This window comes from Arachis hypogaea, chromosome 1 (genome assembly GCF_003086295.3).
Source record: "Arachis hypogaea cultivar Tifrunner chromosome 1, arahy.Tifrunner.gnm2.J5K5, whole genome shotgun sequence".
Lineage (NCBI taxonomy): Eukaryota > Viridiplantae > Streptophyta > Magnoliopsida > Fabales > Fabaceae > Arachis > Arachis hypogaea.
The window spans coordinates 105192043-105263527 of NC_092036.1; the positions used below are offsets into that span (position 1 = coordinate 105192043).

Here is a 71485-nt window from a genome sequence, read left to right on the forward strand (position 1 = left end):
CATATATATACAATATAATCACAAAAGTAAAGGCTCAGAAGATAGTTTTTTGCTTGCATGGAGGGTCTCTAGATGCTCAACGAGGTGCTTCTAAACCTGCATCTGAAAAACAACAATATATGTATAGAATGAGAACCAGGAGTTCTCAACATGGTAAAAATGCCCGCATAGATAATATATAATGTCTCGAAAAAGCAGAGGCATTCTTAGAACTTCAACATTCAGATTAATCTTAAAATTTATTTTAAACCAACAATATCGATGATCTAACTAAAAGATCCCAGTCCTAGTCTAACTCTGCAACTTTTGTCAACCTGGTTTTAATCTAACCTTAACTTAACATTTCACTTTCTGTTTCCTCTAACCTTTCGAATCACCAGTGGAACAATTCTCATTCATTTCTCCGCCACAAGAGGGTCTCTCAGAAGTATACACACACAATCAAACAAAGTAAACACAGATAGAGGTACAATTACAACAAGTAGAACAAGTACTAGATAAGCAGAGTTAAGCAGTTAAGCAAACCAAAACAATACGCACTCAAGCAAAACATACGAATGCATATGATGTATGCCTCTTCTATGGCTAATGAGTCTCATCTGTCGGTTATATAGCCAACCCGACATATCTTGATAGCTAACCGTGGACAGTCCCTCTATGCGTGCATCCCAAGCTCAATAATATCCATGAAAAAATCTCAAACTCAATTTATCCATAGGTAAGACAACCTAAGCTCAAATTATATATATATATATATATATATATATATATATATATATATATATGCCCATGGAAAAATTCGGAGAGTTAAAGTGCTCGGTCATATTTTACGACAGAAAGTCAACAATTAGTCTCAAAATATACAAGCCACATAATAATCTTTTTTATTTTTTATTTTTTTAAGATAACACTTCAAATCAAATATTCAATTTTTATAGAAATTTTGACAGCATCTCCTCTAAAACTCAAACTTCTACCATCCTTCAAGGGTCCAACCACCAAACCAAACACCTTTCGATCATTCAAGTCATTTCAAATATTAAATTATTTCAAAATCAAATCAATTCTAATATTAAATCTTTTTCCAAAACTAGCCAACTCTAATAGCAAATCGTTTACAAAATCAAACCACATATCTCTCAACCAATCCATTCAATTCAATTTCACAAACCCACCATCAACCTTCAACACATCAACAATCATCATTATTTTATACTCATCAAAGTCATAATCCAACACATACAAATTCATTTATCCTTTATACATACATCATATATCATATACACAATCCATCAATAATTCATTTAGTTCATTCCTATCTTAAGCTTTTCTAGCCTAAATTTTTACGTGACATTAAACATTAACTATAAGAAACCAAAACCTATCTTAGCCGATTCCTCCCTAAATCCGCAACACCTTAAAATTCTCCCTTCCACAAGTTACCAAATATCAACTCTGCAAGCTCAAGCACCAGAATTTCGTTCTAAACCACCAATTGGACTCCGATTCAACATGAAACTCAATCTAATTCATATAATATCACAAAAATTAACATAGGACTCACTAATCCAATAATTCACAAAGGTATAACAGTTTCTTACCGTACCCACAGGTGTATTAGACGAAACCCAGTGATTACTTACTGCTAGAGTTCACCTAAACCATCAAAATCATTCAATTTTTCAATACCAAAACCCCAAAATTTCGAAACTTAAGAGAAGAATACTGGGTGAAAAATTGAAACTTTCTTACCACTTTATTCGGATGATTTTGAAGAGCTCAATGCGGTAGTTGCGTGACCGCAAACGGTGTGACGATCTGAACTCCGAATTAAGAGATACGATGAATTAAATTTTTGGAAACGATGAAGTTAGGGTTCTTTGAGCTCCCTTCTCTTTATTCAGCGTGATTCCCAAAAGCGTGATTCCCAAATGAATACGGAAAGGAGGTTGAGTTTCATAATTTATATGTTGGGCCTTGGGTTTAGTTTAGATTTGGTTGGACCAAAATTTTTTAAATTAGTATCAAAATTCGTATTTTAAATATTTTTATTTTTCTAAATTTAAAAGGTTTAATTTATTTATTTTTTTAAATAATAATAAATTTATTAAATAATTATTTACTAATTTTTCAGAGCTTACGCTCATTAGCCAATATAACCTATGAGAACTTATCATATGTAAAGATGTTTAAATTTAAACCGATCCAAATTAAACTGCTTATCCAATTCAATCTAATCGAAAACCGATTAAAATCGTACTAGTTTAAATTTAAGTAGATTCTATTTTTGCAAACTGTATGGATCGGATTGAAATTTTGGATCTATTTCGCAAAACCGATCCAATCCAATCAAACCACACAATATACTATAATATTATTATTTTATTATTATATTTATAATTTTACTTATAATATGTTTAATTGTTATATAATTTTATATTATTATTATTATTATTTAATAAATATTTTATGTTTAAGTGAGATTTATTTATTATTTTAACTATTCTATAATTTTATTTCTATTGTTATGTTATTATTGATTTTTTAAGATATTGTTGAGACTTATTATGTATATTTAATTTTTTAATTTATAAAATCGCAAAATCAATTCAAACCAAACTGCTTGAAATTGGATCGAATTTTTCTAAAAAATTCGATCCAATTTAAATTGCACCGTAAGTAAAATTAATGTTCAAATCGAATAAATTTTTAATTCAAAATCGATCCAAATTGCACAAAAAACATCTCCTAATCATACCTTCGTAGCTTTTATTAGAATAACAGTTTTACTATTAACAACTTTTTCTTCTATTATTTTATGTATATGAAAAAGTATATAGAACCAACTCAAAATTAGCCAAAAATAAAACAATTTAATTAATTATAAATATAGTAATTAGTTTTATTTATTTATGATTTAAAATATTGGTTATCAAATAGTTCACCACATTCAAATTAGGAGGAGATATATCATTGCAACGTGAATCACGAAAATTGATTCAATTAACTTCCGTCTCTTTACCCTCATTCTCTCTTCAAATACCTAAAACATGATAAATCAGAAAACAGATTCAAAACCATCCAATTTACAAAAAAAGAAACATCCTAATACCTAATATAAACACTATCCACTTAGAAATTTTTGATTCACCGAGAGACATTTGACTAATTTTTTGCTGAAACTATCTTAATTCCCTAGCATTATTGTATATATATTTATATATACACAAAAAAATTAATAAATTAAAAATTAATCTATCATAAATTTACAAATTTATTTTTAATTAATAAATTATTATATATACAAAATTAAATTTAAATTTTTAATATTTACTCAAACGAATAAATAAATTCACTCGTTAATTAACTCATGTTAGTTCTTCCATTCTTGTATATTGAGAATAGTAATTAAGGAAAATGTATTTTTATAAGCAACTTCTCGTTAGTTTAAATTATTGATGTTAAAAATAAATTTTACTTAACATTTTTATATATATATTGTGTAAATGCAAATAGTTAAATTTTAGATTTTTTATTATTAATAAGTTGCAGATTAAAATTGAAGAATGTTATAATTAGTAATTACAGATGTGGAAGAATGATTAAATTGATAAAACTAATAAATGAAAATGACAAAAGATTTTATTCTTTATGTAGATGGAAAATGGCGAATTTAAAATCCATTGAAATAAATTACGAAGAGGAGGAGGAAGGAAAGGTGATATCATCACAGAAGCCTGACCTGACCCGGGTTTCCTTTTCTTGTCAACCCCATCTTTTTAATCTCCTCTCTCTCTCTCTTTCTCTCTCTCTCTCTCTAAGTCTAAATAAGTAATAATAAAAATTGAAAAAAAAAAGTGCACATAGATTATATAAGTCTCAGCCTCTGCAATGTTTATGCTTTTCTTCCATTTCAGTCACTATTGTTCTATCTATGCTTCCCCCTAATAATTAATTTGGATAATCACGACCTCTTTTTATTTCTAAATTTAATCTGTTTTAAGAAGATTGAAGAGGAGAGGGTAAGGGTAGCATTAGCAAAAAGGGGGGAAAACACCACACACAAAGACAAAAGAAGCACAAAACCCTAGCCTTGCCACGCACTCTCCAACCCAACCCTAAACAACAAAAACCCTATTTAATCCACAATCGTGCTCTCCTCAATTTCGGATTATCGAGGTGGAGCTCCGTATTTGTGAATTGGTACCACATAATTCAATTATAATCCCCAATTTTTGTTGAGCTGTGAAGAAAATGGAAGGGATACCGCACCCACTACCCAGAACTGTTGAGGAGGTTTTCAGCGACTTTAAGGGCAGGCGAGCTGGATTGATCAAAGCCCTAACCACTGGTGCTTCTTCTTCCTCTTCTTTCAAATAATTGAATTGTGTGTTTCACTGTATTGTTAATTTGGGGTTTTCTGTTTTGTTGTTGCAGATGTTGATAAGTTCTACCAGCAGTGCGATCCTGGTGGGTTGTTTTCATGCCTTCTTATTTTCTTTTTCTCATGTTGATAAGTTCCTACACTTTGTCTAGTTTCACCTCTCAATTTGCCAACTTTTAGTGTTCTTTGAACAGCACAAGTGAAGGCCGTCTTCTGTGGTTTCTGGCTTGTAACTACTGTATTTTGTTGTTTTAAGAACCGTTACTCGCTTTGTTTATGTTGCATTCTGTGCTTTGTTTTCGCTTTTTGATTCCCCCCTCTACCCATAATTCGTTTTCAAACCATTCAGGATTGTTGCTGGTAGAGCTGAATAGGGGTATTTTCCTGTCTTATACTGCATATGTGCTAGCCGCTTGTGCATTGCATATTTATGTGCACTGTTTATATTCCTGTTTATTATCCATGAAGAACTGCGTATTCATGTGCACTTCATGAAATAGTAGGGCTAGGTAATTTCTCTTAAGGGGCCAAAGAGGAGGGGTTAAAAAACTTGTCGGGAAAGTTAAAAGTAAAAAAAGTACTATGTTTCAAACAAATTTGAGAATTAGATTACCTTGATCATTCTGCCTGAATGCTTGTTCATCTTGTGCATGTTGTATGAACACACTGGACTATGCATGCATTGAATGGTTTATGCATGAATGTGAAGGAGAGAGGGACCTGTTCTCTTTTTTATTTTTGTGTGTCTATGCACACCTATTAATCTTCATCCTCGCAGATCAGATATATAATGGGCCATTAAATCTCATAAGTGTTGACACTCATGCATGAATGTCCAATCAATGATGAGTAAATTTTGATGCGTCCAATGGTGTTTAAGTAATCACTAATTCACTTTTCATGTCAAATGATTGGATATCTGTCCATTAAACTTGACAGGGTCCTCATTGTCAGTTTTTTATGACTCTTATATGTTGGACGTTAGTAGGGAACCAACTAAAGATTGAAAATAAGAACAGGGTACTGCAAGTTTGCGAACAAAGTCATTAATTTTAACAGATCTTTGAAACCATGTCAAAATGGCATACATACAATGCAAACTAAAATTTTCTAATGTTAAAAAGATAAATCTGTTCTATATGTTGTCCAATTTTCTCAATTAGGAAGGTAGAACCTAGAATAACGATTACATTAACATTACATATGTACCAAAAAATATTTATTATATGCAATGTGTGTTTTTCTTAACATTATGTTGCTTTGTTATAGACAAGGAGAATTTGTGTCTATATGGATTTCCGAATGAAACGTGGGAAGTGAATTTGCCTGTTGAGGAAGTGCCTCCTGAACTTCCTGAGCCAGCATTAGGTATCAACTTTGCCAGAGATGGCATGCAAGAGAAGGATTGGTTATCACTAGTTGCAGTTCACAGTGACTCATGGCTGCTTGCTGTTGCTTTCTATTTTGGTGCTCGCTTTGGATTTGGCAAGAATGAAAGGTAATCTGTTCACAGTGTGCTCACAGATGGTACAGTTGTAATTCTGCTGTTTTACTTGAAAACTGAACCATATGAGAAGTGAAGTTTCCCTGTGCCCATATTTATGTGTATTTTGATTAATTAGTCTTCAACCTCTGCAGGAAGAACATACTGCAAATGCAATATTTTAGAATATATAATATGAGCTAATCTACATTTTGTGTGTGTCTGTGTAACATATTAAATTTGTGTTCTTGTTCATGTAATTTTAGCTATTTACACTGGGTGGTTACATCATTCTGCAACTTAGACATCCTGAAGTCCTTTTACGGACCAAATTGATATGAAAAGAATCAATTAGGGATAATATCCCTTTTATTGAGTTTACTTTGAGGAATTATATGATCAAATAATATATCTATGTTGTGTGCCCTGTTTTGCTAATTTATTTTCTTTCCTCATACTATAGGGATTTTAAAAATTTTGTGGTGTATGGTTTGGTGGTGGTGGTGGTAATTCTTCGTTTATAACACGTAACAGTGACTTGTATAATTTGTAATGGATCTGAAACAATTTCTTTTATGTTTTTGTCTGAGTTGGTCTTGCTGCTCTTATGCTCTAATTTTCTCCCACTTACTGTTTTATGTTTTTCTGTGTCATGTCATGGAACTCGGAATTTTATGAGCTTCTGAACTCATTCATCATGAAGCTTGAAAGCTTTGGAGTTTGGTCTCATACAATTGGTTATTTCCTGAGAACTAACTTTCATTATTTTCTTGTTTGAATATGAATCTCTGTATATATGTTCTGACCCTTATAGAATGAGGAATCAAATGAATACTATTGTTCATTAGCCAGTGAAACTCATCTTTTATGCTTGCAATCTTATTTATATGTGTCTTGGAAAGTTAGGTTGCAGTTCATTTATCTTGGGTATATCTGAATCACACCCATTGAATCCCTTTTTAGTTTTTACTGTGTACCTGATGATGAGTCAACTGAATATCTAAAATGAGTAGAAAAACATTAGTCTGATCAAATACAATACTGAAGGATTAGGTGGTAAAGTATGCTGATAATTTCGGTTAAGAGAATGTAAAAGTGGCTATTTCCATACAGTTTTGTAGAGTTCTCTAAATGTTGTTTCGACATTTGAAAATAATATTACAGATAGGAGGATATTCTCTTATAATTGTGGTTCAAATGGATATTTTCAGGAAAAGGCTTTTCCAGATGATCAATGATCTGCCAACTATCTTTGAAATTGTTACAGGAAGTGCCAAGCAATCAAAGGATCAACCAGCTGCTCACAACAATGGTAACAAAAGCAAATCAAGTGGAAAGATGGTATGTAAATTTCAATTTAGTGTTCTAAATATTTTTTTTTCACTGCCCGCCTGAAAAAGTCACTAAGGTCTTCCTGTTGAATGATGCTTTTCTAACAGTCCCGTCAATCTGAGAATCAGGCCAAAGGAGTGAAGATGTCTGCACCACCGAAAGAAGAGGATGATAGTGGAGAAGAGGAAGAAGATGACGATGAACAAGGTGCGACATGTGGTGCCTGTGGCGATAATTATGGGAATGATGAATTCTGGATTTGTTGTGATATGTGCGAGAGATGGTTCCATGGCAAATGTGTTAAAATTACTCCCGCCAAGGCTGAGCACATCAAGCAATACAAGTGCCCAAGTTGCAGTAACAAGAGGGCTAGAGTTTGAGAATTCACAAAATTTGGACCAGTGTTTAGAAAGTGAAAATATTGTTGCCTTTTCTAGTTCATGCACTTGAATTACTAAGCAGACAGAATTTGAAGTTTTGCTAGTGTTCATTCCTACTGTCTAATCTACTTCGGAATTGTGGCTTTTAGTAGTCATTGACAACAGAAGATGTTATATTATATATGTTCTGCAGTTTCTTGTTTTTATTTTAATGAATATTTCATTTATATTTGTGGGTGCCGAAGTGGTAAAGCAACCAAAGTGGGATTGGATCCCAAGATAAGTAGTCCCCAAAATGACTGTGCTACTCGAACAGGCTCTTGGCCAAGCTATCCCTGTATATGGGATCCAAGGTGCACTCCATTTGAGTATTTATTGCTAGTCTAGCATGGTTTAGAAGGGAAAAACAAGGTAGCGTACTAACCATTTTTTTTCACCTTCGTAACACTTTTCTTCCCCAAAAGTGAGGGTTCTTTCTAGCAGGATCTTGAAGAAGTCCTTCGGGAACTGAAGCATGGAGATTCCAACTGGTGGCACCAGCACTTGCATTTGGCATGCTTTGATTCAACTAGTTATGGGGAACCATTTCTAGAGTGTTCTTTTGCGTTGGCATGATGGGGAAATTGTTCAGTTACCCTTCACCCCCGTTTTAGTACTTTAGTTTTCTAGTTTAGACAAAATATTGGTGGAAATTGTGATCAGAGTCTGTTTACTTGAGGACGTATATGCTTGTTGACTCTTTCTGTGGCAGCCTTCTTTTCCTTTCCATTAAAAAAAATATTTATATTATAATTTATTTATCTAAAGGAGAACTCCACTATGCTCTTAACAGCCTTTAGGAGATGCACTTGGGATGGAAGGAAAAAAATAGAAATGAAACAGATGGATGAATCAAAGAGCACATGAATAATGTCGTTTTATTTTCTTGTTTATTAATTTAGAGCTTATTACACAAAGGACATGGAATAGACTAATAGAGAGAGAGGTTGAGTTAGGAGGCCACTTTGTTTAATATGATAAATGGAGGTGGGTTGGTTTTTGAATCTCTGACCATTCGCCTATTAACATGGATCCATAGGCTGCGATGAACGCCAGTAAGAAACAGTTTCGCATAGAGGTGCAATCAATCTGAAACCAATGTGCTGTGAGTAGCTTTTGTTCCAAACTCCCTCTTAATACGTTATGCTGATTGAGCAACTATGCTAAAGTCAAGTCTGAGATCTCTTACTAAATTAATAAATTGTGTCATGTCTCAAAACTGCATGCATAGGATGGCAGCATCATATGACAAGCAATAATACTATAATAGCCGTATCCTAATTTATTTTGCTATATTTAGAGACGGAGTCAACAAAAGGGATAAGAAAGAAGTGAAGGGTATCCGATTTCGAGATGCTTAATAATATCAATGTTAGCATCACTATTTTTACACAAGATCCCCACTCATTGGAATCTTGATTCCTCCGCAAAAAGGGGGCAATTTATATGCGTTATGAGGCTCAATCTGAACCTCAACCCCAACCCTTGCCAATTCCAAATGGCATGCGGGCATGTCATGTTATCCCTCCCTGAACAATTTCCTTTTCTCTTATGCATGGTTCCTTTTGTCCAATAGAAAATGGAGGACAGAGGAGGAACCATTCTGATGAAAAGGTATGAGGTGGGGCGTATGCTTGGGCAAGGAAACTTTGCAAAAGTTTACCATGCAAGGAACCTCAAGACCGGGCAGAGTGTTGCCATCAAAGTCCTTAACAAGGATATGGTGATGAAGTTTGGCATGGCTGAGCAAATCAAGCGTGAAATCTCGGTGATGCGGCTCGTGAGGCACCCCAACATTGTGCATCTCTACGAGGTGATGGCAAGCAAGACCAAGATATGCTTTGTGATGGAATATGTCAAAGGTGGTGAGCTTTTTGACAAGGTGTCCCTAGGGAGGTTGAAAGAAGACCTGGCCAGAAAATATTTCCAGCAATTGATGGATGCCATTGATCTTTGCCACAGCAGAGGAGTGTATCACCGCGACCTCAAGCCGGAGAACCTTCTCTTGGACGAAAATGGGAACCTCAAGGTCACAGACTTCGGCTTGAGCGCCTTGACAGAGAGCAGAAAGAGTGACGGCCTTCTTCACACAACTTGTGGAACTCCGGCCTATGTGGCTCCAGAGGTGATTAGGAAGAAAGGCTACGACGGAGCCAAGGCAGATATTTGGTCTTGTGGCGTGATTCTTTATGTTCTGTTGGCTGGATATCTTCCTTTCCGGGATAAGAATCTCATTGAAATGTATAGAAAGATTGCCAAAGCAGATTTCAAGTGCCCTCAATGGTTCCCTGTTGATGCTAAAAGGCTTCTCTACAGGATTCTTGATCCTAATCCAATAACCAGAGTTACTATTCCCAGAATCATGGAGAGTAGATGGTTCCAAAAGGGGTATGAGCACAATGCATTATCCCATCTCCCACCTTTGTCCCCAAGATGGGGTGGTGATGACTGTAGCTCCGATGTTGAGGCTGCATTTGCATTTACCTACTCCTCCTCCTCCTCCTTCTCCTACTCAGGAGAAGACGATGAAGAAGTAGTAGTTCCCATGAAGCTGTATCGCTTCAATGCGTTTGATATCATAGCACTTTCCTCAGGGTTTGATCTCTCTGGCTTGTTTGAGAAAGATAACAGTCAGAAACAACATGCAATGTTTATAACAAGAATGCCACCGGCAGTGATTGCATCAAAGCTGGAGGAGATAGGACAGATGGATAATAGTTTCAAGGTGATGAGGAATAATGGAGTTGTTAGGTTGGAAAAAAGAAATACAAAGGGAACCAGCCAACTCAGCATAGATACAGAAATTTTTCAAGTTACAGACTCCTTTCATGTTGTTGAGATCAACAAGGTACTTGGGGACTCATTGGAATACACCACATTCTTGGAGCACCATCTTAAGCCTTTCCTTGATGAAATTGTTTTGGCTTGGCAAGGATGTCACAACCACCAATAACCAATTAATAATTATAGTAGCATATAGCACTCTACTTGGATTCAAGGTGCTTCCATGCATTCTAATCCAAATGTCAATTCACTACATAGTTGTTTCTTTTTTTTTTTTTTCCTTTCAATGTTCTGCCTTTCATAAATTACTTTTCCCTCTATAAAGTCTAATACACAAAATATAAGAAACAAAGTTTTGAGAGACGATTTAAACTTTTTTCCAGCATTATTTAAAATACTCTTATGTTAGTGGTTATTACTTATTAGTTCTATTCAGCTGATATGATTGTACCTTTGAACAAGTTTGGTGATATCATAAGACACCACTTTACCTAAGGATTTTAGCATTTGACTTGTATCAATACTAAATGTCAATGGCCTATTGGACCAAGTAATTTAGAGTTGAATCCCTGCTTCCCTGACATTCTAAGAGACTTAAGTGTAATGATCCTTGCAGGTATTGTTACAAATATAAACAACTTCAAGGCTAGCAACAAAGAAATTTAACCTTGCTCATTGATTTTATACTCACATGTATAATAAGCACGAAATTCTGGCATCTATTGTTACTGACTGTTCAAGGACTATATGGCAAATACAAACCAACCACTTCCATTTCTACCCGGTATGTGAATCTGATCTGATCTTATCTGCCATTGCAAAACAATTAATTCAGTTATATAAATGCTACATGCCAATTGCAACTCCTCCATGTTTCCAATGTCGAAATTAAACTCACTAACCATCCTCGTTATTGGTAGGATACCATACTATTAGTAATAAAGTTAGTTAGGAGGGTATCTAAATCACATGCTTAATTTACAATCTCACTAGATAGACACAGATATGAGGCCAATGAGGGTATACAAGACTTTTGTCAAGCTGTCACCATCACTGGTGCCTAATTTATTGTGTAGAGTAATAGGAACTAGGAAGCTAGTACAGTGGTATTCCCACTTAGCTAAGAATGAAATGATATATGAATATTGATATCTCCAAGTCATAATACAACAACTACACTAACAGTTAGAGAAATGTTAATTATCATCCTCTTGTAATGAAAAGCTTCTAAAACTTGGGAAATTGATTTTATTTAATCAAGCAATTTATTGGAAGATAAAAATATAAATAAACAAATAAACTTTAATCCTTTGCATTTTGGATCATGAGTCATGCCCTCATGAGTGCTTTATTAATTGGGTGACGATGAAGTTGGTATCAGATTAAAAAAGAATTTGCCTAACCAAAGCCGGTTCAACATTTCTCTTTGCTTGCAGGAGGACCAAAAGCATTCTAATTCAGCAACATACATTTGAGAATGATTTTTCCTCAGATGGCAAAAACTTTTTAAGAGGACTTTTCTGCAGAGTGTAAATTCAATATTCTCTCAGCTAATATCAAATCGTCAGGCGTTGTCACCTGTAAAACAACAGTTCCCAATTACATATTAGTTCATGCATTTTGTAGTTCATTCTTCAATGCTAACAACGTCATAAAATTATGAGACAAGTTTGACTGAATGCCTACCTTGATATTGGTATAAGATCCTTGGGTGATATAAACAGGATGTTTCAAGTGTTCTACAATGGATACATCATCTGTTACCTCAAGACCTTCCCTGTAGACAAGGTGGCGTGGTGCACAATCATACCAGTTAGAAGATTCTATTATATACAGCCATGATTCTTATCAACTACCAAACCATGTTATAGGATGACAGTATATTTTCCTTTTCCTTTCTTAATAACTGTACATTTTAGGGTGTATTTGGTGTGGGTATAGATAAGGGGTAGAATTTCATGAATCTTCTCCTATAATTTACTAATTTTACAAATGCATTTCATTAAGCAAGTTTTACCCCTAGTTGTACTCCCATACCAAACATATCCTGATGTTTGCAAGTACTAACTAACTATATAAATTATAAAGCACAAGAATGAAAAACTACCTATTTACAAGCTCAAATCCTTTCTTTAGTAACTCGGGCTTGATTATCTGTAAAAATGGATAACAATCAAACCAATTAACTACTACCCAATTCTTAACTTTTTTTCCAAATAGAAGTACAGTATATTATTGTTTACAATTTTTACCTGAGGGGTCTGCATCTCCCATAGCGTTTTTCTGTCCAGTGTTCGAACTACAAATGATTCATTGTTTGCCTGCACAAGGATTCACAGACAAACGTCAGTATTTCCAAATTCATTTTAGAGGAGGAAATATAATAGATGCACTATGTACCTAATCACATAATGAAACAAATTAATATAAATTGGAAGAAATTCAGTTATGCACACTTTCTTGTAGATAATGCTGCTTCTATTAAGTATAAATAAACAGTTAGCTGAGGCTAAAAACATGTCATAGTAGTGCAGCATTTAAAAAATACTGAGGGGAACAAATAACTGAATTCAATCTCTCACTAATAACTTAACTTCAACTTGCACCAAATTTATTTTAATGTAGCAAACTAAATATTAAGCTTGTGAATTATCCATCAGGATTTGCTTTCTAAAAAAATTAAAAAGAAAATAAAAAAAATGGACCCAAAAAGTAACATGAAACATGACTGTGGAAACTGAGTTGCTAAAAAATAACAACAAAAAATACCTCTTTGATTGTGGCCTTCACAGGGACACCAAGAACGGCAGCCCCATTCAACAATCCATCTTTAAGGACCTAAAAAACACATTACAAGTGAGTACTGAGTAGTCTATGCATTCCTTTAAGTTAAATTGTAAACAGACATAGCACCAAACTCAGCAGAGACATGTCACCATGTAACACAAGCATTTTTAGTAGAACTCTCCCATAACAAGGTCATTTAATTTTTACAGTAGAAGAGCCTTAACAGTGAAAACAGTAAAGCACACAGCTTTCTAGCTCTATTTCATGTCAACCTCTGACAGTAACAATTAATATAAAAATATGGTCGACTTTTTTCCAGACTGTATTACTGTTGTCTATTAGAGAGGGATTCTTTCATTATCTCACTCTCATAAGACTAATCTAACTATATGAATTGATACTTTTAAGAGAAATCAAAAGCAATTTACGCAGTATCTTGTGCAAGAGACACTTATTCAGCCTAAACCTTTTTCACATCTTCTGATAACACCAGAGGTCTTGCAGAATCATGAATGCAAACAAGCTGCGAGTTTGAATCAACAGCCTGCAGAAGGAAAAGGATATCTAGATATTAAGAATTTTAGTATTCCACTCCGACCTACTTATCATTCTTTGGAAAGAAAAGCTAAGAAATAAACCATGATAGGGTGAAAATTATAATCATTAATATTTAAACCCACTCTCCCCCCTTAAATAAATAAACAGAAGAATGAAAAATAAACTGCACATTCCTGCAGCCCATTGTAGACAGAATCCTGTCTTTCTTTTCCAGGAAGTGCAAATTTAAGTTCTACTTTGTCATTCACTTTCGCATCTGAGGGAAAAGAAAAGAATTATTAGTAACCAAGACACAAATATATGGTTTTACAGAACTTAAGCTAAGGAGGAAGGGAAGAAACCTTCAAAAATGTCCTTGTATGAAGGATCACAAACGACAATGATTTCTTTCACTTCAACCATGCGTGAGAAAGTGTAGAAACTACAAAGGATTGACATATATATATCAAGTCATATTGTAAATGAATAAATGAATGAATGAAACAGACTATAAAGCATAAGAGGATACAAAGGCCAAACAAAATCAATAGAGTGCCAATTATGTCTCTTGAAATCATGGTCTTAGCATCAATAATATCATACTGAACATCAATAGGTGGTCCAACATTAAGATTAGGATAAGTTTCGATACTATATTATAACTGAGATGTTACCTATAGAGTGCAATTGGTTGACCTAGAAGTGGAAGATACTGCTTGGGCATGCTAGCCTATTTGGATCCATAAGAAAGATGAATGGGTGAGTGTGAGAGGAAATTGTTTGAAATACATAACAAGAGGAAAGAAAACTGACACCCATCCTCTTCCCCTGGCCTCCAGCGAGTAGGACAACAGAGACACTTTTTTCTTTAACAATAGACGACTCCTGCACAACAACAGACAGAGAGAATTTGAAGGATTGATATGATATGATATGAAATTGTAAGGATTTGTAAGTAGCTTACTTGGGGAGTTTGGGATTGGGATTGGGTAGAGCAGAGAGTAACGGTTGATTTAGCAATGGAAGCATTTATCCTTGAAGTGGAAATTTGAAGCGCTGACAACACAAAGAAACAATGAGTTGATTGGCAAATGGCAAGGAAAGAAAATTGAAAAGGCGTTGACTTTTTACTTGCCTGCATTTGGGAAGGAGGACCTCTGGGGAAGGAAATGACGAGGTCTTGCAAAACATAGACGCCCATCAGAACAGCCAAGGGGACGATTCAGACACATAGTAGCTTGAAACTGAACCACCGCCATCTCAATTCTCAAAACAATAACTGCCTCGCCTGGTCCACAAACAATTCAATACTTAATACTTAACAGTATATGTATATGATATCATAGCAAAAGCAGAACAACCATGAGCAATTCAAGTTGAATAGCAATGAATTGAAGTTGAGAGGAGGCCTACCTGAAATGACGCAATGGCAGAACCAGAACAGCAGCGAGCCGCACCGATGAGCTCCGGCGACAGCAGAAGACAGCGGAGAGACCGAGAGACTCAGACAGGATGCAGAGTAGACGACTACTAGTAACACGGTGGATTTTTTTTGGTAATTTCATTTTTGGCCAAAGAAACTTTATTTTTCATAGGCGATGAACTGAGTTGGATGAAGCTGATTGGTGCACTCTGTGATTGTGGGACCCATATTACCTGTACAAGTCAATTATGGTAGGATCAATTTGGTCCAAGTTGGTTTCTTGTGTTGAATTAGGCGGAAAGTAATTTTTATGTTGGTAATTTGAAGAAAGGAACAAATCAGACGTCTAAATTTTTTAATTTGATCAAATCGAATACACTAATTTCTACTTTTAAAAAGTAAAAAAAATTGAAAATATAAAATCGGATTCACCATTTTTTCTAGGGTGAGCACGGTAGCGGGTACTTAATTATCCGTACGAACTAAATTGAACTGATTAAATTGGTTTTGTAATTAACGGGTAATCAAATCCAATCCGAACTAAATTGATGACTTTTGTTAGTGATTGATATAGATATCGATTTTGGGGGTGCAAAACCCGAACCAATCCAACCAATCCACGAATCCGATCATATATTAATTAAATAAAAAAAAAAATATATATGACTTTTTTCATTAGATATTGATTATTCATTATTAATATGTTTGGATTTTAATGAGTTTAATTTTTAATGTATTTGGTGTTTAACATGTTTGGATTATTTCTATTGATGTTACATGCTTATTTTACTTGTTGAATTTTTAAGATAAAAATTTAATTTTTTTATGAATTTTAAAGTCACCGGATACCCAATTATCCGAATCGAACCAATCCGTTCTTAATCGGTTTGATTTGGTTCGAATACATGTACAAAAAAAATACAAATTCAATCCAAACCGATTCAATTATATTTTGATCAGTTCGATTCTAATTTTACCATAAACCCAAACCAAACAGATCTGTGCTCACCCCTGATTTTTTTTTTAAAAAAAGTTTTCATAAATAGAAATCGGAACGAACAATTGTTTATGGCTGTATTACTTGTCTCTAATTCTATTTATCTTCCATCACAAAAAAAAAAAGTTATAAACTTAGATGTAATTTCTTCTGGTTTTTGAAATATCACTAGTTGATCTATTAACACTTGCTTTGATTTTGGCTTTATATGTAACCAGATGAGCCTTCTAAAGAACTGCCGAAGTTTTCTGTCAAACTTTTTCTTCATTCCAGCGGGCATGTTGCAGCGAAATTCCAATATGACCAGGATTCACATGCTAACTTCATCAAGAGTATTATATTTCTATTGAAAAATTTGAATTTTCCACAATTAGGGGCTATGTCTTTGGACTTGAACAAGTTCCTGCATACTCATGCTTTATAGGCTATGTTTCATGGCAGGTAATAATTTCTGCTTTTCGGAGAATCCCTAGATCTTCTTGGAATGCAAAAGAAAGGTATCTCTGTCTCTCCTCCAGCAATAAGTGCGTGTGTTCATCCTAGCACGGTTTTCTGGATTGGCTGTTTTGAGGGCTTAGTTTTTTGAAAATTTTTCAGTCTGTAGGTTATGGATGTTCCTGCTTTCTTCCTTGTCAGAAGCAGAGAAGGTTCTAGGAAAAATATCTAATTATAAAGTTTAGGTAATAATTCTTGTATTTTCATTTTCTTTTTAATTGGGAAACTGATGTTATTATTTTATATCTTAATGAGAATTGAGCTTGGCTTATATAATTTCTTTGGGGGGAAGCTGGTCAAGAGTTTGGGATTCCATCCATATAGTAGCTGTTATAGCAAAGTAAATTTTTGTTTCGCAGTACATATTTTTCCATGTTGATGGTCCTTGTGCTTTGTCACTTTGGCATTATTCCATCCATATTTTTGTTTTGCATCTATATCTCGAGACTAGTATAGCATCATGCAATTCTGGTTATTTATGTTTGAGCTAGTTATGGAACAGAATTCTTGTATGTCTTGACAACATGCTTATTTTGGGCATATAAAATTATTTTCTATTTACATTTTAAGGGCTATTGATATTCAAGAAAGTGAATTGTGGATTTCATTTATTTGAACTATGTGATTGTTGTTTAGATTATGAGTATTTTACGAAAACTTTCACTTTGAAAATGGTTCGAAAATTTGCTCACCAATTTTTATTGGTAAGATTGTGGTAAGTTTTCTTTCTAAAATTAGGTTATTTGACTTGGAAATGGTAATATGTGCTCTCCATCTTTGGTTGCATTGAGGTGATAAAATCTAATCAATATTAGTTTCTTTTTTTTATACTGCAGTTGGAAGTGGTAAAAGCCAAAAGTAAGTCTTCCAAATCAAAAGATGAGTCTGAATCTCTTAAATTTACTCAAAAGAATCTGATTAGCAAGGTTTGCATGGAAGAAGCCCTGAACATAATCTTGACTTGTACAATTTGTTTGGAAGTTTTTCTTATTACCTAGAACTATGATAGGTCTATAGTTTTTACTGCAACATTTTCTTAGGCCTTGGCCAATATTGGAGTAGTTTAAATCATTTTGACTGGTATATGATCAAAACTAAATCATGATATATTCGATTCTAGATATATACTAATTCCGCAGATGCCAAGATTCCTGCTGTTCTTGAATATCTCAGAACTGTCATTGAGGCATTGCTCCCCTCCACTGCTTCAAAGCAATAAAATGTCAATAAAGAATTAGTGACTGCAGCTGTATGTACTATAAGAAAGTCAAGTTAGGGTCTCAACTTCTCTAGTTTCTCACCCATCTCCTTTGATTGGTGTGCTTGCATGATGCATGGTTTTCTGTCATCCAATAGTTTAAAATATGTTCAATGTTGGTTAAATTGGTCTTTTCTTATTGCTTTTATTGCAGTCGGTGCCCCTTAATGTAGGACCATAAGTTGAATGAATTAAATTGGCCGAACAGTGTAGTGAAAATGTCAGCATATGACATTTTAATACGTATGCCACAATTATTATTGGTGTCAACGTTGGCTGGTCTGAGTGGTGACCAAAACAAACACGAACTGTAAACTAGACTATATTAATTCTTACATTGTGTATGCTTAATTTGAAAGTTTGATTGCTTCAATTTTTTTTGTCTCTTGCTTCCATCTTTCTATTTCATATGGGCTAGTGGTGGTTATCACGTGTAATATGTTGTGATCACTGCAGGCAGGTTGCAAGTTTCTTATATTTGCGCACTATCAGCCAATGATAGATGCGATACATGAGTGCCTTCTTGTAAGACCATTTCAATTTTACTCATTTTTTTTTATATTGGAAATTATAGACACTTAAAAAACTGTTGAAATTTTCCAGAAGAAAAAAGGGGGTTGCATCCGAATTGATGGAGGTACACCCGGTGCATGAAGGCAACAATTGGTTAGATTTTTAGGAAAAGGATTATATCAAAGCGGCTGTGGTATGGTGGTATTTTTCGTTGTGCATTTCTTCCATGTGTTTCCGTTATAAGCATCTTTTCTGTTGTATGGGTTAGTATTTGTGCTTGAGATAATGATTTCATGTGACACGTTATCATGCAGCTATCCATTAAAGCTGGGGGAGTTGGATTAACTTTAACTGCTGCAAGCTTTGCAGAACAATCCTGGACTCCAGGTGACCTGATTCAGGTCAAAGATCGTGCTCATAGAATTGGCCTGGTATTCTCACACTCATTAAGTAGAAAGGAGAGAGTTGTTACTAGTTGCATGACAACATTAAGAAAACAGATAATCTCAAATGAAAAGAACTCTCACATCTAAATTTTTGAGTAGCAAAGACAACATGTGCTCTTCTGTTTTTTTTACTAGTTAGTTCTTGTTTGCAGGTCTCATCAGTAAATATATACTAATTGTTGGCAAATGATACTGTTCACGACATCATATGGTAGGTTTTGGTATAGCATTGACTTAACATTTATTATGCATTGATGATATAAATTTTTACATCATACGGATGTGGTGCAATTCAAACTGGATAATGTGGGGCAGGTACATTTCTACATCTTCTTGAACTATCACATGTAATGCAAAATGTACATAATGCTTAGCTTCAAGGTTTCCATTCTGGTTTATATTCATATTTTGTCAAGATTTATACTCAAGTAGTATTTGAGAGTTACTTTTTGATGTTTTTGAGAAACCATTCTGAATTTTAGTTATTGAAAAATCAGATGTTAGATGGCCATGAGAACACCTTAGTTGTGCCAAATAATCAGCCATTGAGTAGCCCTGCAAAGCATACTACTATTGAGCATAGCCCTTTAAGGCAGAGAACTCTTGACCAGTTTATCAGAAGATGTGATAACGTGGATAGGTCAGAAGTCGGAACATCAGCCTGAACCGAAACGGCCCTGTCAGTCATGACTCACAAGATATGCAAAATGGATTTCCATTTTCGCAGATACGTGGCCAGGGGCAAGTGAATCGGAACTTAAATGTTTATGTCTACATGCAGAACCAGATGTGCTTACATGGGGAATTCACCTTTGACTACTCAAATGCCTTTTGAAGCTGAAATCCGTTGTACAACAAATAATAGATTTTGAATAGAACTGACTACACTAAACTATGTTGCTTGTGCTGGAGATAATGGTTTGGTTATGTGAAATATGTGTTGGAAGAAAATGTTGATAAAGTCACCCATCATATTTTAGGTTTCCACTTATTGTTCTTAACTTTTTGCTTCCCTATCGTTTGTTTTAGTTTGGGGCTCTGTACAGAGTAGTACATTATCATATATGAATGAGACTTGTAAATTTCTTTACTCCATATGTATGTATCATTATATTTTGTAGCAATGATCATCTTTGAAAGAATAGACTCATAGAACCCCTCTATAGCACTTTGTTTAAAACTGACCACTACATTAGCTTATTTTGTTTAGGAACATGACCTATTTTGATAATGTTAAAAAAATCATGTCAGGGATGACATTAAAAAAATTAAAAATAACATCATTATTTTCCTTCAATCATTTAGAAACTTGATTTGAATTTTTATAACCCGGACGGAAGATTATTTTTGCTTTATCATCATTCTTATTATTTTCTTGTTTTCTTAATAAAATCAATAATGTATTCAATCGATAATATTATAAATATGACTCAAATCAAATTTTTAAACTAAATTTTTCAAACAAGAGTCATTCTAACTTTGTGAAACTTCAATTAATTATTTAAAATGCATCATGTATTTTGAAAGTTGAAACAGAACGCAGAGGTAATTTTGTATGATGAGCAAAAGAGAATATAGACACAATTCAAGCAAGGTCATATTTCTGAAAGACATTAATATTTAATTCATTGTTCATTCATAATCTTATTGAAAACGACTAAAGATGATAACAAGCCACAAGAAACAAGAAGAAATGTTACTATGTCATAGTTGTCTTATGGTAAAATCTTCTTCCCTTAGTAGGTGGCCAAACAAACGCGTGGCGTATACGATCAGAAAGCATGGAGATCCCCATGGTGTAGGCACTCTTCTTATGGACAGTCACTTGTAAGAAATCTCGCTCCATGGGAGGAGCCCCAACCTCAAGTTGCAATGCTGCAAAGTCCACTGACAGTGTGAAAACTGAGAAGCATAGCGCCAATGTATTAGATTTGGAACCATATAGACCTCCAGAGAGTATTGCACACAGCTTCCCGTTGCCAAGGTCAACAAAATTGAACCTGGCCTCTTCTCCCACACTGGGATCAATACCCTCAAAACACTCATCAAGGTATTGATATAATGCAACACGGCCATTCTGGGGGTTAACGAGAATGGCCAAGACCTTGTGCAAAGGTGCCTCAGGAGGACATTCATTCACATACTCATTTGTGAGGCAAACGGTGTAGTTGCGGCTGCCAAGACCCGGAAGGGACACAGAAATGTACGGGAGATAAATAAAACGACCGTAGTTATCACCGGTAATGAGCCTATCCTCTATGAAGTTCGAAAGATTGTTCTCAGAGGCGGGCTCAGTCGTCCAATTCTCTTTTATGGGGTCGAAGCGGGCCAAACAGGTGTCTCTATTTCCCCTCGATGAAAGAAAGAGGTTGTTGTCGAGGACGAACATGTTATATCGGAAAGGTGGGTTGCTGACGATCGGAGGAGCGATTAAGGGTTTCCAAGTTCTAGATCCAGAACAAAGAACGTAACAGTCAGGTGAAGCTTTGCCCTGTGATTTCATACAGAAGTAAACATCGCCGGAGCCTGGCGTGTTTGCGATGAATGCTTTGACAAAAGGGAGCGGTGCATCATCCAGTGATTCCGCACGCTCAAAACTGCCCTCCCCATCCCCAAATTTGAATTCGTAGATAGGCCAGGAGTCCTTCGCAATCCCCTTTCTACCCGGGTCCTCGGACACCGCCATATAGATCTTGGAGTCGAACTCGAAAGGACACAAATCAAGCTTTGGAAGTTTGAAATGGAAATCGAACTCGAACTCTGGTGGAGGCAAACAATTCCAATCTTTGACATCAACTTCTTGTTTCTTTAAATTGCTTAGTTTGATCACGAACAACTTTTTATACGACACGAGGCAAATGCACGCTTCCTTCGCCATTTTAACCTGCTCCGTTTTTCCTTTTTTTGACACAGCAGCATCCAATTCCGCCATCACTCTCTCCGATCGAACGAGATCGGTAGTGCTGCGGCAGCAAAAAGCTAGGAAAGCACTGGAATGTTAAAGGCTGTGAGGTCCTCAGTGAAATGCCTGCACATGAGGATAGCGGCTTCTTGACCCATGCAAGAAGAATAAAAACACGGTTTTGCTAGGAGACAATATTTTTTTAAAATAATGGGCTTTTGAATGGACCAATAAAGTAAAAAGTTACTCCATCTCAAATTACATACTAAATCTTAACATCCGATAATTATTCTGCACATATACTGAATTTAATATTTTGCCATTATTAATTGGTTATGAGTAAATTGAATAAAAAAATTATCTAATTAAAAATAATAAATATAATCATCTGTATATTTATTAACTTGTTCTCTGCCTTTTCATTATGGCTCAATCTCTGTTTAGGTAACTCAAGTGTCTTTTGTTTTATGATTTTAATTTAGTTTTTCTTTTTATTTGAATATTGATTTGGTATAATATTGCCTGTTTTGGTCACTTGTTCTCTAGCTAGAAGTGCATTTTTTGTTTTGGTCACTAATTCTCTGGCTGGAAATACATTTTCTATTTTGGTCATTGATTCAAACTAGAAAAATATTAATTCTGTTTTGGTTGGAACTATTCAATGCAAATAAAATTGATTGTGGGTTGCCTGCTTACATCAATAAACATCAGGTATAGTTTTTTTTAGTTATTCAGCTATTGAGTTATAATTTGATTAAGTGAGTAATTGATTAATGATACTGCTGTGAATGGTGAATTGATGTGAGAAATATGGTAACTTTTATTCATTGTTCCTTTTTTTTCCTATTTTCTCTGTATAGTAATATCTTTTTTTCTTGATCCTTGTAAATTAATCATTATATGTTTTAGGGTGCTGCTACTCTAAATTATTGAAAGCTGGTCATCACTGTTTGAAAAGAACAATGCATCACAATTGCCCTGTTTGCTTTGAGGTATAAACTATAAAGACTATTCTTCTATTATGGTAAAATCTTTTGGGAAAAACCCCATGATTTCATTTTGTTTGGTTTATGAATTGGTTTCACTTATTATAAATTTTGTTGATTGTTGCTATGATGAAGTTGGTTTATTCTGCCATTAGTTACTTTGTTGATTGAATTTTTTTCTTTAATGAGATTTTGTTCTGAGCAATGTTAGGAGAAAATAGTTCTGCATCATCATCGGTTCCTACTTTGTCATCCACTGCTATTCCGTGCTCTCCTCTCTACTTGCATCCACTGCGCTGTCCCCCACTTGGTCCGCTGAGGTTCGGTGTGTGTTTGGATTAAACTTATTTTCTATTATAAATCAAAGAATCATTTAGCTGATTATGTTCTCTCTATGTAAAAAGTTAAGCATAGAAGTTTTGTTTGAATTCAATTTAGTTTTGAATTAAGCTTATTTTCTATTATTAATGGTTGTTTTTTAATTGCTGGTTGGTTTATCTTGTTAGCATGTAAAGTGGCTGAGAATTCCGAGTTTATTCTCTCAATGGATGTCTTAGTGTTTCACAAAATGAGTGTTTAAATTATGGTAATTTTCAGGGATTAAATTTGTTTGATGACTCAGCTGAGGACATTCTCGGTGGCAGCAGACTTGGAAACAAATTCCACAGCTTGTCTAAGATCCAAGTCCTTAGGAGTTCCTCATCCGATAAAGAGAGAGCAAACAATGTTGCTAAGATCAAAGTTGTGATATGCTTTGTGTTGCATGTTTCTCTTCTATGCTTCTTGTAGTTTGCATTATGTTAGATGCTAATCAATGTTCTTTTAGTTATTTTAGCAGTTACATGTTGATTGAAAATGCTACTTGCTACATCAGGTTCTTAGTCGATAATGGCTTGACTAGTGTCAACATGTATAGATTTTAAATTTTGAAGTTTTTTTAGTGTGCAAACAATGAATTAATTGATTCCAATTTGGATTTGAATTTTGTTTGGTGTATTTTAAGTTGTAAAATGATTCAAAGCAATGAGTACTACTTTTCTTTATTATGTATATTTTTCTTTAGTGATTTGATTTAAATAGTTAAGCTTATTGATTGACACTAAATTAAAAAAATAGTTGGAACTAATTTCAAAGCAACATGAGAAAACTATTGTAAATAAAGAATTATATCATTATAAAAACCCGTTGTTAAAAGTTACAAAAGACAACGGTGTTAAAACTGTTGTCTTAGAGGACTATAAAATGACAATGGTATTAAAACTGTTGCCAAAAAATGATACCAACAATAACGCTTTAAAATCGTTGGCTTTGTGAATAATAAAACTACAACAGTTTAAAACCGTTGCCTATTTAGTTATGGTTTTAAATTGTTGGATCATGAAAGAGAACGGTTTAAAACCATTGCTTATCGAGTAACGGTTCAAAACCGTTGTTTAAAATTTTTTTTCAAAACCGTTGTCTATACCAGTAACTATGGCAACGGTTTTTTAGTTGTCATTGCCTTAGGTAAAAAACCGTTGCCTATGAGGATTGGCAACGGCCGCATATACCACAGGTCAAAAACCGTTGTTAAAGTGTTGCCTAAAGTTTTAGGAACGGTTTTTTAATCTACGGTAACGATTTTTGACCGTTGCAAAAACTCTTATTTGTTGTAGTGATTTTTAGATGATGTTGAATTGCTAACCAATTAATTATTCACTTTGTTTCTGATCTAAATGTTGTTGTAAATCATTGTCTATAAAATCATTGTAATAATTCTCTTAAAATTGTTCATTTCATAATAATTGATTCAAAGAAGTTGTACCAACTTGATCTTGAAGAAGAAACAAATTATCTTTTGGGAAAGGGGAAAAAGAAGAAGAAGCCCTTTCCCAGTGGAGCTTCCACGGCACCTGCCAAATTTTTTTATGCTTTCACAGAATTCAATTGCAATACTGTATCTAATGCGTTTGTTTGTTGTGTTTCAGGTATTTCTAGGAATTCTTTGCACAAGAGGCGCACCACTGGTGGAAAGAAGAAGGTTTGAGGTTTGGAGGAAGAAGAGAAAGTATGCTTTCACTATCTTTTTCAATTCTCTATTTTTCTTAATTTTTTTTCGAAGTGCCTTAGTTTTTCTTAGTTTCAAAACCAAATCCTCCCAAACTTCAACCCTCGTCTGAATTTCAACCCAAATCCTCTGTCCATATTCAATACCAAGATGATGGCATAGAAATTTGTAGTTGATTTGAAAAATCCCCTTGTTGATGGATGATTCTAATATTTACTTGGATCACTGATTTCACGTTATTGCTTTTGGATCATATTTATAACTGTAGTAATTTTTGGAGACTGATTTTAAATATTTTTCTCAAATTGACGTTATTGCTTGAGATTTTATGTGTGTGGACATGCAGATGGCCTTCTATTTCGGTTGTGGTCAATGAGACTAAAGGCTATAACAAACAAATTAATAAAATTGTGTCACTGCACATATGTAAGAAATCATAAAAAAATTTCAAGTGCATATGCTCTATTTCCATGTGCTGGAGGTGGGTGGATGGTTTATCTGAATCTATGCTATTTAAGCAAATTGCTTTGATACTGCCCTAGACTGGCATCTTCAGTTGCATTTGGTATTTACTTTTCTAGCCATGTAACTTATTCTCAGTTGCTATTGTCTAGTTGTTGGTTGAATAGTGCATGTTTCATTCTCTCCCCTTGATCATCCTTTATTTCTTTTGCCTTTCTTTTTAATTTGTATGGTTGAAATTTTGGATTTTTTGAGAGCATTTGTTAAGATTTAGTTCGTGGTTACTGAATTGTACTAGCATGTGAAATTATGGCCATCTGAATTAGGATTACATAACAATAAACATATATAGAACTTTCTTTTGTCTAGGATGTCACATTAAATAGGGTAAAGATTTAGGGAAAAAAATGAGTGAATCATCTCTAAACAATTTTGCAAACTTCAGTAGAATTAAATGACATTCTCTCATTTGACATGATGGATATAAGATTGTAGAATGATTAGCATTTAGCATCACTGAGTGGGTTTGTTTTGCAAACACTACAAAAAAAAGGTCTATGGTCACGGTAAAAAACCTTGACCATAGCTAGTAAAAAGGGTGACCATAGATCTATGGTCACGGTTTTGGACCTATGGTCACGGTTTTTTACCGTGGTTTATTCTCTCGTGGCCATAGGTCTATGGTCACGGTTTTTTTATCTATGGTCACGGTTTCTATGGTCACGGTTTCAATTTTCAAATTCTGACACTTTAGGCCACGTTTTTTCACCGTGACCATAGGTTAATCTATGGTCACGCGTAAAAACCGTGACCATAGCCTTATCTATGGTCACCCTACCTCAAAACCGTGACCATAGCCTTATCTATGGTCACGGTTTTTTCCGTGACCATAGCTCTATGGTCACCCCACCTCAAAACCGTGACCAGAGCCCTATCTATGGTCACGGTTTTCACTGTGACCATAGCCTCTATGGTCACCCTTCCTTAAAACCGTGACCATAGCCCTATCTATGGTCACGGTTTTTCGCCGTGACCATAGCCTCTATGGTCACCCCATCTTAAAACAGTGACTATAGCCTTATCTATGGTCACGGTTTTTCACCGTGACCATAGCTTATCTATGGTCACCCCACAAAACCGTGACCATAGCCTTATCTATGGTCACGATTTTTACCGTGACCAAAGCCTATTTTGTTTTATGAGATTTTTTTTAAAGCATAATGACATCCCAAAATGATGATGATCACAAAATAAATCTAAAAATAAAAAATGATAATCAAAAATTAAGATAAGTTGTGATTAAAGTAACCAGCTAACATATCAATATAGTTGAGTGAATACACTTGTCTCAATCTTAGTTTCATACAGTGATATATACACTAACACTAAGTAGACACTATTAACAAAATTGTTCCACAGGCGTGAAAGCAATACAATTTAGACTCTGCCAGGATAGATTGTTTCTGGTATTGCTATTCTTTCTTCTCAACGCTCGAGAACTTTTATTTCAGCCACTTAAACATTTGAAAGCTCAACACCTGCTTCATTAACATGCAAAGTAAAGTCACATTAGACATAAACACCTACATTTATTCTTCTTCAACTTAGGGAAAAAAAAAACATATCATCAAAACATATATACATCACACATATAATAGCTAGTACACACTATACAGCACACATCCACATCATAGTATATGACACATCATAAAACAATATAAAGTACTTGAAGAGATAGTTGTATATATTACCAAAGTACTTGAAGAGATAGTTGTATAAACCCTAATTTTCAAGTTTCTTCTTCTCCTCAAATTTACAAATTTACTTTGTTCAAGCTGCAAAGAAATTATTAAAGCATGTTTTGTTCAAGCTGCAAGGAAATAGTGTAACTTGTGTGTCACTTGATATTTTATATATAAAATGCAACTACTTTCAACTATTTATAAGCCAACTGAACTAACATGGTGTCATGTGCATTTTAGTCAATATCTTACTAAAAACCCTAAGAGCATCACCATTCAATCATTCCCTTAAATACCTCTTTTTTCCAAATAAAAGAAAAGTGACATGTCATGTGGATGTAACTTTGGTAGACTGTCACTCAATAGTTTAATTATTATAATCCCTCATGGTTTAAGCATGGTAGTTATTGTTGAAATAACAGTAGCACCAAGCAACCAAAAAGAAAAAAAAGGATTCATGCGCATCAGTATATCTATAATAACAATGATATCCAAACTTTTCTCAATATGAAAGTTGCTTAAGAATTGATAATTTTAACACAAATTTAAAATTTACAACATATTTGACATAAATAACATTTTTAGGCATGTAGCTATTATATTTGGCTTCTTAATAACCATGTACTTCCAAATTGTAGGAAACTTACCACATTATCTAGTTCAAACATCTCTACATATCTCTTTTTCGATACATCGTTACTTGAAGTGGCCCTTTCAATAGAAGCAGGATCCTGAGACATATAATCCATGATTAGCTTAATGAATAAACCTCATACTTATTTAAAAGTGTCAGCCATAAATCTTGATGATATATTACAGAAGGAAAAAGTTAACACAACATACAACTTCCCACTACCTAATCCTTCTATGAGTATATAAGAATACATGATAAAATGGGGATTTCTAATCTCATCAAAAAGTAACAGAGCCTATCAATGAAAAAGAAAGAATTTTAAGCCATACAGGAAAATATTATCTTGCAAGAGTATAGAAGCATACAGGCCATACAGGAAATACTCCCATGTCCCACAAGAGTCATCTATACCCTTCTAATATGAATGTAATAGATATTTTACACAACCTTGGAGCAAATTCGACTATCAACTCAAATTACTCTGAATCAAAACTTGGCCAAGACCTTCAATTCAAAATTAATGTTAAGGATGCGATATAAGCTTGGGTGGGATCAAAGATGATAAATAATATGGACAAGAGAAAAAATAGTATCGGTAGAACTTAGAAGTAGTTATAAATTTTAATAAATGGAATACCTTCAACTAACAGCTATACTAACTTTCTTCGCATGCTATGTTGGTCAGGCTCAGTAACAGATTTGACAAAATGAAAATAATATTGAACACAATGGAAAAGTTACATACTTTGAAAGGGCAAGGAACAAGCATGCCAATAAATCCTCTGTCAAATCAGCAGCTCTAATTGTGTACAAGGCATTCTTGAGTCCACGTGAAACAAGATAATTCTGAGTGTCCTTCGATAAAGAATATCCCTTGTACACACTAACAGGAGGATCACATACCTGAAAGGCAAGACAATTACACAATGGGAAAAGTCAATACCTCATTCTCAATAGCCTTTGAATATTCCTTCTACATTTCACTATTGTCATGGGAGACAAGAACCACAAACAAAACAACCACATAAATAGCCACTAGTGTCCTGTCCAATAAAACAGATAAAGTAACCACACCACCCATTGTAATCATGCAGAGAAGAGAATAATTATCTAAAAAGGGGAAACAACAAAAAGTAATTCGAATAGCAGCAACAATAGAAACTAATTGTTAGAAACATGAATAAGAGAGCATTATAGAGAAACTAGTTGTTAGAAACATGAATAAGAGAGCATTATAGATAATATAGGGTTCCAAAAGAGAATAATTACAGAGGATCCAACTTGAGGCTGGCAATCAACGAGTGTATCATATACTCCAACGATGTCCCCTTTTCGGACCACAAAGAAGGTGACCTTCTCCTCGTGCTCCATAACAGACGCCACAGGTTCAGGCTCCACCACCTTCTTCTTGCGGCCTTTCTTGGCAGAGGAGGAGGAGTAGCAGCAGCAGCGAGAGGGAAACCTAGCGAGCACGAATTGAGAGCGGGGAGAGAGAGTAGGAGGAAGAGTTAGCTTAATGGGGAAGTTGCAGAGGGAACGACGGCTGGATAGGAAGCGAGCGAGGATGGCGGCAGTGTAGGATGAGAGGTTGGAGAAGCAGTTCATGACACAGCTGCAGGGTTAGTTGCAACCGATTCCCTGCTTCTTCTCAGCTCGATCGCCCTCACTCTCCCTCTCTTCCTTGTGAGCATCGACTGCGACGGCGGCTGCCAGCTCCGTCGGCGCCGTCTCCTTCCTCCTCCCTCTCTTCCCTTCTCCGTTTTCCCTCTCTCTCTGCGTTTCCGTGGGTGTGTGCGTGTGTTACCGTGAGGAGGGGGCGTTGAGGGTTTGTATTTTGGGAAATTAGGAATTTGGGGGTTTAGGGTTAGGGATGTGATTTTTAATTTGGGAATTAGAGTTTAAAATTAAGAATTTTATAAAAAAATTTGGATTGAATAGATATTTTGATAAAATTGATGGATAGAATAATAATTTTAAATTAAATATATTCTATTAAAAGGGTAAAATATAATTTTTGTCTTTGAAGTTTGACAAAAATTTTAAAAATACTCCTAAGTTTTATTTTGTTTCAATTTTGTCCCAAAAGTTTTCGATTTGCATCAAATATATCTCTACCGGCTAAATTTTCAAAAAAAATTAAGATCAATTTAACAATAATATATGAAAATTATGTTTGATTTGCTTGTGTTGAGGGTTCTTCTTATGAAATTGTTGTTGAATTGGTCTTAAATTTTTTGAAAAATTAGCTATTAAGGGTATATTTGATGCAAATCGAAAATTTTTGGGACAAAATTGAAACAAAATAAAATTTAAGAATATTTTTGAAATTTTTGTCAAACTTCAGGAACAAAAAATATACTTAACCCCTATTAAAAATATTTTAAAATAAATCATATAAACTATTATTAGTTTTTAATTATTAAAATTTTAAATTTTAAATATATGAAAAACTCAAAAATTAATTATTTTTATTTATATTTAACAATTAATTTTTTTAATTTAAAAAATTAATTTTTAGTCAATATTTAAAATTTAATTATTAATAAAAATTATATACTAATTTTATAAAAAAATATAAAATAATATATATTATTTTTAAAAATTAATCATTTTGTGACAAACCGTGACCATAGACTCTTTTAAGTCACTCTCAAAGTCGTGACCATAGACCCTTTTAGGTCACCCTTCCGAAAAACCGTGACCATAGACCCTTTTTGGTCACTGTAAAAAACCGTGACCATAGACTCCTTTAGGCTACCCCCAAAACCGTGACCATAACCCTTTTAGGCCACCCCCAAAACCGTGACCATAGATCCCTTTAGGTCACTTCCCAAAATCGTGACTATAGACCCTTTTAGGCCACCCCCAAAACCGTGACCATAGACCCCTTTAGGTCACCCCCCAAAACCGTGACCATAGACCCTTTTAGGTCACCCTTTTTTGAAAAACCGTGACCATAGCCCCCTTTTGGTCACTGTAAAAAATCATGACCATAGATCCCATTAGGTCACCCCCAAAACCGTGACCATAGACCTTTTTAGGCCACCCTCCAAAACCGTGACCATAGACCCCTTTAGGCCACCCCCCAAAACCGTGACCATAGACCCTTTTAGGTCACCATTTTTTGAAAAACCATGACCATAGACCTTTTTTGGTCACTGTAAAAAACCGTGACCATAGACCCCTTTAGGTCACCCCTCAAAACCGTGACCATAGACCCTTTTAGGCCACCCTTTTTTAAAAAACCGTGACCATAGGTACTCTATGGTCACCCTTTCTAAAAAAACCGTGACTATAGCTTTTTTTTTTTGGTCACCCTAAAAAACCGTGACCATAGAGGGTCTATGGTCACGGTTTTTTACCGTGACCAAAAAAACCGTGGCTATAGACCCAAAATGTTGTAGTGAAATGAGGTTTCCCAGACTTATTTCTTGTTGGATTTTTCATCATAGTTGGAATTTAAGCTGCCAAGGGGTTCAAGTGGCTTCTAAACAAGTTGAATATGTGTTTAGAAAGAGGTAATAACTCTGAAAACTGTAGAATAGATAGCCCCGAATGCCAGGAAGGGCAGGATTGTTTAAATGGATAGAGTAGATAGCCCCCAACGCCAGGAAAGGCAGGGTTGCTTAAATGGATGCCATTTGGAACTCTCATTGCCAATGTATGAGCTACTTGTGTGATGGTTGCCCTTTCCACCGTAAAGGAAGTAGTAAGTTTCAATTTTGCTACTCTGTCTCCCAGTGCTCCAATATTTGCTGCATTTGCTAATCTCTAACCTAATAATAATAATAGGATTACAATTAAATTAGATACCAATGAGAAATTGTTACAATTGTGTCTAGATACATTAGATACCAATAAAAAACATTATGCAGATATTACTGAAGACCAATTTGATTTTCACTTATACTGTTTGAGGAAAATGACTTTGCATACTTATGTGAAAATGCTTAAATTTCAAGACCGGTTGCACTCACGTGTTTATTTTGAGAAAGCAGCAGCTAGAGCTATCAGGTGAATGTCATGTTTTCTTTTGTTTGTTTATTACAATTATTGTTATATTTATTAATGTTGTTCATGCTTTGGCTAACTGGGTTAGCACATGTGGAAAGCCCTACACTACACTTCCTATTTTTTACTAGTGATATCAAAACTATAATCAAATTGCGGAACCAGATATATCTCAATCATCTCAATGATCTTCTTTAAGTAACCCTTCAGAAACTACTTATACTGCCATATCTGTTACCCATAATTCGAACAGCGATAATAGTCATACTACAGAATTAGGGTAATTATAAATTATTGATTTAATTTATTTGGTTTGGTGTGCAGAAAAAATAAATCAAACATCTTGACCCAAGGAACAAATAATTAAGTCCACACATTGTGGTCCATCATAACTAAACCAAAGTCTATCACAAGTCCATGAACCAAATATGTGGAAATAAAGAAATGAGGCCAAAATCCTTCAAGCCTCATACGGTTACCTACTCCCACTTTCAGATACTTGAACCCCAAATTTATTTCAATTAATTTCCTTGAAGCTTCCACTGAAAGCCAAAAGTCTTCTCTTCTCTCTCTTCTCTCTTTTCACTTCGGTCACGTCATTTAGCAAGAAAGAAAGAAAGAAAGAAAAGAAACTAGGAGAAAATATGGTGAGGTTTGTAAGAAAAAGCCAATGAGAGATAAAAGGCAGTGAGTTAAATTAGGAGAAAAAATCATAAGATATTTCAGAGTTTCTTTGTACATCTTTCTATTTTGTTTCATGATCCTATGGTGATTCCTTTGCAAGTTGGGTTAGCATTTGGCTGTTGAAAGTTAGGTTGAGTCTTAGTCAAATTCAGATTAAGTTAGAATCTAGATTTGTCCCAGATAGGATTGGGTAGATCCTAGGAAAGACATTGATGTATGTAATGTGTTGAAAAGGCTAGTGAAATTCCATCATAATTGTGATGGAGACTGGATGTAGGCTACATTGCACTAAGTAGTTGAACCAGGATATATCTGGGTGTTACTTCTTCTTCTCTACTTCACTTCTGTTTCTGTTACTCAAGAGACAAAATAAAAATGTCTCTCAACTCGATATGAGACAAAAGTAAAAACATCTCCTAAGTTTCCTTGAAAAAGTAAAAAGTAATATTCAGCAGAAAATAAGGCTAAGATTCAACCCCTTATTCTCTCAGCTGCTAATAACCATCAATTGGTATCAGAGCTTGGTCTCAAAGAGATCAAGCTTTGTAGTTTTGAGGAAAGATCCTGATGGTGAACAACAACGGTTCCAATGTGGTGACATACACTCTGATAGAAGGACAATCCAACAACAGACATCCGTTCTTCAATGGAAAGAATTACAGCTATTGGAAGGAGAGAATGAAAATATTTGTTTAGTTAGTATATTACAACATTTAGAAGATAATCTTGAATTGTCCCCAAGTCCCAACCAAAACAGGAGCAGATAGTATAGTCATTTCTAAGACTGAGGCCGAATGAAATTATGAAGATAAAAAGAAGATAGAATTCAACGCCAAAGTTGTCAACATGCTCAACTGTGCTATTAGTTTCGAGGAATACGAAAGGTATCAACCCTGCCCTTCCTGGCGTTAGGGTCTATCTACTCTACAATTCTCAGAGTTATTACCATTTCCTGAACACATATTCAGCTTGTTTAGAAGCCACTTGAACCACTTGGCAGCTTCAATTCCAACTATGATGGAAAATCCAACAAGAAATAAGCTTGGGAAATCACATTTGCAAAATAAATCCACTCAGTAATGCTAAATGCTAATCATCCAGCAATCTTATTTCCATCATGTCAAATGAGAGAATGTCATTTAATTCTGCTGAAGTTTGCAAAATTGTTTAGAGATGATTCACTCCTTTTTTTCCTAAATCTTTTACCCTATTTTATGTGACATCCTAGACAAAAGAAAGTTCTATATATGTTTATTGTTAGGTAATCCTAGTTTAGATGGCCATAAATCTTGAAATTTCACACGCTAGTACAATTCAGCAACCACGAACCAAATCTTAACAACTGCTCTAAAAAAATCCAAAATTCCAATTATACAAAAAGAAAGCGAAAGAAATAAAGGATGATCAAGGAGAGAGAATGAAACATGCACTATTCAACCAACAACCAGACAATAGCAACTGAGAATAAGTTAAGATGCCGGTCTAGGGCAGCATCAAAGTAATTTGCTTAAATGGCATAGATTTAGATACACCGTCCACCCACCTCCGACACATGGAAATAGAGCATATGCACTTGGAAATTTTCAATGATTTCTTATATACGTGCAGTGACACAATTTTATTAATTTGTTTGTTATTGTTTTTAGTTTCATTGACCACAACAAAAATCGAAGGCCATCTGCATGTCTACACATATAAGATCTCAAGCAATAACGTTAATTTGGGAAAAATATTCAAAATCAGTCTCCAAAAATTACTACAGCTGTAAATATGATACAAAAGCAATAACGTAAAATCAGTGATCCAAGTAAATATTAGAATCATCGATCAATAAGGGGCTTATTTAAATCAACTACAAAGTTCTGTGCCATCATCTTACTATTGAATATGGAAAAAGGATTTTGGTTGAAATTTGGGAGAATTTGGTTTTGAAACTAAGGCACTTCGAAAAAAAATAAGAAAAACAGAGAATTGAAAAAGAGAGTGAAAGCATACTTTCTCTTCTTCCTCCAAACCTCAAACCTTCTTCTTTCTACCAATGGTGCGCCTCTTGTGCAAAGAATTTCTAGAAATATCTAAAACACAACAAACAAATGCATTAGGTATGATATTACAATTGAATTATGTGAAAGCATAAAAAAATTTGGCAGGTGCCGTGGAAGCTACACTGGGAAAGGGCTTCTTCTTCTTCTTCCTCTTTTCCAAAAGATAATTTGTTTCTTCTTCAAGATCAAGTTGGTACAACTTCTTTAAATCAATTATTATAAAATGAACAATTTTAAGAGAATTATTACAATGATTTATAGCAATATTTAGATCAAAAACAAAATAAATGAATTAGTTAACAATTCAGAATCATCTCAAAATACAAGGAGAAGGAAATATGGAAAAGACAAAACAGGAGAACTGACGATGCAGAGACTCACCAACGGACTACGGTCTACGGACTACGGTCTACGGCGACGTCTCGAAACCAGAAGACTACGAACAATGACGTTTCCAGAGAAGGCCGCGACACATGGAGATGCCGGCGAGTGTGACTGAGACGAGATTCGAGTGAGACTGAAAGAGACTATAGTGGGCTTGTGTGAGAGAGAAGAGAGAGTTTCGGTCTGAGAATTGAGAGAGACGTTCTTTGAGAGAGATGTAAGAAAACCCAAGAAAGATGAAGAACACTAGAACAATTCTTTTGAATTTTTTTTTTGTTTTTTAGATGTGTTCTTTTTTTTTGTACGAATGAACATAAAAAATTAGGATTTATGGAGGAGTATAAATATGATTGACTATACATGAATAATCAATCCGATGTTGTTTTATTTTTAAATTATTTAAATTTATAAATATAAGTTATCTCAATTTTAAAATTTAATTAATTTAAAGAGATAGATTTTGTCCAACATAAAAAAAGATATTTAGATTTTTTATAAAATTAAAAAAATATTTTTTTTTATTTAATTAAAAAAATATTTTAATAAAAATGATGAAATAATATATATTTTAAACAAAAAAATTAAATACTTATGTAAAAAAATTTTACATAGCTAATTATTATTTGTCTATATTTTAAAAATATTCATATATTTAAATTTATCATCATAACAAAGCATGCACCTTTCATAAATAGAAATCGGAACAAACAATTTCTGGATTTGTTAATTTCTTGATTTGTTAAATAGTTTCTAATGTAAGAGGTGTCTCCTTAGATTTTGGAAGAATCCAGTATCGAAAACGCTGAGACGGAAGTTGTAAGTGAGCTGAAGTGTCTACTAGAACTTTGAGAATGATTAAAAAATTTGCTCACCAATTTTTATTGGTAAGATTGTGGTAAGTTTTCTTTCTAAAATTAAGTTATTTGACTTGGAAATGGTAATATGTGCTCTCCATATTTGGTTTGCATCTTAGGTGGTAAAATCTAATCAATATTGGTTTCTAAGCCAATATTAAGTCTCCCAAATCAAAAGATGAGTATGAATCTCTTAAATTATTATTGGTGTCAACGTTGGCTGGTCTGAGTGGTGACCAAAACAAACACGAACTGTAAACTAGACTATATGTTAATTCTTATATTTCATCCATCTTCCTGTCGCCCCAAATCATTGTGTATGCTTAATTTGAAAGTTTGATTGCTTCAATTATTTTTCTCTTGCTTCCATCTTTCTATTTCATATGGGCTAGTGGTGGTTATCACGTGTAATATGTTGTGATCACTGCAGGCAGGTTGCAAGACCATTTCAATTTTACTCATTTTTTTTATATTGGAAATTATAGACACTTAAAAAACTGTTGAAATTTTCCAGAAGAAAAAAGGGGGTTGCATCTGAATTGATGGAGGTACACCCGGTGCATGAAGGCAACAATTGGTTAGATTTTTAGGAAAAGGATTATATCAAAGCGGCTGTGGTATGGTGGTATTTTTTGTTGTGCATTTCTTCCATGTGTTTCCGTTATAAGCATCTTTTCTGTTGTATGGGTTAGTATTTGTGCTTGAGATAATGATTTCATGTGACACGTTATCATGCAGCTATCCATTAAAGCTGGGGGAGTTGGATTAACTTTAACTGCTGCAAGCTTTGCAGAACAATCCTGGACTCCAGGTGACCTGATTCAGGTCAAAGATCGTGCTCATAGAATTGGCCTGGTATTCTCACACTCATTAAGTAGAAAGGAGAGAGTTGTTACTAGTTGCATGACAACATTAAGAAAACAGATAATCTCAAATGAAAAGAACTCTCACATCTAAATTTTTGAGTAGCAAAGACAACATGTGCTCTTCTGTTTTTTTTACTAGTTAGTTCTTGTTTGCAGGTCTCATCAGTAAATATATACTAATTGTTGGCAAATGATACTGTTCACGACATCATATGGTAGGTTTTGGTATAGCATTGACTTAACATTTATTATGCATTGATGATATAAATTTTTACATCATACGGATGTGGTGCAATTCAAACTGACTTAACATTTATCATGTCAGGGATGACATTAAAAAAATTAAAAATAACATTATTATTTTCCTTCAATCATTTAGAAATTTGATTTGAATTTTTATAACCCGGACTAAAGATTATTTTTCCTTTATCATCATTCTTATTATTTTCTTGTTTTTTTAGTCAAATCAATAATGTAATCAATCGATAATATTATAAATATGACTCAAATCAAATTTTTAAACTAAATTTTTCAAACAGGAGTCATTCTAACTTTGTGAAACTTCAATTAATTATTTAAAATGCATCATGTATTTTGAAAGTTGAAACAGAAAGCAGAGGTAATTTTGTATGATGAGCTAAAGAGAATATAGACACAATTAAAGCAAGGTCATATTTCTGAAAGACATTAATATTTAATTCATTGTTCATTCATAATCTTATTGAAAACGACTAAAGATGATAACAAGCCACAAGAAACAACAAGAAATGTTACTATGACAAAGTTGTCCTGTGCTGAAATCTTCCTCCCTTAGTAGGTGGCCAAACAAACGCGTGGCGTATACGATCAGAAAGCTTGGAGCTCTTCATGGTGTAGGCACTCTTCTTATGGACAGTCACTTGTAAGAAATCTCGCTCCATGGGAGGAGCCCCACCCTCAAGTTGCAATGCTGCAAAGTCCACTGACAGTGTGAAAACTGAGAAGCATAGCGCCGATAAATTAGATATGGAACCATGTAGACCTCCAAAGAGTATTGCACACAGCTTCCCGTTGCCAAGGTCAACAAAATTGAACCTGAAATCTTCTCCCACACCGGGATGAATACCCTCAAAACACTCATCAAGGTATTGATATAATGCAACACGGCCATTCTGGGGGTTAACGAGAATGGCCAAGACCTTGTGCAAAGGTGCCTCAGGAGGACATTCATCCACATACTCATTTGTGATGCAAACGGTATAGTTGCGGCTGCCAAGACCCGGAAGGGACACAGAAATGTACGGGTGACAAATAAAACGACCGTAGTTATCACCGGTAATGATCCTATCTTTTATAAAATTCGAAAGATTGTTCTCAGCCGGCTCAGTCGTCCAATTCTCTTTTATGGGGTCGAAGCAGGCCAAACAGGTGTCTCTATTTCTCCTCGATGAAAGAAAGAGGTTGTTGTCGAGGACGAACATGTTATATCGGAAAGGTGGGTCGCTGACGGTCGGAGGAGTGATTAAGGGTTTCCAAGTTCTAGATCCAGAACAAAGAACGTAACAGTCAGGTGAATATTTGCCCTTGACCTGTGATTTCATACAGAAGTAAACATCGCCGGAGCCTGGCGTGTTTGCGATGAATGTTTCGTCAAAAGGGAGCGGTGCATTATCCAGTGGTTCCGCACGCTCAAAACTGCCCTCCCCAAATTTGAATTCGTAGATAGGCCAGGAGTCCTTCGCAATCCCCTTTCTACCCTTTTTACCCGGGTCCCCGGACACCGCCATATAGATCTTGGAGTCGAACTCGAAAGGACACAAATCACGCTCTGGAAGTTTCAAATCCAAATCGAACTCGAACTCTGGTGGAGGCAAAAAAGTCCAATCTTTGACATCAACTTCTTGTTTCTTTAAATTGCTTAGTTTGATCACGAACAACTTTTTATACGACACGAGGCAAATGCACGCTTCCTTCGCCATTTTAACCTGCTCCGTTTTTCGTTTTTTTGACACAGCAGCATCCAATTCCGCCATCACTCTCTCCGATCGAACGAGATCGGTAGTGCTGCGGCAGCAAAAAGCTAGGAAAGCACTGGAAAGTTAAAGGCTGTGAGGTCCCTCAGTGAAATGCCTGCACAGAGGATGGCGGCTTCTTGATCCATGCAAAAAGAATAAAAAAAGGGTTTTGCTAGGAGACAATATTTTTTTAAAATAATGGGCTTTTGAATGGACCAATAAAGTAAAAAGTTACTCCATCTCAAATTCCTTCCTAAATCTAATGGATAACTATATGCACATATATTTAATTGAATATTTAGCCATTGTTAATTGTGCATGAGTAAATCGAATAAAAAAAACATTTAAATCATTTGTATATCTATTAAATTAAACATCTGATATATCCATTATTCACATTGTTTAATTTTTTCATTGTCAACCTATACTTTTTTATAAAAAAGGATAAAATATATTTGTTCAGCTAAAATTTGATAAAAAATTTAAAAATATTTTTTAATTTTATTTATTTTAATTTTATTTTTAAATTTTTTTGTATTAAATATATTCTTAAATAATTAAATTTTTAAAAAAATTTAGATTAATCCATGCACAACAATTATATTTAATTTATTTATGTTAAAAATTATTCTTATGTAATTATTATTAAATTGATTCTAAATTGTTAAAAAATTAATTATTAAAAGTATATGAAAAAGTATAAGAAAATAATAATGATGGCAAATAATGTGAATAATGAATTTAAAAAGAAAGGTAAATATAAAAATTAAATATCAGATTTTTAATTAATTATTTAATTATAAATTTTAAAATTTAAAAGATTAGAATTGATAATTATACACATTCTCATTTGTTGGATTAAAAAGTTAACTAACAAAATTTGATGATGACAAATATTGTGTTATTGGGTTAAACACCCAATTAAATTCTAATTGTTTTAATTTAAGTAATATAGGCCCAAATGATTTTCGTTCTTCTTCATCTCACCATAGAAGAAAGAAAGGGATAAATGGAGAAAGTGTTCTATAATAATTACTGTTGTGAATCAAAGGCTAAAATTGTTTCTTGAGGACAAAGCACGTGCTCAAGGGTTCAGATTTGAGATTACCATTGAAACATTTTTCTTTGCTGATCTAAGGTTTTCGGTCAAGCAAAATGACCAGTTTTAAAATCCTTAATTCGGGGGTTAATTGAAGAAAGTGAAATGACAAGCCTAAGAAGTATATAGCTCGAAGAGTTGACTCAGAAGAGATCAATACAATATCTAAGAAAGAGGTACAAAAATAAAAATCTTCATCTTTCTAAAGACAAGGAGAGTGAACCTGATTTTGAGTTTGTTTTGAAGAGTTTCTCTGTGAATAGTTCATCAACTTTGGACAGTATTTTCTAAGTTAAAAAAGTATTCTGCCAAGATAAAAACTGACCGCTACATTAGCTTATTTTGTTTAGGAACATGACCTATTTTGATAATGTTAAAAAAATCATGTCAGGAATGACATTAAAAAAATTAAAAATAACATCATTATTTTCCTTCAATCACTTAAAAACTTGATTTGAATTTTTATAACCCGGACGGAAGATTATTTTTGCTTTATCATCATTCTTATTATTTTCTTGTTTTTTTAATCAAATCAATAATGTATTCAATCGATAATATTATAAATATGACTCAAATCAAATTTTTAAACTAAATTTTTCAAACAAGAGTCATTCTAACTTTGTGAAACTTCAATTAATTATTTAAAATGCATCATGTATTTTGAAAGTTGAAACAGAAAGAAGAGATAATTTTGTATGATGAGCTAAAGAGAATATAGACACAATTAAAGCAAGGTCATATTTCTGAAAGACATTAATATTTAATTCATTGTTCATTCATAATCTTATTGAAAACGACTAAGGATGATAACAAGCCGCAAGAAACAACAAGAAACGTTACTATCTTCTTCCCTTACTAGGTGGCCAAACAAACGCGTGGTGCATATGATGACCAAACTTGGAGATCTCCATGGTGTAGGCACTCTTCTTATGGACAGTCACTTGTAAGAAATCTCGCTCCATGGGAGGAGCCCCACCCTCAAGTTGCAATGCTGCAAAGTCCACTGACAGTGTGAAAACTGAGAAGCATAGCGCCAATGAATTAGATTCGAAATCATATAGACTTCCAGAGAGTATTGCACACAGCTTGCCGTTGCCAAGGTCAACAAAATTTAACCTGGAATCTTCTCCCACACTGGGTTGAATACCCTCAAAACACTCATCAAGGTATTGATATAATGCAACACGGCTATTCCGGTGGTTAACGAGAATGGCAAGGACCTTGTTCAAAGGTGTCTTAGGAGGAGGTTCCACCACATATTCATTTGTGAGGCAAACGGTGTAATTGCTGCTGCCAAGACCCGGAAGGGACACAGAAATGTACGGGTGATAAATAAAACTACTGTAGTTACCACCCGCAAAGGTGTCTATGAAGTTCGAAAGATTGTTCTCAGAGGCGGGCTCAGTCGTCCAATTCTCTTTTATGGGGTCGAAGCGGGCCAAACAGGTGTCTCTATTTCTCCTCGATGAAAGAAAGATGTTGTTGTCGAGGAGGAACATGTTAAATCGGAAAGGTGGGTCGCTGACGGTCGGAGGAGCGATTAAGGGTTTCCAAGTTCTAGATCCAGAACAAAGAACGTAACAGTCAGGTGAACCTTTGACCGGTGATCCCATATAGAAGTAATAAACATCGCCTGAGCCTGGCGTGTTTGCCATGAATGCTTTGTCAAAAGGGAGCGGTGCATCATCCAGTGATTCCGCACGCTCAAAACTGCCCTCCCCATCCCCAAATTTGAATTCGTAGATAGGCCAGGAGACACTCGCACTCCCGATTCTACCCGGCGTCCTGGACACCATATAGATCTTGGAGTCGAACTCGAAAAGATACGACAAAGGATTTGGAAGTTTCAAATCTAAATCGAACTCTGGTGGAGGCAAACAATTCCAATCTTTGACATCAACTTCTTGTTTCTTTAGATTGCTTAGTTTGATCACGAACAACTTTTCATACGACACAAGGCAAAGGCACGCTTCCTTCGCCATTTCAACCTGCTCCATTTGTCGTTTTTTTGACTCAGCAACATCCAATTCCGCCATCACTCTCTCCGATATAACGAGATCGGTGGTGCTGCGGCAGCAAAATGCTAGGAAAGCACTGGAAAGTTAAGGGCTGTGAAATGCCTGCACATGAGGATAGGAGCTTCTTGCTCCATGCAAAAAGGAATTAAAAAAAATGATAAAATATATTTGTTGCGAAAGTCACTCAAATACGTTTAAAACGAATATTTTTAAATAATTAAAATTTAATATTATAATTAATAAAATTATGTTATTTTTATCAAAATTAGATTAAATAAATTGATTTGGCCAAAAAATTGATAAATTATATTTTAAATTGGTCTAAATTAAATTTTTTTAAAAAAATAACTACAATATTCTTATTATAAAAAAAGACTAAAATACTATTATTATTATTATATATATATATATATATAAAATTTGAAAACCCCTAAATTTTAACCTCTGTTTTTTTCTCTATGTCGTTATAGAGTTAAGATTTAGAATTTCAAAAATTAATATTTATTTATATATATAATAGAAATATTTTAGTTATTTTTTATAATAGAATTATTTTAGTCATTTTCTATAAAAAAGAATAATAATTTAGATCAGTTCAAGGTTTGGTTTATCGATTTTTTGGCCAAATTAATTTATCTGATCTAATTTTGACAAAAATAACAGTATTAAATTTTAATTAATAAAAAATATCTTAAAAAAAAGGCGTTTTAAGTATCTTTATCTAAATGGTTCCTTTGTTGCCGCTAAAATTTGACAAAACTTTTAAAAATATTTTTAAAGTTTATTTGTTTTAATTTTATTTTAATAATTTTGTTTAATTTTTTTTATAATAAATATATTCTCAGATAGTTAAATTTTTTTAAAATTTTATATTAATCCATGCACAACAATTATATTTAATTTATTTACGTTAAAAGTTAAAAGTTGTTCTTATATAATTATTATTAAATAAATTTTATATATTTTAAAAAATAATTATTAAAAGTATATGTGAAAGTATAAGAAAATAATAATGATAGTAAATAATGTGAACAATAAATTTAAAATAATAAATTAAAAATCAAAATTTAGATTTTTAATTAATTATTTAATTATAAATTTTAAAATTTAAAAAATTAGAATTAATAATTATACACATTTGCACTACATACGATTACTTTCAATTTTACCATAATCTTTCAATTTCTTGTTCATGCTCAAAATTTGTTGTCGTCAATCTCCGGTCCACTCCGATGCATCAAATACTGTCATTTTTCCTAATGATGTTCAGCCGCTACCATGTGCACGCCGCCGCAATAATCTCATCCTGCGCCACTGTAACCCCTATAGCCTGTCGAGCTGATGCACCCCACCCCAATACCACTGCAACTTGACCGCGCACCGCTGTTTCTCCGCAGCCCATGCAGACGCAGCCGTGAAGAGAATCAATCTCGTCTAATTGGATAAGAGTAACTATAAGTTATCATATTTTCCTTTTTTACATTTCTTCCTACAATAACTAGATAATGGAATTAACAGAGATTTTTTTTTATCAAACTTATACAACATATTACTACTCATAGCCAATTTAAAGAAAGTAATTTTTTATGAAGCTGATTTAATCTATCTCTATAACTCCCTTTTCTATTGAAAATTTTATATTTATTACAATTCAAATAATTTCAAAAACCATTATACTTTACAAATCTATCTCTATAACTCCCTAATTCCTCGCATGCAGATGTTCATTTTACATACAAAAAAGACTGGTTATTCTCATTGCAAATTCATTATTATATTTTATTTTACATATAAAAAGAATGTTCATTTTACATATAAAAGAGATAGTTGTTCTAGTTACATATAAAAGAGATGCTTATTCTTATTGCAAATTCATTATTATATTTTATTTTACATATAAAAGAAATGAATGTTCATTTTACTTACAAAAGAAATGATTGTTCTAGTTGCAAATTTAGTGGGAGGCTGGTGGGACAACAATAATACTAGAGTTTTGAGAATGATTAAAATTTTGAAAAGATAAGGTAAAAGAATTCTTTTATTTTAATTGGGTGAAAAACTCATAGAAGACATTCAAAGACCATTAATGTAGTTTTGGTGGGGTCAAAAATTTGATGAACGAAAATTATAGTGGATCAGTTGGGACACATTGTGTAGACCAAAATGTTAAGGAGGTATGAGTTTTAAAGATCTCAAAGCTTTCAATCTTGCGATGTTGGGAAAACAAGGGTGGCGATTTCTTATAAAATCTTATTCACTGGTTACAAGAGTTTTTAAAAGTAAGTATTTCAGACACTGTGATTTCTTGAAAGCTAGTGTTGGGAATAATCCTTCATGGGCGTGGATAAGTCCACTGTAAGGGAGAAAAATCATTGAACAAGGAGCAATTTAGAAAGTAGGGAGACAGAGCTCAATAAACATTTGGGAAGCAAACTGGGTTAACAGCGAAAGACCTTACTAGCCAAACTACACATTCGAATTCAGCCAAACCTCATTTGGATTTCTCAATTGATGACAGACACAAGAGAATGGAATTCTCAATTAATTAATAATTGCTTCCCAACAAAAATTGCACAGTCAATTCAGAGTCAAGATATATGAAGACGGTGATAAATTGATATGGAGCAAGGAAAGAAAGGGAGCTTACTCAGTTCAGGTTATGGAATTGCTTTCTAGTTATACCATCCTCCAATTGAATTTTTTGCTGAAAGATTTAAGAACAAAGCTCTATAGAATTCTGTATGGGATTTGGAGACGCCAAAAAAAGTGAATGTTCATATGTGGAAAACGCTCCATGGAGGGCTCCCTGTCCGATTGAAACTGCACAAAAGAATAGCTACAATCTCTGAAATATGTCCTCGCTGCAACCAAACTCCAGAGTCAATTATGCACTGCTTCGTCTCTTGCCCATACTCAAAGGTTATTTGGCAGCTTGCTGACATGCATGGAGGAATTGGGAAGGAAGATGATGAGGCTTTTTGCACATGGTGGATGGAGGTTATAAGGGGCTGAACAAAAGATCTAATACTCGGATGAGGAGTAGTTTAGCAGCAATCTGCTATGGAGAATATGGGTAGCAAAAAACAAATGGATTTTTGAAGAAAGAAAAATGGCACCTTAAAAAGTATGGAAAGAAGGAGTGGAGCTTAGTGAAGTCTATCGTTTTAAAACCAAGCTAATGCAGTAGCACTAAAGTTTTCTTTTTTCTCTTAATGTTTGTTTTATTATCTGATTTTTGGGATGACCCTTTCTATTCCTTGTGTGCATCCTGTAAAGACTTCTTTGTACTCATTTTCTCAATGAATGCAATTCTATTTTAGTTAAAAAAATTGGGTGATTTTTTTTATCTTTAGTGGACTAAAAAATAGATTAATCTCTACATATAACCAATTAAGGCTTACAAGTCTTACAAGTCCTTTACCCTCAAATGCACCTCTTGTGGCATCTGTCTTTCATGCGCCTCTTTAACAGAATATTAAATCAATCCAAATTAATTAACGCGCGAATATATAACTTCCAAATTTTAAAAGATTTCGTTTTCTTGCTAAATTTCTTCGATCTCCTTACGTGCGTATATCATTGGTATCTTCTTCGTCATTTACGTGAGTTTCTCTCTCTATACTCTAGCTTCATTTTTTTCGATTTTCATGGTTTCTGAAATCAAGCTTTGAACTCGTTTTGAAGATAATGGATGATTCAACTTCAAATTGTCAGCTGAATCAAGGCGAAGTGGATTTTGAATTTGAATAGAACAAAGTTCTTGAGGTTTGATTTAGTTTCAGTTAATTATTGAATCTAAATTTGATGCAGTTAGTCGTTTATGATTGTCTAGTTGAATAATCCGTGAACATTGATTGTGAAATTAATGCATGAACATAATCTGTGAATTGAATCTAATGTACTAGTTTTGATTAATTTTCTATATTTTATACCAAATCCATTATACAACAAATAATAGATTTTGAATAGAACTGACTACACTAAACTATATTGCTTGTGCTGGAGATAATGGTTTGGTTATGTGAAATATGTATTGGAAGAAAATGTTGATAAAGTCACCCATCAGATTTTAGGTTTCCACTTATTGTTCTTAACTTTTTGCTTCCCTATCTTTTGTTTTAGTTTGGGGCTCTGTACAGAGTAGTACATTATCATATATGAATGAGACTTGTAAATTTCTTTACTCCATATGTATGTATCATTATATTTTGTAGCAATGATCATCTTTGAAAGAATAGACCCATAGAACCCTTCTATAGCACTTTGTTTAAAATTGACCACTACATTAGCTTATTTTGTTTAGGAACATGACCTATTTTGATAATGTTAAAAAAATCATGTCAGGAATGACATTAAAAAAATTAAAAATAACATCATTGTTTTCCTTCAATCATTTAGAAACTTGATTTGAATTTTTATAACCCGGACAGAAGATTATTTTTCCTTTATCGTCATTCTTATTATTTTCTTGTTTTCTTAGTCAAATCAATAATGTAATCAATCGATAATATTATAAATATGACTCAAATCAAATTTTTAAACTAAATTTTTCAAACAAGAGTCATTCTAACTTTGTGAAACTTCAATTAATTATTTAAAATGCATCATGTATTTTGAAAGTTGAAACAGAACGCAGAGGTAATTTTGTATGATGAGCTAAAGAGAATATAGACACAATTCAAGCAAGGTCATATTTCTGAAAGACATTAATATTTAATTCATTGTTCATTCATAATCTTATTGAAAATGACTAAGGATGATAACAAGCCACAAGAAACAAGAAGAAATGTTACTATGTCATAGTTGTCTTATGGTAAAATCTTCTTCCCTTAGTAGGTGGCCAAACAAACGCGTGGCGTATACGATCAGAAAGCATGGAGATCCCCATGGTGTAGGCACTCTTCTTATGGACAGTCACTTGTAAGAAATCTCGCTCCATGGGAGGAGCCCCACCCTCAAGTTGCAATGCTGCAAAGTCCACTGACAGTGTGAAAACTGAGAAGCATAGCGCCAATGAATTAGATTTGGAACCATATAGACCTCCAGAGAGTATTGCACACAGCTTCCCGTTGCCAAGGTCAACAAAATTGAACCTGGCCTCTTCTCCCACACTGGGATAAATACCCTCAAAACACTCATCAAGGTATTGATATAATGCAACACGGCCATTCTGGGGGTTAACGAGAATGGCCAAGACCTTGTGCAAAGGTGCCTCAGGAGGAGATTCATTCACAAACTCATTTGTGAGGCAAACGGTGTAGTTGCGGCTGCCAAAACCCGGAAGGGACACAGAAATGTACGGGAGACAAATAAAACGAAAGTAGTTATCACCGTTAATGAGCCTATCCTTTATGAAGTTCGAAAGATTGTTCTCAGAGGCCGGCTCAGTCGTCCAATTCTCTTTTATGGGGTCGAAGCGGGCCAAACAGGTGTCTCTATTTCTCCTCGATGAAAGAAAGAGGTTGTTGTCGAGGACGAACATGTTATATCGGAAAGGTGGGTTGCTGACGGTCGGAGGAGCGATTAAGGGTTTCCAAGTTCTAGATCCAGAACAAAGAACGTAACAGTCAGGTGAAGCTTTGCCCTTTGATTTCATACAGAAGTAAACATCGCCGGAGCCTGGCGTGTTTGCGATGAATGCTTTGACAAAAGGGAGCGGTGCATCATCCAGTGATTCCGCACGCTCAAAACTGCCCTCCCCATCCCCAAATTTGAATTCGTAGATAGGCCAGGAGACACTCGCACTCCCGATTCTACCCGGGTCCTCGGACACCGCCATATAGATCTTGGAGTCGAACTCGAAAGGACACAAATCAAGCTTTGGAAGTTTGAAATGGAAATCGAACTCGAACTCTGGTGGAGGCAAACAATTCCAATCTTTGACATCAACTTCTTGTTTCTTTAAATTGCTTAGTTTGATCACGAACAACTTTTTATACGACACGAGGCAAATGCACGCTTCCTTCGCCATTTTAACCTGCTCCGTTTTTCGGTTTTTTGACACAGCAGCATCCAATTCCGCCATCACTCTCTCCGATCGAACGAGATCGGTAGTGCTGCGGCAGCAAAAAGCTAGGAAAGCACTGGAAAGTTAAAGGCTGTGAGGTCCCTCAGTGAAATGCCTGCCACATGAGGATAGCGGCTTCTTGATCCATGCAAAAAGAATAAAAACACGGTTTTGCTAGGAGACAATATTTTTTTTAAAATAATGGGCTTTTGAATGGACCAATAAAGTAAAAAGTTACTCCATCTCAAATTACTTCCTAAATCTTAAAGATAACTATATATACATATGCTTAATTGAATATTCAGTCATTGTTAACCGTGCATGAATAAATTGAATAAAAAAATCATCTAAATCATTTGCATATCTATTAAATTGAATATCTGAGATATTCATTATTTACATTGTTTAATTTTCTCATTGTCAACTTATACTTTTTTATAAAAAGGATAAAATATATTTATTCAGCTAAAATTTGATAAAAAATTTAAAAATATTTTTTAATTTTATTTATTTTAATTTTATTTTTAAGTTTTTTTGTATTAAATATATTCTTAAATAATTAAATTTTTAAAAAAATTTAGATTAATCCATGCACAACAATTATATTTAATTTATTTATGTTAAAAATTGTTCTTATGTAATTATTGTTAAATTGATTTTAAATTGTTAAAAAATTAATTATTAAAAATATATGAAAAAGTATAAGAAAATAATAATGATCGCAAATAATGTGAATAATGAATTTAAAAAGAAAGGTAAATATAAAAATTAAAAATCAGATTCTTAATTAATTATTTAATTATAAATTTTAAAAATTAGAATTGATAATTATACACATTCGCACTTGTTGGATTAAAAAATTAACTAACAAAATTTGATGATGATAAATATTGTGTTATTGGGTTAAACACCCAATTAAATTCTAATTGTTTTAATCTAAGTAATACAGGCCCAAATGATTTTCGTTCTTCTTCATCTCACCACAGAAGAAAGAAAGGGATAAATGGAGAAAGTGTTCTATGATAATTACTGTTGTGAATCAAAGGCTAAAATTGTTTCTTGAGGACAAAGCACGTGGTCAAGAGTTCAGATTTGAGATTACCATTGAAACATTTCTCTTTGCTGATCTGAGGTCTTCGGTCAAGCAAATGACCAATTTTAAAATCCCTAATTCGGGGGTTAATTGAAGAAAGTGAAATGACAAGGTTGAGAAGTATATAGCTCGAAGAGTTGACTCAGAAGAGATCAATACAACATCTAGGAAAGAGGTACAAAAATAAAAATCTTCATCTTTCTGAAGACAAGGAGAGCGAACCTGATTTTGAGTTTGTTTTGAAGAGTTTCTCTGTGAATAGTTCATTAACTTTGGACAGTGTTTTCTAAGTTAAAGAAGTATTCCGCCAAGATGAAGAACTCAATCAGAGTCAGCTGAATCCAGTTCAACTTATAGCAACAGAAGCTGTTGATGCATTAATCTCCTTCATATTTTACAGTTCGTATTTTATTTTCAATGTATATCTTTCTGTAATTTCTTAAGAGGTAAACGGCTGAAAGAGAGAAATCAAGAAAAAGCCTATGAGTGACAAAAGGTTGAGTGAAACACTTGAGAGAAAAGTTTAGAGTGATTTCAGATTTTTTTAGGTGGTTTCCTATGTCTTGTGTCTTGTACTTGTGAGGTGCCCATTTTTAAGTTGAGTTAGCACTTAGAGTAAAAAGTTAGGTATTAGCATAACCAAGTCAAGTTAGATGAGAACTTGAGAGAGAAAGGATTGAGTTAATCCTAAGAATTGGTGTATATAATACTTTAACTATAGTGGAAATTCTACCACTGTTGTGGTGAACAATGGATGTAGGTTGCATTGCACAAGGCAACTGAATCAGGATACATGCCTATATTTCTCTTTTCTTTCTCTGAGTTATGTTTTATGATATTTATGAAACAAAGCGGAATTGTCTCATAAAGTTTTCGCTGCACAGTTCAAACAGATTCTAAGTAAAAGTTTGTTATTAAAGCCTTAATCTTTAAAGTAAAAGAAGGTCATAGATTCAACGCCTCTTCTCTAAGCCTTCTATAACCTTCAGCACTACGTACGGTTACTTCTAATTTTACCATAATCTCCCAATTTTTTGTTTGCGCTCAAAACTTGTCGTCGTCAATCTTTGGTCCACCTCCAAAACTCGTCGTCGGTACCGGAGACCGCCGTTCTGATGCATCACCCCGCGCCACTGTCCCCCTATAGCCAGTGTTGACGCCGCTGCACCCCACGCCAATACCGCTGCAGCCTGACCGTGCGCCGCTGCCTCCGCAGCCCGTGCAAGCACAGCCGTAAAGAGAATCAATCCTGTCCAATTGGATAAAAGTAACTATAAGTTATCATATTTCCCTTTTTCTCCACTTCTTTCTATAATATCTAGACAATGGAATTAGCAGAAAAAATATATTTCTTTTTATCAAACTTATACAACATATTGTCACTGCTCATAGCCAATTTTAAAAAAGTAATTTTTATTAAGGTGATTTAATCCATCTTTATAACTTCCCTTTCTATTGAAAATTTCACATTTATTTCAATTCAAATCATTTTAAAAATCATTATATTTTCAAATTCAGCTTTATAACTCCCTAATTCCTTATATACGGATGTTCATTTTACATACAAGAAGAGATGGTTGTTCTTGTTGTAAATTTATTATTATATTTTATTTTACATATAAAAAGAACAGAAAAGTTCTGCATACAAGCCATTAGGGCTTGTATGCTTTACAAGTTAATTAATGAATAAAAACCCAAAACGCGCTGCAAGGGTTACGTCCCATACACGCGCTATATAAAGATCCCGCGTATATATAACTACCAAATTTAAAAGATTTATTTCCTCCTTCGTTCTCCTTATTTTTAGATTTGCTCGTTCTCCTTATTTCCTTATTCGTTCTTCTTCTTCTCGTTCTTCTCTCTCTGTAACTCCAGCTTTGTTTTCTATTCGATTTTTTGTTTTCCGAAATCAAAGTTTGAACTCGTTTTGAAGATAATGGATTATTCAACCTCAGATTTTCAGCTTAATCAGGGCGAAATGGATTATGAATTTGAATCTAACGAAGTTCTTGAGATTTGATTTACATACGATTACTCTGAATTTTGTTGCAGTAATCTGTATAATATTGTGTAGCTGAATAATTCGTGAACATTGACTGTGAAACTAACGCGTGAACATAAATCTGTGGATTGAATCTAATGTATTAGTTTTGATTGATTATCTGGAATTTATAGCAGACGCTCGGGTGTAGATCAGAACTTTTTGGGTGTATTTTTGCGGAAAGTGTGGGTGTATTTACAGTTTATGACTTTTTCTGTTATTTTAGCTTAGTTGTTGTCGTTCGGGTGAATTATATCAGACATGATTGGGTGTGTTTTTAGTTTTTGACATGGTGTATTCTGCAACATGTGTATTTACAGTTTATTATTTTTTGTTATTTTAGCTGAGTTGTTATCGTTCGGGTGTATTATATCAGACATGATTGGGTGTATTTTTATCTTTTGTCATGGTGTATTCTGTAGCCTGTGTATTTATAATTTATGGCTTTTATTGTCATTTTAGTTGAGTTGTTTTCGTTCGGGTGTATTATATCAACAATGATTGGGTGTATTTTTAATTTTTGACATGGTGTATTCTGCAGCCTCTCTCTGTTGTTGATGACCAATTTGTTCCCAAGGTTGGAATGACATTTACCATCCTTGAAGATTCTGGAAAATTTTACAGGAACTACGCCAAGGCTGCAGATTTTTCTACAAGAGTTCGGAGTACAAATAGGAAGGAAAACGAGATTAAGAATCAATTGATTACATGTAGCAGAGAGAAAAAATGAAAATCTAAAATATCTCTGACCGAGAAGACGAATCTGACAGCCGGTTTAAACTGTCCTGCAAGAATTTATATTCACACATTGAAGGATGTTGGTGTTTGGATCATTTCAAAGGTTGTGCTGGATCATTCACACCCTTGTTGTCCAAGTAAAGCAGAGATGCTCAAACAGCACAGGAAACTAAGCAGAGATGCTCAAGGACGTGTTATGAATTATCAGTTCAGGGTACCAGCAGTAGCGAATAACTCTTTGGGTGTATAGTTACAGAATATGGGTGTAAAAGCACTGTTGTTTTTGGTGTATTTTTGTGAATTTTCCTATGTTTCACATTTTACATATATATTTCACAATATGCTGTTTATGTTATAAAATATTGTTTGTTTTTTTTATTAAGGTTTAGGGTTTTAGGTTTTAGAGTTTAGGGTTTAGGGTTTTAGGGTGTAAGGATTTAGGGTTTTAGGATTTTAGGGTTTAGGGTTTAGAGTTTAGGTTTTAGGGTTTAGGGTTTAGTTTTTAGGGTTTAGTGTTTAAGGTTTAGGGTTTAGTTTTTAGGGTTTAGGGTTTAGGGTTTATGGTTCAGGGTTTTAGGGATAAAACATCAGGGGGATAGAATTTTGGGTGTATATTCAACTTTATTTGGGTGTAAAAAATGTCAGGTCATGGGTGTATATTTGGTTTGATGTTTTCCTTCATATTATAGTACCTGTAATTCATACATTTGGTTTATGATTTTAGGGTTTAGGGTTTAGGGTTTAGAGTTTTAGGGTTTAGGGTTTAGTGTCTAGGGTTTAGGGTTTAGGGTTCAGGGTTTAATCAGTTACATCAATCATATAATAGTTACATTAATCAGTGTCAATATCCTTAGAATCTATCTGACACTTGGGTGTAAGTTGTGTATTCGTTTGCATAATCAGTGGCGGGATGTGCATCAGGCCGTCAAATTTTAAATCCCTAACTATTGTTTTCTTCTCCTCACTCATGTTTCTGAATTTTTCACTTAACAAATGTGTTGCACACTTAAGGTCCTTGGTTTGCTGTAAACAAAGAAAAATTATAGTCAGATATATTTCTATTATATAAAACTGATTTCGTCTAAGACATATATTTGTTCTTACATTTTTTCCAGCTTGGTTTCTGCCTGCCATTGTTTCTGAAATGAAAAATACACCCATAGATATCAGTAAGATACACCCATACATATGATTCAGATATACTCATACATATGATTCAGATACACCCATAGACATGACTCAGATACACCCATACATATGAGTCAAGTACACCCATGGATATCAGTTAGATATTACTCAAACATGCATTAACATACAAGGTCAAGCAACATTACAAGGTCAAGTAATATACACCCATGGATAAGTAAATATTAGAACAGTTGCAACTGATCACTATATTACAGTATATCAGTTCAGAAATATACACCCAACAAAATACTCCATATACACCCACCAAATCAAGCAATATACTTCCAAAAATTAGTTACCAGAATAACTAGAACAACAAGAACAATAACACCTAGAACAACTAAGAAGAACAATATAACCTAGAACCAAGAATAACACTAAAACTAGAACAAGTAGAACATTAAAAATTGTAAAACCTAGAAGAACGTAGAAGAACAGTAAAACCTAGACGAATGTAGAAGAACAGTAAAACCTAGTTCTTCGTTTTCGAAATCTGGAAAATATATAATATGAGTAAAATAGTAACATAACGTACCTTGAGTTTTATAACTTTGTTTTTTCTGGAGATTCTTGATTGAGAGTTCTATGTTGTGTTGATGGAGAGATCGAATCTTCACGACGATTGCTTTCTCTGCCGTTTGCAATGTTACTCGAAAATGGAACGGTTGTGTTTTCTTCGTATGGCTTGGAGAGGTGGAAGAGTGCGCCATTAAGGAGCGGTTTTCGCGAAGCGCGTGAATGTTACGCTCCATTCAAGGTAATTCAGTGTGCGTGTGTAAGGAGTGTAGGCTAGGAGCTTATATGACTTGTAGAGTTTTTTTACTTGTATGTGTAGCAAACCTGTAAAAAGAATAAACGTTTATTTACATATAAAAAAGATGGTTGTTCTTATTACATATAAAAAAGATATTTATATTTATTGTAAATCTATTATTATATTTTATTTTACATATAAAAAGAATAAATGTTCGTTTTATATATAAAAGAGATTATTTGCAAATCTAGTGGGGCTGATGGGATAACAATGACGTTGATAGAGTTTCGAGAATGATTAAAATTTTAAAAAGACAAGGTAAAATTTTTTTTATTTCAATTGGGTGATTTTTTTATTTTTAGTGCCTTAGTGGGCCAAAAAATCAATCCATTATTTAGGTTGTTTAAATATTTTGGTTGCCCCGAAAATATATTTGATATAAATAAAAAATTTTAAAAATAAAATTACAACAAAATAAAAGTAAAAGAACGTTTTTATAACTTTTGCCAAAAAGACAAAAATTATTCTTCACCCTATAAACAAATGAAACTTGCATCTTGCTGGAAGAGAAGAATTAATTTTCTTGATTTATGAAAAAGGATTGTCGCAAACAGCGAGAAGTTGTCACAACTTCTTCTCTTCCACTTTACAAGACCAAAATTACACTTTTAACAACACCATTATCACCACTCTCAAGAACAACATCAACAAATAACAAATCGTGCAGCTGCACCACAATTCTCCAATGAAGTTAATGATGATTGCAGCTAAGGAAACGGAAGTGGATGCGAGTGGCTTACATCCTCAAAGTCGCGAGTGGCTTCGACGTCCTGGACGGCGTCGCCCCCTACGCGCGGCGCCGCCAGCTTGGGATCTGCATCGTAAGCGGCAATGACACCGCCACAGCATTACCATCTGGGAGCCCACGGTCCCCGGCTCCGTTGTCACTCTCCACGGAAGGTTCGAGCTACTGTCGAACTCTAGCTCGTTCCTCCCGCCGCCTGCTCCTCCTGGCGCGTCAAGCCTCAGAATATACTTTCTCGCATCCAGCGACAAACTGAGAAAACTATAGCAAATGCGTGGTGAGCTGCGGGCCTTTACTTAATTTCTTTTTTCTCCCTTCTAAGGGAAATACCGAAATAGACATATATACTCTCGGGTTTTGTTTGGGCCGAGTCCAGGTACTGAGCCCAAGTTGAGCTGAGCCCGACAAAGGAAAAGGAAAAGCCATGACCGAAAAAAAAGAGGAAAGGAAAAGGAAAAGCAAGAGGAGGAGTTGGTGTTGGAGAAGAGGAAGAAGAAGACGCATAGGAAGAGAGAGAATGGGTTCGGCAGGGAAAAACACAGCAGAATTCTTCAGGAGGAGGGACGAGTGGAGGAAGCACCCAATGCTCACCAATCAGTTCCGCCACGCCCTCCCTGGCTTCGGTATCGCCGTTGTCGCCTTCGGCATCTACCTCGTCGGCGAGCAGATCTTCAGTCGCGCCGGCGCTCCTTCTTCCCACTCTCACTCTCACTCCCACTCCACCGCTTCTTCCTCTCACTGATATCTCTTCAGGTACCCTCCTTTCTCTCCACCATCCATTCCCATACATTTTTAGGGTTTAGGATTTGTATGCTCACAGATCTGCCCCTCAAAATACATTCAATTTTGACTCTGCTATTGCACCTATCGCACAAATCACGCTAGGGACAGAAATGCGATTCAATTTCTATTCTTGCGTTTTAGTTTTACTTGGTGATTGTAGGACTGTGGTTCTTTGATTATGCTGGTAACTGCACTGGCCCCTACTTTCTATTACCAAGTATTCCTTTTTGGCTGAAAATTCCCTTAAAAAATTACATTGTTCTTGTAGGTGATGGTGGAAGGAGGCTGGGAAGAAGTAACAACTATGGCACTTGCCCCTTTTTTAATGTCCATTAATAAGCTTTTAAGTTCAACTTAAACTGGCACCCTTGAATTTGTAAATCTCAGACTACTTTACCTATCTTGGTATTTTGTTTATCACTATTATTGTTGCTACATTTCATACATTGTGCTGCTTGTGCTTTGAGATTTTACATGTTTTCTTTCTTCATTTATGTTTGTATTGCTTTAGAATGTTCTCTCCTCCCAAATACCTTTTAGAAAGAGAGAAAACACGCAACTCTGTTTAATATCAATCACAAGTATTTTGAAGTAACAAGACTACTTGAATTTTAGATTGAGAAATCAGAAATACAACATTATATTTTGGTTTGTGTTGCTTAGTCTCCCCTAGTTGTAGTCTTGTCGAAAGCCGTACATACCAATTTATTAGGTAGGCAATTGACACAGAACAACATGAACCCAAGGTATATATAGTTGTAGATTAGCATGACGAGACCAAAGAAAACAGAGATAATAACAATAATCAACGTAGCCCAAGGGATAAAGAAAAGGTTTTGATGCTGATGATGATAGTTCCTCCTGTTTGTGTGGCTTTCTTTCAAGATAAAAGGTAGGCCTTTACATTACAGACTGTAATTGTTTCCTTTCCTTGTATAACTAAGATAAACATGCCTCTGTAAACATAACTTTTACGAGGAGGTTTGAACAAAATTCTACGTACGGCGCGGTACGAGGAAAAATCTAAAACTAAGAAAAAAAGAGAGATAGATCATGGTGGAGGAATATTACACAGAAAGTGTTGCAACATTGATAAATATTCTCTCCTCTTTCCCGACTAAATTTGAAAGCTTTGCGAATCTAAAAATATTTTTATAGCGGAGAAATTTCTCTCCTTGTATCTTCATCTTAGATATATAATAATATATTCAAAACACTTGTAAAGAGAACTAATACACCACAAAGAGAAAACAATCATAAAAGAATTATTTTAAATTTAGATCTGGATCTCTAAAAAAAATACGGAAAAGGGGAAGAGAGGAGAGGAGAAAGACAAGTGAAAGGCAAGGAAGATTTATTTGAAGAACCAACAGGACAACCATATTGTCAATTGTTTCGTGAAAACGCTATAATTCACTTTATTCGCAAGAATTAATGTGTACTGAATAGAAGTTTATACACTCTTGACCAAATAAACACAATAGGGTTGGACCAAAATTAAAACCCAGGACACCACAAAGAATCGTTTTATTTATTCCGCATTCCTTGCTTATCACTATCGCCTGCCTTTCCTAGGTTGCGAGCACAAAATGTGATGCCATTGATGAAGGGAAACAAGAAGATTGATAAATAGGGGCTAGTGCTTAAAAACCAAATCAAGTGTTTGACAGAACACAGAAGAACTGTCTACGGCTCCAAAGTTTAAGCTATACACTACAATAATTAGATACTCCACGTCATATTTGGCATTATCTACAATGTAGCAGAGTAGTGCCCATTGGCAGTGAGCCGGATGTTCAGATTCTATAGCAAAGGCAGAAATCTGCAGTTGCGAAAAAAATGTGAAAATAAAATTATAAGACTGACGAGATATATATACATATTAAGGTTCCACAAGAAAGGCCCAGGTATCCTTCCTACCTAAGTCTAATTCAAGCAAAAGTAACAATATGTAAAACTATACTGTAAGTCTGTAACATATTTATTGATGATGAGACTAGTTTTTAACGAGATGATAAAGTTATATGTATGCAAATTGTTGAATCACCAGTAGCTCTTGATTGTTGATGTGTATAACAAGAGATGTGTGCCACTGAGATTAACAATGTCGTTGAGGGAAACAAAGCTCAAGACATGGGGCATTGCTTGCATTCTGGAAGAAACATGGGGAGTATGAATGATTTTGAAGGAACCAGTCTGTGGGGAATATGAAACAAGAGAGTATGAATCAGAAGCAGAGTCATCCTTGAGCCACATATCACCATTATCAGCGAAGGCAATAGGTCGGTGGCGGTCCGGGATCCTCAAGCCACAATAAGAGTTGATATCAATGTAGAATGAAAGGCTCCAAGAGCGCTGCACGCCATAGTCTCGCATGAACCACGTCTCGAATCTGGCGGCTCCAGGGACAACAAAGCAGAGGCAGAGGCAACCTTTGAGAACCCCGAGAGTGATGCCAGAGAGGCTGTGGATATAGTGGGCATCGAAGTAGGAGGGGGGCGGCACCCATTTGAACTCATTGGTGTGGAGGTCAAAGGAGCATATCAACTGACAAAGGTGGGTGGTGGTGGGTTGAGCGAGCCAATGAAGAGCACCGTTGAGTGAGTGGTGAAAGGAGGCGTTGGGCCTCGGAGTCGGAAGGGCAAAAGCAGTCCGAATTGTTGTCCAGGCCTTGTCCCCCACGCTGTATAATTCGGCCACAAATTGGTTATGGTGGCTATGGGCGGCAAATTGAAGGATTTTGTAGCGGTTGCTGTGGGGATCGTAACCAAATGAAGAGAAACCAATAGATGAGGTTGTGGTTGTCGGAGGAGGAGGAAGCTCCAGAATCTCCCCCAACAGAGGATTGCACACATAATAAACAGACCCACTGCCACGCAAGCACACCAGCCCCTCGCTCGAGTTCACTAAAACTAAATCCACGTCTTTCTTCAAATCCACTGCACTGAAGATTGAACTTGTCGTTGACTTTGACCTTGACTTTGACCTTGGACAGCTAACGTTACGATCGCGATTGCGATTGCGATTGCGATTTGTATCGGGTGCAGGTTGTAAGGAGGCGAGGGAGGAGGAGGAGTGAGGGATGAGGAAGGAGGCGCTGCCCCACGAGTGGAGGCAGAGGAGGCGCCTGTTATGCGAGAGGAGGAGAAAGGAGGTGGGTGCACGAGAGACATAAAGGGAACGGAAGCTGGGATTGGAGACGAGGGCTCTGAAGGAGGTGCAGACGGAGGCGCAGCGGATGACGGAGGAGGCTGGCAGCCTTGCGATGATCTCAGAGAGCAAGTGAATTGGAAGGTCCAATATGTGTACGGTGGCTAACCCTAACTCTGCCCCTCTGCAACCCCGACTCCTCTGTTTCTTCTTTTCCATTCCAATTCCCAATTCCCAATTCCCAATTGCCAAAACCGTTACTTTCCAGTTTATATACGTACTTAACGTTAATAAATCACTAATTAGCCGGAGCTACTTCTAAATTTAATATTATAATTTTGGTTTATCTAACATACACGTCACCATTTGATAAGATTATTATTAAAAACAATAAATAAATACTTACTCAAATCACTGAAATTAGTCTCTGAAGTTTTTACAATAAGATATTTTAGCCTTTTAACATTTAAAATAATATCTAACACTAACTTTCATTAGATAATATAATCTTTTTAAAATTTTTAATCTATTTATTTTAAATTTTATTATTTACATATACAAAGTTTTCTATATATTTTTTAAATAAATTATAAATTAATTATAAAAAGATATTATTTTTTTAAAAGTTAAATAATTTAAAATAATTAAACTCATATTTATTTTTAATCATATAAAATATTAATTTAGTTTAATTTAATTTATAATACCACATTCTATAATTAATTTTTGATAAAGAAAAAGAATGACTTAGTGTTGTTTAAAAAGATGAAAAAATTCTCATTTATTATAAAAAATTTTATTTAAATAATTAAAAATATTTGTACAAATACTTATAAAGATAATATTTTAAAATATATATACAATATGAACTAAGTAACTTTCGTAAAAGATATTACAAAAAATTGAACGTTTTAGTTTAATAAATATGTAAAAGATATTAGAAATTGAAATTTTGTATTTCTTTTTCTATAAAAACTTTCGTAACTAGTAACTTTATTATGTATTTTAGAATATATCTTAGCTACATATTTTTAATTTTGTTGTGTGATTTTTTAAAATGATATTCATTATTATTATTATTATTATTATTATTATTATTATTATTATTATTATCCAATAATGATGAAAATTTTAGATTGTAAAAATGATTTGAAAGTAATATATAATAGAAATATGATATTATTACTTAAAAGATGGTAATATCTGTAATTAATAGTTATTTATGTGTTAATTAATTTATCTTTTTTAGGTTTTATGATCTCCCAAACTTCATAAAGTGTGTGCGTATGTTCATGTAAAAGCCGTATACGTAGATCTTTCAGATAAAGCAGAACTTAACTTTGACGTTAGAACCATAATTTTTTTTACACAATATATATTTACACATTTTTCATATACTTACTATTTTTTTCGATTGTAGGTGGTAGGACTTAAACCTAAAATTTTTGAAATGGAAAGAGACAAAATGTCATGTGAGTTATGGCTCGTTGAAGAACCAAAACTTATACTCCATTATTTCGTGCATCTCAGCAAGTTTGGGCTAATTGGATTAGATGAAACTATGCCTCATGGTTTTTGTTAAACTGATTTTTATTTTTTATCTTTTAATAAAAAATCTTATTTAAGAAATGATAAGAAAATTATGCTAAAACAGCGGGAATAAGTAATTTTAAAGATATTATTTAAAATTATAATATTAGTAAATATAAATAAAAAATATTTTTTAAAATTTCCTTCGTTTCTTTTATATTTTTTGTCGTGGAATTTCGTTCATTTCTTAATATTTTGTACAGAAATTTATTTTTGGGACTGTTATTGAAAACTGGGCTGAGGCCCAACACATTCTTGACTAACCATAAATCATCCTGGTCCGGTACCACTAATGATAAATAATAAGCAAAAGAAACAAAAGTCCAACAAAAGATTAAGCCCAAATTAAGAGAAATGGGCCTTTGCCCCTGCTGAATACAAAAACGTCAAAACAAGATAAATTGTGGCATCACAAAAAAGAGTTGTGGCAATGTATATTTTCAGCATAGTCATAGTCATCCATAGTCATGGACAACAACTAATTTGGATTTGTCTAATATTTAACTCATTAATATTTAAATAAATATCAAAATTTAAATTTAGACTTATGAATACAATAATTTATTGACAAAAAATAAACCTTTCAATAGAATTAAAATCTATGATGAATTAGTCATTTGTCTATGGAGAGAACCATACGACCGAGAATAAAAAAATAGTCATAGACAACCAACCTCAAATCATAAACAATTCTATCGCTAAGATTTCTGACCAAGGTAATATGTGGCTATGTGCATCCTCTTCTATTTTTTTTAAGATGAATAATAATAACTAGCTAAATCATTAAAGGACGAGTAAGGAGCCATCAGATCATAAGACTAACTTCATAGAAAGATGTATGTTCAGTATTGGGACCAAATATTTATCAATATATAGAGATCGAAAGTGATGGACTCTGAGCTACCAAACAGAAAAGCACTGTGGTGGTGAGCAGGGTGACAGAATGCGATAGATTAGAGGCAACTTTTTTTTTTTTTTTGTTAATTAATGTATGCACTTGAAATTAAATAAATTATACATTGTGACTGCCACGCATTAACCTAATATATATGTTGCAAGTTGCAACGGTCTTGGCTCCGATCCGCGCATGATATAGTAGTATGTATATTTACCCGGTATATATATGAGTTACAAATTGAAGGGAAAATAAAGGAAGTAGCAGGCATGCATTAAACCCATAAAGATGAAAAAAATTAATTGCTGGCACGAGAGGTAGGGTTTCTTAGTCCAATATCTAACATATATGTCCTCCAGCCATATGGATATGGCCATGGCCATTTCAGAGTGGCTTTAAGTAAATGATTGCATGGGCTTCCCATTTATGGGAAACACTTTTTACTACTCTCATCCTCGTATCATCATCACCTATGGCCTATGCGCTATGGGCTAGCTATATGGCTCATTCATCCATGCATATTCACTCATTCATGGGGAATTGGATTCTTTGTATTCAATTTATTGCAACTATACTACTACTACGTACGTTCTACATATACCTGCAAATCAAACTGCTGTACGTTCTCATAAGCACGCAGGCACACGCATATATATGCGTGACACGTATACTTATATATTTTATTGGTGTAAAGTGTAAATATATGAAGAAGAAAATAGAACGAATGAGTTGCAACAGAATTAATTGAGAAAGAAAGTCAGGTGTACGTGTGTGTTGTTTTGTAATTGAGAGAGCAATAAGTTGAGGTCGTTTCATGGCCCAGCAGATCTAGCGGATGTTACTTATTGTTTCATCCTAAAAGTTTAAGGTCATATATATACATACATACACATATTATATATGCTGCTCTTTAATGAACGGTGAAAACTCAGATACAATCGACTTAACGTGAGAGTCGTTAGATAAAAATTTAGTCAAATCAATTAAATCATATCATATAACAATTTTCGGTTATCAACTTTACACGTCAATTATACCTGAGTTTTCATTTTAATGAATACATTGTAATAAAGTAGCTCTTTCATACTCTCACAGATTTCAATTAAGTACTTAAATAAGAAACTTATTTAATTACCAAGCATTAAGTGACTTAAATTATAAAATGGGAAAGAGAAAGGAGTAGCAAGTTGGTGGGAGCCACAGGCACGCACAAAGAATGAAGGAGAAAAGGGTAATACAGATGGATATATCAGAGGAGACAAACTTTTGAATGCTTAATTCATGATGCCATTTTTCCTTCGCATGCGTAAAACACCCCTTCCCCTCTTTCTCTCTCTCCCACTTCTTACTAACCCTAACTACTCCTTTTCTATTTTGTTTTCACTTTTTTTTTATTTTCTGATATTCTTTAATAAAGTAAGTTAAAAACTAAGAAAAAATTTAGGAGATCAACAATTTTTGTGTTTTCTAGCTAACACTTAATCATTAAAAGAAAAGTGAGTAATTTTTTACTATTGGATGTAATCTCACACTATTAAAAATACTATTGATGACCAATTAATAGTTACAAAATACCAAAGTTGCTGGCCCTAACATTGCTCAAAAACTAATTCGTCAACAATTTAAATTTTATTAAAAAATTTAAATCTAATTAATATACTTATTTAAACAAATAAGTGGACTAATTATTCGACTAACCTTTTATTATTACCAAAGGTTGGAAATACTCCACTAAATTTATTTCAATATTTAGTGGTCACTGCTCACTGTTGAAAACTAAGATGGTTAAAAATTAAACTTTTCTTTTAGTGATTTAAGCATAAATTTAAATTCTATTAAAAATTTTACATAAATGTTTAATTATTTATTATTATATAGTGGAAATTACTATTTTTTATATCTACCATTTCAATAGTCAATCAAATAAATAAATATAATAAAATAATAATGTAAATTATTTTATATTAATATTCATCAAAATTAGATTGCTGAGATATTAATTTAATAACTCGTCATATCTCTTATAAGATATTAGCATATATATCAAATAAAACATGGTAATTTTGATCCGGCCTAATTAAATATAATATTTATCTATAAAAAATAATTTTCTCTTCTGCTTTTTTTTAATTATTTTCATTTAAGTTAAACTTGCTTGTTTTGGAAAAAAAAAACAAATTTAATAACCAGTCCTTATCACAGAAACGGCAAATAGTTTTGGTGGGAATTATTCATTAATTATTGTCATTTTTTAAAAAGAATAAAACATGAATTGTATTGAATTCTGACAACGGTGGATCCCGCCATTGCATGATTCTATTAAATAAAATATTTGAAATAATAATAAATGAAAAAAGTCACAGCAAAATGACAAGGGATAAACTTGAGTATTAATGAGAAATAGACAACTTTAGCTTATTGCATGTGAGGAAGGAAACTAAACTAAAGAAACTAAGAATACCAAATACAAAATTGAAAGAGAATGAGAAGTTAAGTGAAGGCCATGCCCTCATAAACTTTCAAGTTCGATTCATTCTAATTAGAAATAAATGGTTTCATATGTATGGACAAAAAACGTTCATGAATTTCTACATACATTTGACATAAATGCAATAATGAAAGTGAGTATTAGTATTGGAGTATGTATATGCATGTATATATGTATGTGTGTATTATTTTAATTTATGGTCCCCCCATGATCCAACTGAATCAAAATAGTCAGTGTCTCAAACCCATCAGCTTCTCTCTCTCATGCACCACTCGAGCTTATCATTAAATCTAGATAAGATAATTCTATCTACTTTTTCGTCACCATATGCATTCAACCATAAGTGATGAATTGAATATAACACAATTCAAAGTTACAAATTTAAATTAGAAATCCAAACACCCTGTAACTCAGTACATGCATAGGTACATGCATTATTAGAGTAGAGCTATGCTGCTTACTGCTGTGGTGGTTCCCTCGGTGGTGATCTACCCTTCCAAAACATACCTTTCCTGCTCTACTTCATACTCAAGATTCTCTCAATAATTTCAATGTAACTTAAGTGTGAGATTAGAATATATATATATATATATATATATATATATAAGAAACTCTAAAATCAGTATTTTTTAGTAATTTTAATCATATTTTAGTTAGCATAAATACTAAATTATCTTCAATAAATAATTTTTAAAAAATATGAATATAAATTATATTAATTTATATGTATAAAATTTTAGTAAATAAAAGTATAAATTATATATTTTTTATGTATAAACACCTATAAATATAGATATAAATTATTACTCTAAATATTAATTTAAAATAATAATATTTAATGATCACATAATATTATTATATATATATATAATTTGAAAATTTTATATACACACAAAAAAAATAACTACTAAATTAATTATTATGTATTCATATATATTTATGTGTAATATTTTATATATTTTAATATATATTTTATATAAATAATTAATTTAATAATTAGTTTTTTATATACATTTAATATTCAATTTTTTTATGGAGACATTTAATCAATTTTAGCAATAATTCACTTTGTAACCTTCGTTGTAATTACATTATATTATTATATTGAAATTCAATCCATATTAGGAATAGTAATTACTCATTTATATAATATTAAAAATAATATTTACACATTAAAATCAGTCACTGATGTATTTATATATATATATAGTTTTATTTATTTTTAATATATATTTACATTTTAATATATATTTTATATTGGTAATTGATTTTGGTGTATATTTAATATAGTGATATATATAAAATACAAAATCACATAAACCATAAAAAATACAACAGAAGATACTACTAAAATTAAAAGGATAAAAAAATACCACATAAACATCACAAACATCAGCATAATAAAGTGAGACCAGCAATATATAGAACATAATTAATCCTATATGTAGAAGTTTTGTCATAGGTCAACTTACCCTATAGTAAAAGAACTTTGGTGATTTTACATCCTAGCCACCTGTCGTGGTTATATATTATTGTACCTACTTTGTTATGGCTATTATTATATAAACCCTAAACTAATTAACCAGCTATTAGCATTAGTGACTGATAATTATTCAAAACGCACGCATGCATGCATGCAGAGAGTTACTCAAATTGAAAATTAAGTATGGAATGAAGTTGTAGCAACGAACACATATTATTTGGTCTTTTGATATCAATATATGACTGCTTTACTATGATATTAATTCATGGGTCGTCAATAAATGAAATTAAAAAGGATACAAATAAATAAAAGTGTTGGCTTCTTTTATTGTGAGAGTAGTAGTGAGGCAATTTGTCATTACTTATTATTAGTTAGTTACTTTGAATCTGATGGCATAGCTTAGGTAGGTAGCTAGGTTGCTTTGCAGATCAGAATATTGTATGTATATATGGTGATGGATGCATATGCATATGCCTGTGCCCCTTTTAGCTTTGGCGTTCGAGTGTGTGGCCTTTACAATTATTAATTTGGGTGTTACGTACACTCTTTACACAAATATTTAAAGCAATGGGAATGTTCCCAACGGCTACTTGTCCTTGCTTTTCATCATCATATATAATAAGCAAAGGAGAAGAATGGCGTCCCCCCCCCAATTTGCTTTAATTCATTCAATGCTTTCTATATATTATGCTTAATTCTTCACATAATTTATAATCTTTCGTGTTAATCAAGTGCATAATATGATGGTAAAATGATTGTCCATTACTATGGTGGATTCGGACTAAGATCATTATTATAAAGATTGGAAGGAAAGAAATTAATAAAGTTGTTACACACTACACATACAGTACAACACACATTCTGAACATTTGAAATTGAAGCTTAAGGAACCAAAGTGTAAGTAAGTGTGTGTGTGTGCATGTGCCTTTGCCTGTGCAAGAGTGAAAAATGATCCTTCTTTTCAATTCATTTCCTACATTTTATGACTCACAGAAAAAAAGCTAGGATGAAAAGTTTAATTGTCCATGAGTAGGAAGCTAGCATGCAAGAATCATGTCTGTCATCAATGTTCGTCGAGGTGGTGGACACTTGCCCCCTCTTCTAGCACTTCAAATTTCTTAATAAGTGTCCTTTAAGATATGAAGAATGATAGAAGGTTTACAGAGTTTAATCAACAATATTTAGAAGTGTGGGTTAAAAATATGTTATTAGATTGTTAAACTAAAAAAAAAAAAAATTGGACTTGATGATGACTAAAATGCTGACAAAAAAAATAATAAATTTTATTAGATTTTGAATTTTTTTAAAAATATTTATTAAGGTAATTAATATTAAAATTTTAATAAAAAAATCAATTATTTAAAGTAAGAAAAGAGTTTAATTTTAATGAATTAATATGATAAAAAATTTTATATAATTATCTAATTAGATTGATGTATTTAAACAATATTTAATTTTAAGTAATATATATATATATATATATATATATATAAATTAATTATTTTTATTAATGTAACAGTATGTAATTATTTATTTATGTAAAACTGACAACAATGTATGAAAGTTAAATTTTGAAAAATAAAATTTTAAAGATTGATATAGTTGATACATAGATAATTTTTTATCAGTAACATATAGTATCAATAACATTATATGACAAATGGTTCAGTCCGCCACTAATACTAATAATTTTATTTAATTTAACTAACATATATTTTAAGAATGAATTATAAAATTATTAAATAAAAAAAAGTTGTTTTATAAGAGAATACAAAATTTAAATCTGTAATATCTTAATTATGTATTTATTCAAATAAAAAAATTATTAATAACAATCTTAGCAGGATGTAATTTAAAGAGACACATAATAGCTAAACACTGTTAATTCTTTTTCTGTCAGCAAGAAAATTAAACTCCATAAAACCAAAGTTATTGTGACTATTAAATAATGCAAAACATAAACCTTGGCCTCCAAATGTGCAAACACAAGTGTATATATGATAATAAAACACATGTGTTAGTAGCTTTTTATAAGGAAACGAATTATTTTGCTGCTTGTCTTCATGATGACAAGCATGTCGAAACCAAATCATCCGAATTAAATTAAAGGAGGATGGAACCAATCCAATGTAACAAGCTAATCTGATTCGTTAATGGAAAATGATTGGCCTAATAAAGGTACCATCGGTTTCCTAAGACAAGGGCACCTAGGAAAACGGGTTGGTGATAGTATATATACATAATTAGCAACAAAGTTGAGCATCTTATGGAAAAGAAAGCAAACTACAAATTATGTATGATGAGGATCAAATCTAGTTGACCAAGAATAGAATTTACTTTTCTTGTTTATTTGGTCACTGAATAATTTGCTTTTTAATCAATGTAAGCTAAAAAAGTTTTAGCTTTTCATTGGGAACATCTACTCTGATCTTTCATGTAATATTCCTTTCATTTCTTGTCCGCTTGCAAAAAAGAAAAGCACAATATATATAGCAGGTAATCAACACTAACCTTTGAATCTTCAATGATGTAACAAAACAATAGATATATAATAATGTTCTCTGGATTTACCAAATTCCAATTAAAGCCCCTTTTGCTAGCCAGGCTATACTATATATAATTATATATACGCATGGGTATAGCTGTTTTACATGGTTATAAAGGAAACACTTTTACATCAAACAATTGTAACTAAATTAATTAAATCCTCTAATATAATCTTGTGGCAGACTGATAGACTTATTGTGTTCCTTTCACCTTAGTAATTTCTTCATGAGTCGTTCCTTTCTTTTTTTGGTATGTAATTATATGCTCTATTTTGCAACATAAACTTAACAATTATGTCAAGGATATAATACATATTAAAATATAAAATATATATTAAAAAAATTAAATTATATATTTAAAAATATTAAAAAATTATTAAAAATTATTATTTTTAATAATTATTTAAATATTAATTTAATTTTTTTAATTTAATAATTTTATAATATACTTTATTTTATATTTAAATATTAATAATTAAATAGTAATAAAAAATAAAAAATTAATATTTTTTTATATAAATATACATAATATATTTTAGACCTAATTATATAATTTGAACGCATACAATCAAACAGAAATGGAGTGTTCAAAGTGCAAATTAGAATTTAGAAGGGTTGCCCCGATCGAGGACCGACACATGTGTTTGTCATGTGTTGTTGTTGGAAACACATAATACTAATTGGTTGTCACTTGTCAGTAGTAATATTAGTGGAGATTTCAGGAAAGCTAGTCCTAATTATACTAAGATAACTACTTATATAATTTTTTTTATATAAAAATATAATTAAAAATTATTAAATGATGTAATATTTTTGCCTAAATTGCTTGGCCATTTTATATCATGCCAAGACTTAAAACCATGAGAAGATTATTATTATTATTATTATTATTATTATTATTATTATTATTATTATTATTATTAGGATTTAACTCATATATATCCTAAAAATATATGATAATAGAATATTTTAAATATTTTTTTAATAAAAAATAAATACATTAAAATTTTAATTTTTTGGGTATTTTTAAGACAAACTTTTTTAATTTTTTATCTTAATATGTGCCTTAAGATATAAATTAGATATATTCATATTCATATTCATATTATTATTATTATTATTATTATTATTATTATTATTATTATTATTATTATTATTATTATTATTAGGTGTGCCAAATCACTAATAATCCATGCCAACAATTCTAACATATCCAAATCAATAAGGAAAAGTATAGGTAGACAATGAAAATACTAAATAATATGAACAATGAATATATCGGATGTTCATTTCATTATTTAGGTGTGCAGATGGTTATTCTAATATTTAAGATTTAGGTGATTAATTTAGAGGTGCAGTGTGTTTTGATTTGATTGGTGGTTGTTCATGTTGTTCAAAAAAGTTATTAATTACCTAGCACAACACAATCAATAAACTAATTGGCTCCGTTAGGTGGACAACTAAGATTGTGAACAACGTGAATAATGGGCTGCACTCTCGACTCATAGAAAGACAAAAAAAAAATCCATCACAAATTTATCCTCCAAAAAATTCTACTTTCACCTTTTACATTTTAATCATCCACTTTCTAACCTTTTTACCGCCGCATGCCCCTCCCCATACCCTCATTGCGCCGTTGATCTCTCCATCACTAGCCAGTCTCAGCGCCGTCGAGTTTCTTCTTTATCAAGAACGTCGGTTTAGAAGAAAAATAATCATCCACATACATAGTAAAATAAATATCCAGTAAATTTCATTGTATCTATTTAAATCCAATCCAAATGTTTACTTTTCCTACAAACAAGATGTTTATTTTTCATACAAATGAAATGTTTGTTCTTATGCAATCACATCCTAAAAGGGAGAAGAAGAAGAGGAAGAAAAAAAAGGAGAAGAATCACGGTGGCAGAAGGAGGATGACGACGAGACAGCAACAGCACTGCCCAAGAATCGCGAGGTAGCAACTGCGATGCCCGTGGAACACGAGATAGCCGCAGCGGCGCATGGGGAACGCGTATGATGGCATAACTCGCACGGCAGCAGCAACCTAGCCGAACGACGGCGATGAGCGGGGATGGTGGTCGACGCGCGACGACGTCAAGAGCTTGGCTACGACGATAATGACCGTTGAGGGAGAGATCGACGCCAGTGAGGAGGGCTGGTGGGGTGCAAAATGGCGACACTGAGAGGAGTTGGAAGAGAAACTGGTGCGATGGCGAGGGAGGCACCGGTGTTCTTCTGCATCTAAACGGCTGTCTCTAGCGACAGCGTGGGATATGGTCGTGAACCTAAGAGAGACTAGCGCAGACGTCAAAATTGTAGTTATTGTAGGATTAAGAATAACCATACGTGATGTAAATGTATTTAGATATTAATCTTAATTTTTTAAATTTTAAAATTTAATAATAATTATTTAATTAATTAAAATTTTGAATTTTAAAATTAATTTTACCTTTTTTTTAAACCATTCTTTACGTTATTCACTACCTAAACTAATACGTGTACAAGCAAGTGATGCATTAAAAGTTTAAAACAATGCACCTCTAAAGAATATAAATGAGTTTATGGATTTGTAGAAATCAAAGTAGTTATCATCCAAATAGATTACTGTAAACTAGTTTCAAACACACACATAGATTACTATGCATTCTAAAATATGCACAGTAGCAATAGTACTATATGGTATGGTATGGGTGAAAGTGAAACGTGTTTGTGTTTGTGTGAGGAATAAGTTACATGACAAAACATGAGATGAAATATTATATATAAAAAAATATTAGTAATAATTAGCTAATGGGTAATGGGTCTGGGCATATCATATGTATGTTATATATGTGGTTTTCCCAAAAGAAAAAGCGACATCAGAGAGAAAGAGAATACACAAACACAATTACGCAATTGCATTGGGGGGCTCTGAATGAATGAATGAATGAATTGAAGAAGCATCTTGAAAATTGTGATCCCATCTCATCTGTCATCAACACTATTTATTCCTGTGGACCCTTCTTCCCACCACCACTCTTCCCTTCTCCTTTCTCACTAATCTCAAATCCAAATCCTTAATTAACATCTTCATTATTAATAAATCTGACAACCAAAAAATAAAAGTGTGTGTGGCCTCTTTAAGTGCATCATACGTTTGGAGCAGCTCTTGACAAATTACAAAAAGAGAAAAGAAACAGAGCATAATTTTGTCCGAGACAAAAAAGAAGAAAAAAAAAGTAACAAAGAAAAAGTAATATTCATGCAGAATTACTAGAACAAGAGACAACCGAGATAAAAACAAAACTCTCAAAGATGGATATAAAGTAGTCTTAATTAAATGTGGCGTAGAAACTGGAATAAAGGTAAGGATAATAAAAGAATAAAGCGATTGCGATCAATTATTATAAACAAATAAATTAACAAAAAAGAAAAGAGGGAATCCTTTTCCAACTTCCCAGTAGAATGTGTAAATAACAGCTTTACAGAGCAGCCGTGACGTCCTGGTAACCCTTTTTTTTACCACCATCTTTATAATAAAAATGTTATCGATGTTTATTAATTGTGGTAATATTATTGAAAATTAAAGAAGAACTAAGTAAGCATGTTTATTGTCTTTGTATGTAGCATAGCTAGCTTATAGGTGTGGTTATATTTCTCTCTCACATGTGCTAAATCTGAATGAAATTCAGTTGCTGGTTGTATTCCAAAGGGACATCATTGACATGTTGAGCAAACTATTTCTCGACACAACACCACAAGAAGCAATTGCACACAGCAACAAACAATGATTTAGTTAAAGTGTTTTAATTAGTTTTCCCTTACCAGTAATGCTGGCGCGTGAAGAAAGATTCCCACTATCACCCAAAACAACCCTAGCTAATTATATCACCTCTGCTACGTGTACTAGTACTATATATATATACATGTTACTAATTTATTAGCATCTTTAATTTAACACACTGACATAGAATAAAAATATTTGATAATAAAATTAAATAAGACAAATTTTGATTATTTTTTGTTTTTTTAATATTATAAAAATATAATCCATCAATTTTTTTTCACATTCAAGGATGAGCACAAATTTACTTCTTTTCAAAATAAATTCTATAAAATTATGTTCATTTAAATTTTAATTTAATAAACACCAATTCAAACATACACATAATGGTTATAGACATGTAACTGTACAAAATATAGGGATAGATAGAGAAATAAAGAAAAAAAAAATATGAATATGAGAAGGAGTTGTTAAAAGTATGGATTTGTAAGAGGAGAAAATTGATTTGGTTGTTAATTGAAATAGAGAAATGAAAGAGTGAAAGAGTGTGTGTGTGTGGTGTCCACTAGTGT

The 71485-nt window shown here is 33.4% G+C and overlaps 6 protein-coding genes and 4 long non-coding RNA genes across 24 annotated transcripts in view; 7 read left to right on the top strand and 3 right to left on the bottom strand.

The window, feature by feature from the left end:
- Positions 1 to 3631: 3631 nt before the first annotated feature.
- Positions 3632 to 7785, top strand: LOC112706809 (PHD finger protein Alfin1). The gene is made up of 5 exons (XM_025758308.3): positions 3632 to 4351; positions 4438 to 4470; positions 5654 to 5882; positions 7079 to 7208; positions 7307 to 7785. The coding sequence occupies exons 1-5, from the start codon at positions 4255 to 4257 to the stop codon at positions 7577 to 7579; spliced, it is 762 nt and encodes a 253-aa protein (XP_025614093.1). The 5' UTR covers positions 3632 to 4254; the 3' UTR covers positions 7580 to 7785.
- Positions 7786 to 7869: 84 nt separating this feature from the next.
- On the top strand, positions 7870 to 8301 carry LOC112706786 (uncharacterized). Its single transcript, XR_011869249.1, has 2 exons — positions 7870 to 7990; positions 8063 to 8301. It is a non-coding gene; the product is annotated as an uncharacterized lncRNA (long non-coding RNA).
- Positions 8302 to 8883: 582 nt separating this feature from the next.
- On the top strand, positions 8884 to 11977 carry LOC140172847 (CBL-interacting serine/threonine-protein kinase 20-like). 2 transcript variants are annotated; one of them, XM_072210707.1, is made up of 3 exons: positions 8884 to 10466; positions 11019 to 11186; positions 11839 to 11977. In XM_072210707.1, exons 1-2 carry the CDS (start codon positions 9198 to 9200, stop codon positions 11034 to 11036), a joined length of 1287 nt encoding a protein of 428 aa, XP_072066808.1. In that variant the 5' UTR covers positions 8884 to 9197; the 3' UTR covers positions 11037 to 11186; positions 11839 to 11977. The 2 variants fall into 2 exon arrangements, with proteins under 2 accessions (XP_072066808.1, XP_072066787.1); XM_072210686.1 differs by lacking the exon at positions 11839 to 11977 and having other exon boundaries at positions 8884 to 10617; positions 11019 to 11157.
- On the bottom strand, positions 11519 to 15299 carry LOC112706805 (2-C-methyl-D-erythritol 4-phosphate cytidylyltransferase, chloroplastic). The gene is made up of 13 exons (XM_072210732.1): positions 15140 to 15299; positions 14862 to 15014; positions 14691 to 14782; positions 14540 to 14611; positions 14401 to 14456; positions 14089 to 14168; positions 13920 to 14003; positions 13656 to 13732; positions 13172 to 13240; positions 12655 to 12723; positions 12510 to 12556; positions 12089 to 12179; positions 11519 to 11980 (listed from the first exon to the last, which is right to left on the bottom strand). Exons 2-13 carry the CDS (start codon positions 14983 to 14985, stop codon positions 11909 to 11911), a joined length of 933 nt encoding a protein of 310 aa, XP_072066833.1. The 5' UTR covers positions 14986 to 15014; positions 15140 to 15299; the 3' UTR covers positions 11519 to 11908.
- A 911-nt stretch (positions 15300 to 16210) lies between these two features.
- Positions 16211 to 19953, top strand: LOC112706835 (uncharacterized). 8 transcript variants are annotated; one of them, XR_011869255.1, is made up of 9 exons: positions 16211 to 16478; positions 16571 to 16643; positions 16744 to 16826; positions 17478 to 17567; positions 18356 to 18424; positions 18503 to 18605; positions 18727 to 18843; positions 19011 to 19069; positions 19356 to 19953. It is a non-coding gene; the product is annotated as an uncharacterized lncRNA (long non-coding RNA). The 8 variants fall into 8 exon arrangements; XR_011869252.1 differs by having other exon boundaries at positions 16218 to 16478; positions 16588 to 16643; positions 19011 to 19173; XR_011869250.1 differs by having other exon boundaries at positions 16218 to 16478; positions 16588 to 16643.
- A 6595-nt stretch (positions 19954 to 26548) lies between these two features.
- Positions 26549 to 29517, bottom strand: LOC112706816 (uncharacterized). Of its 6 annotated transcripts, none has more exons than XR_003155877.3 (5): positions 28901 to 29517; positions 28377 to 28534; positions 27645 to 27728; positions 27007 to 27090; positions 26549 to 26793 (listed from the first exon to the last, which is right to left on the bottom strand). XR_003155877.3 is itself a non-coding variant. In XM_025758320.3 (4 exons), the coding sequence occupies exons 1-3, from the start codon at positions 29234 to 29236 to the stop codon at positions 27668 to 27670; spliced, it is 555 nt and encodes a 184-aa protein (XP_025614105.1). In that variant the 5' UTR covers positions 29237 to 29517; the 3' UTR covers positions 26549 to 26793; positions 27645 to 27667. The 6 variants fall into 6 exon arrangements, 2 of the variants coding, with proteins under 2 accessions (XP_025614105.1, XP_025614114.1); XR_003155879.3 differs by having other exon boundaries at positions 26549 to 26796; XR_003155878.3 differs by having other exon boundaries at positions 26549 to 26796; positions 27007 to 27125.
- A 6565-nt stretch (positions 29518 to 36082) lies between these two features.
- On the top strand, positions 36083 to 36773 carry LOC112706867 (uncharacterized). The gene is made up of 3 exons (XR_003155895.3): positions 36083 to 36226; positions 36348 to 36464; positions 36632 to 36773. It is a non-coding gene; the product is annotated as an uncharacterized lncRNA (long non-coding RNA).
- A 17049-nt stretch (positions 36774 to 53822) lies between these two features.
- On the top strand, positions 53823 to 55485 carry LOC112766020 (uncharacterized). 2 transcript variants are annotated; one of them, XR_011869259.1, is made up of 3 exons: positions 54475 to 54489; positions 54589 to 54965; positions 55264 to 55485. It is a non-coding gene; the product is annotated as an uncharacterized lncRNA (long non-coding RNA). The 2 variants fall into 2 exon arrangements; XR_011869256.1 differs by having other exon boundaries at positions 53823 to 54965.
- Positions 55486 to 56385: 900 nt separating this feature from the next.
- LOC112766103 (F-box/kelch-repeat protein At3g23880) lies at positions 56386 to 58398 on the bottom strand. The gene is made up of 2 exons (XM_072210873.1): positions 57043 to 58398; positions 56386 to 56817 (listed from the first exon to the last, which is right to left on the bottom strand). Coding segments are annotated over exons 1-2 (1323 nt in total). The 5' UTR covers positions 58365 to 58398; the 3' UTR covers positions 56386 to 56816.
- Positions 58399 to 71418: 13020 nt separating this feature from the next.
- LOC112706878 (zinc-finger homeodomain protein 4) overlaps positions 71419 to 71485 on the top strand; it is a 1631-nt gene continuing 1564 nt past the window's right edge. Inside the window, exon 1 of the mRNA XM_025758399.3 lies at positions 71419 to 71485. This exon is cut by the window's right edge and continues 1564 nt beyond it. The gene's annotated coding sequence lies outside the window, so the exon portion shown is untranslated.

Bases quoted from the DNA above. Each gene is read 5' to 3' on its own strand.
- LOC112706809 (XM_025758308.3), top strand. From the start codon at position 4,255: ATGGAAGGGATACCGCACCCACTACCCAGAACTGTTGAGGAGGTTTTC. The intron at 4,352-4,437 runs GTGCTTCTTCTT...TTGTTGTTGCAG, and splicing joins GATCAAAGCCCTAACCACTG to ATGTTGATAAGTTCTACCAG. The intron at 5,883-7,078 runs GTAATCTGTTCA...GGATATTTTCAG, and splicing joins GGATTTGGCAAGAATGAAAG to GAAAAGGCTTTTCCAGATGA.
- LOC140172847 (XM_072210686.1), top strand. From the start codon at position 9,198: ATGGAGGACAGAGGAGGAACCATTCTGATGAAAAGGTATGAGGTGGGG.
- LOC112706805 (XM_072210732.1), bottom strand. From the start codon at position 14,985: ATGGCGGTGGTTCAGTTTCAAGCTACTATGTGTCTGAATCGTCCCCTT. The intron at 14,783-14,861 runs GCAAGTAAAAAG...TTGTGTTGTCAG, and splicing joins GTCCTCCTTCCCAAATGCAG to CGCTTCAAATTTCCACTTCA. The intron at 13,241-13,655 runs GTTTAGGCTGAA...TGTGTTTTTTAG, and splicing joins TATCAGAAGATGTGAAAAAG to GTCCTTAAAGATGGATTGTT.
- LOC112706816 (XM_025758320.3), bottom strand. From the start codon at position 29,236: ATGAACTGCTTCTCCAACCTCTCATCCTACACTGCCGCCATCCTCGCT. The intron at 28,535-28,900 runs GTAATTATTCTC...CTTGCCTTTCAG, and splicing joins AGCCTCAAGTTGGATCCTCT to GTATGTGATCCTCCTGTTAG. The intron at 27,729-28,376 runs GTATGTAACTTT...TATATGTCTCAG, and splicing joins TTGTTCCTTGCCCTTTCAAA to GATCCTGCTTCTATTGAAAG.
- LOC112766103 (XM_072210873.1), bottom strand. From the start codon at position 58,364: ATGGAAAAGAAGAAACAGAGGAGTCGGGGTTGCAGAGGGGCAGAGTTA.